The following is a 72,089-nucleotide window of genomic DNA, read 5'->3' on the forward strand; positions in this document are numbered from 1 at the left end:
TTACAATCAAATAATCCACTAATACAATATAATACAAGCATTAAAACTATAAACACACTCTTTCACTGTCAGAAACTATATCGTGCTGGCAGGATCACTTCATCCTCGTCTGTATTATGATAAAAATAAGGATATTGTTGTTCGGAACCAAAGAATGAAGACATTGTAGACCCAAATGAAGGATTGTTAACATCTTCATATCCATATGCATATATAGTTGATACACTATTTAACCAATCATGGGTTCATAGTTGATACTCTATTTAATCAATGAATGTGACGAGTTTTCCGATTTTTTTAAAAATACCCAAAATAATAAATATTTTATTTAAAATGACCAAGTTTTGAGGGAAATTTTAAAAATGCCCAGGCCACAGATTTTTTCTGCGCTCCGGAATTTTTATTCCGGAGCGCAGAAAATATTTGCGCCCCGAAAATTTTTTTTTTTTTTTTTTTTAGAATTTTTTATCCCGAGCGCAGATTTTTTCTGCGGCCCGGATTTTTTTTTTTTTTTTTTAGAGTTTGGAGAAAAAAATCCATGGTTTGGTATATGTATAATATATATATCTATAATATATGTATATGTATATGTATATGTATATGTATAATATATATATATCTATAATATAATATATGTATATGTATATGTATATGTATATGTATATGTATATATGATATAATATATGTATATCCATATATAATATAATATAATATAATATATGTATATGTATATGTATATGTATATATAATATAATATATGTATAATATAATATATGTATAATACAATATATGTGTATATAATATAATATATGTATAATATATGTATATGTATATATAATAGAGTAAGGCTACGCTACTTCGCGAATTAAACGGACTGTTTTAATTCGCGCTCATATCTCTAGTTTCGAAGTCCAAATAGCCGATCCAAACCGTTAGATATTTAATCTATATTAAAATGTGCTTGGAGACCAAATTTTACATTTTTTTGATTTTTTTTACTATTTATTAAGATGGTTTGAAAATTGCTGTTTTTTATTAAAATTCTGCACCATAAAAAACAGTGATTTTCAAACCATCTTCATAGATAGTAAAAAAATTCCAAAAAGTGTAAAATTTGGTCTCCAAGCACATGTTAATATAGATTAAACATCTAACGGTTTGAATCGGCTATTTAAACTTCAAAACTAGAGATATGAGCGCGAATTAAAACAACATGTTTAATTCGCGAAGTAGCGTAGCCTTACTCTATATAATATATGTAATATATATTATACATATATTATATATACATTATATGTATATGTATATGTATATATAATATATGTAATATATATTATACATATATTATATATACATATACATATATATATATACATATACATATACATATACATATATTGAGTGTGGCTAATTTGCTACCGGAAGCACTTCGACCGAGGTGCTTCCGGGGTCATATTAGCATATGTGATGTTCAAACAACAAATCCAAACCGTTAGATATTTAATCTATATTAAAATCTACTTGGGGACTAAATTTTACATTTTTTGGAATTTTTTTACTATTTATTAAAATGGTTTGAAAATCACAGTTTTTTATGGTGCAGAATTTTAATAAAAACAGCGATTTTCAAACCATCTTAATAAATAGTAAACAAATTTCAAAAAAATGTAAAATTTAGTCCCCAAGTAGATTTTAATATAGATTAAATATCTAACGGTTTGGATTTGTTGTTTGAACATCACATATGCTAATATAGCCCCGGAAGCACCTCGGTCAAAGTGCTTCCGATAGCAAATTAGCCACACTCTACATATATTATACATATACATATATTATATTATAGATATATATATTATACATATTATACATATACCAAACCATGGATTTTTTTCTCCAAATTCAAAAAAAAAAAAAAAAAAAAAAAAAAATCCGGGCCGCAGAAAAAATCTGCGCTCGGGATAAAAAATTCTAAAAAAAAAAAAAACAAAATTTTCAGGGCGCAAATATTTTCTGCGCTCCGGAATAAAAATTCCGGAGCGCAGAAAAAATCTGCGGCCTGGGCATTTTTAAAATTTTCCTCAAAACTTGGTCATTTTAAATAAAATATTTATTATTTTGGGTATTTTTAAAAAAATCGGCGAGTTTTCAGCATGTGCATAGTTTATACTATGTGAGTAAATGATTTATTGGATTTTGGAAGAAGCACTTTTGTGGTGGAAGCACTTTATTCCATTTATTTTATGTGATCCGGTTACCCACTCTGCCACGAGTTCAGATCCAGAGAATTAACCCTTTAGGTTTTGGATTGGGACCGTCCAGTTTGAATGTCAGATAATCTATCCGAATTAGAGCGCATACATCCCGAGAGATGAATTCGAATCGCAAAGCAATTTCGAGCGACGGATTCGAATCGGATGATCTCGATCCGAAACCCAAAAATTGGGTTACGGATCCGGACCCCTCTGCAATCCGTCCTTTTTATAATATACACATTTGTTTTTATTAGAATGTTTTATTAGAAGAAGAGAGAATATTTTTTTTTTTGGATTGGGAAGTGGGTTTCTCACCAAACCCAAAACCTAGAGTTCTTAATAGAGCCGTTGTTAATAACCCATGCCCATCCCTGAATTGAGAATTATTAATTTAGTTTTGTCCTGTCCTCTGAGAAGCACTTTATATATTCCCTCTTGATTCGTGAAGAGAGGACCCTTGTCCTTTTATTTTATGTCATTCGGTTACCTACTCTGCAATCTTTCCTTTTTCTAATATACACATTTGTTTTTATTATAATGTTTTATCTTCCGAAAGAATGTTTTGGTAGAACTTATACATCACTTGCTGTCACAAACTAAAATTACTTTAATATAAACAATGAAATTTTATAGAAGAACGAGAGAATTTTTTTGTACTGGGAAGTGAGTTTCTCACCAAACCCAAAACATAGTGTTCTTAATTGAGCAGTTGTTAATAGCCCGTGACCATCCCTGAATTGAGATTATTAATTTAGTTTTTCAGCATCCAATGAGGAAGCAACATAGCCCGTTTCATTTATCTGTGTTCACATCCGCATGGTACTTTGTGTTAAAGCTGTCAATTAGTGCTTACTTTACACAAAGGTGCTAATATTTATTTTCTGATACAAGTTTTTGAGTTCAATTATTCGTACATCTTTTGAGTTTCACTAATTCGTATTCACAATGCTCTAGCATCTGTTGAGCGTGATTGAAATTGAGGGAATATCCCAAATGTAAGGAATAAATGAAATAGGAAAAATGATAAATTTAACAATTTAATTAAGAAAGTGATATGTATTGATAACTCATGATCAAGATGTTTGTAGATAGAGGCTAGAATGTTGAAAGTAATTAATGCATGACACTACAGCCTGCTCTGGGACCAAGTGCCAGAATGAAATTGCAATCAATTTGTATTGATTAATCAATTGTCTTACCTGCTTCAAATTCGGAGAAGCTACGACAGGGCGTGATGGAGATCTGGCGCGAGAGATGCGTGCTAAGAGAGATACTCCGGTGAGGAGAGAGACTGCGGAGGGTTTGCGCATGAGAGGAGAGGGGGCGACGCGGCGAGAAAGGAGAAAGAGCAAATGGGTTTATGCAGTTATCGGGTCTGCCTGAGAATAAACCAAATTCGATAAGAAAGCCCGTCAATTTTTGCGATTCAAATATGATAAAATCCTACGGTAGAATTGCCCATCGAACCCAACCAAATTAGGTCTGATGTCGACACCGATTCCTTCGTAAAGGTATTAATTAGTGACCCCACTCCACTTAAAATATTCATTCCCAGTTTCCCACTCTCGTTAAATAAAAAAGAAACATCGACTACTGTACAACGTCTTCTCCACACCTCTTCTCAGATCTCAACCCTTTGGTGCTCTTTACTCTGCACACATTTCTCACATTCACCACTCAGATCTAGGCTTCTTTCCTAATAGCCTCTTCAAAGAAATCTACAAAGCAAAATGGCAGGGTGTTTGATAAACTCTGTGCTCTCTCTAGCCACCAATTTGCTCCCCTCAATTAGAGCCTCTGTGCAGGCTCCTTCTTCCTCTTCCTCAAATTCTAATAACTCCGAAAGGGGGCGTGCTCGAGCTTTTGAGGAGGATCTGGAGAGGCTGATGCGAACTCTGGAGCGGATCAAGGCTACACTGTACGATGCTGAGGAGAGGGAGATCAGAGACCGTTCTGTAAAGCTATGGCTCAAGGAGCTGAAGAAGGTCGCTTATGATGCCGAGGATGTGCTCAGCGAGTACCGATATGAGGTCACCCATGTCCAACTAGAGGCAAGAAAGACTTCTGAAGCTTCAGGTTCTCACAAGAGAAAGAAGATGGAGGTTAGTATCTCGTGCATATATATATTAAAAATTATCTTACTCGTGCAAGTGTTATTATTCTTCTTGTGTGGTACTAAAACTTAATAGAGGATGCTTCAATTTTTTATTTATTTATTTTTTAGCTAGATTGGTATCCACCTATGGGTGAAAACGGAGTCGACTGGATAAGGATCTAGATAATTCTTTGATAAGAGAAATAGTATCCTGATATGGATAGGGCTAGCAATGAGCTTGATCAATCCGAGCTAGATCAAGCTCATAGCTCGCTCATTTTAACAACGAGCGAGTCATGAACAAGCCAACATTCAAATTCAAACTGAAAAAGTGGTTCGTGGCTCGTTTGTTTTGACAATAAGAGAGCCGAGCCAGCTCACAAAAGCTCGTGGACTGAAAGTTCAAATGTATTAGAAAATGTAATAAAAAGTTAACTACCATAAATTAAGTTTATAATTAAATTTATACGTATTAAAATACTAAATCTCCAAATTCATACCAACATAGTTTTCAAAATAAATTCATGCATATACTGAATTTGCATAAATTCATATTTGAACTGAGCTGACTTGCGTCCATTAACGAACGAGCAAGCTTTCTTGCTACCCCAACACCTAGATATAGATAGAGGTGCTTATGCAAATTCATATTTGAATTGAGCTTGACTTGCGTCCATTACCGAACGAGCAAGCTTTCTTGCTACCCCAACACCTAGATATAGATAGAGGTGCTTATGCAAATTCATATTTGAATTGAGCTGACTTGCGTCCATTAACGAACGAGCAAGCTTTCTTGCTACCCCAACACCTAGATATAGAGATAGGATAACTGCATGTATCCGAATCAAATTTTCCAACCCATTCTATCTCCGATATCTTACTGCATGACGCTTACAAATCGGACAAGGCTTATATATTAACCATATATTTATTTTCCGTTATGATTGTGGGACTAAAGCTAAATCTGAAGCTTCCGGACAACAGACCTAGCCAGCGCATCTATTTCGCTGCTTTATGAGGCTCGTACTTCGAGCAAGGCTTTGACTAGCTTGAAGTCTTTGACTCGTTTATTTAATTTTAGACGAAAAGGCTGTTGCTGCCATATATATATTATTATAAAGGCAGTTAGCCATCTAGCTTCGCTTTGAATATATATATATATATATATATTTTTATATAAATTTCTGTTAATAATTGTCTCCATTTTAAATCCAGCCGGCATTCAATTATATTTTTTATTTTAATTTGATATTTCCATAAATTTTAATTACAAATTTAAATAAACTAACTTAAGTTATTCATTCATTTTCATATTTGAATTTTGTTAATTAATATTTGTATCTGAAAGTTTAAATAATTCAATTCACTACTACAGAATAAGTGATTATACACGGACATAAACAAACGAGCTATACGGATTTCCTGCCGCGTGGGATGCCATGGTGTAGAAATCCTTGTATATATACACACGGATATTTACCGTGTACAATTATTGATAGCTACACGGATTATTACATAAACAGCCGTTTACAAATCCTGACACTGGCGCTCTCCATAACCGAGGTTCACGGATTATTACATAAAAAGCCGTGTACAATTAGATTTCTACACGGTTATTTAGCTAAATGTCCGTGTAGCTCTCTTATTTTTTATGTATTAATTTTTTTGAATTTTTTTTAATGCTGAAAAATCTTTCTACACAGACTTTTAGCTACATTTTCGTGTAGCTCTTTTTTTTTAATATTTTTTTAATTTGGAAAAACCTTTCTACACGGATATATATTTAAATATCCGTGTAGCTCTCTTATTTTTTAATTTTTTTAATATTTAATTTTATGTATTAATTTTTTTTTCTTTATTTTTTCATGTTGAAAAACCTTTCTACACGGATATTTAATTAAATATCCATGTAGCTCTCTTATTTTTTAATATTTTTTAATGGTGAAAAACCATTTTACACGGATATTTTTTAAATGTCCGTGTATAATTGAGCTACTGTTTTTTTTTTACATTTTTTGCTTTTTTTTGGCTAGCCTCCAGTTTTGCTAGCTATTTAAAATCAGATCAATTTCAGAACAGAGAATTTCCAAAATAAGAATACCAAAACCCTTAAATTTTGGAAATTTCCAAATTATATCAAAAATTAATACAAAATTCATGTACACTAAATTATACAAAGATCATACAAATCCATATTCTCGTTTACAAAATTGTTTTATAAAAAACTCTGCCCACATACATCTACACTGATCTAACTGCTCCTTGGAGTAACTCTTTGACTTTGATGAATACTACAAAAAATTCAAAACATGCAAGTTACAAAAATATAGCAACTACATCTCTGTTTTACTTTATAGAAATAAATTATTGCAATTATAACAATGCAACTAATAAAATAAGTTTAGAGGAAATCAATATTAATTGTATGGACAAGTCAAGGCAAAACATATGAATTACATACCGGATATGATGGCCATTGGAATTGTATGCGCTCAATAAAGTGAAACATAAAAATCATCGTGTAATAACCGCATTCCCAACCGCCAATCTGTTGCGGGCACTGAAATTTACATTCAGCAGCCTATGTCAGAATGACAATAAATTTTTGAATCCAAAAATATGAAATTATAAAATTATAGTGTGCTCACCTCCAACCACTTTCCATGCATTTTATTTCTTTGCTTGCCCGTGCTTTGCACTCCACCCTCTTTAACATATTGCAGAAAAGCCCTTACAAAATTGAGTGACTGTAATTAGCAATTCCACAATTATAAAAAAAATCAAACCAAGTGATATTTAAATAACTTACTTAATTAAAACAGGCATGATTATTTTGGACTGGTGAGGAGTGATGGATTTGTCGGGCCGTTTTGAATCCATGATATAAATCGTATTTTCAAGTGGCACAATCACAAGCAAACACCAGTGGCCCCTGTGGGAGGAGAAGAATTGTAGTATTTTAGCATAAAATTAGTGACATATATATTTCAGCATGTAATAGTGACACAAGTGTTTGCTATGGTTCATGGTGTAATTCTTTAACTGAAAATATAAACAAATAATAAGGGTTACAAGTAACCTTTGGTTGGTAGGAGAATAAATTTCTTTTGATCCTCACGAGCTCGATGCATCGCTTTACACAAGTAGTCAACACAATCAGCCGCATAGACATCCAAAGTCACCTCATTAATTCTGCCGGGGTCCAAAAGTGCACACAAGTTCACCTTATCTTTCGATGCGGTCTCACGACATTTTGGACTAGGAACCTGAAAAATCATCATTTTACATTAGAGTATATATTTGAGTGCTATACACATGATATAAATAATTGATTGGTCACTAACATGAGGAAAACGGTGATGACTCCCACATCGAGCCATTTATCGCTTGACGAGGCGGCCTGTAGAAAGTCATTGAATTCGGAGAAAGGCAGCATGACCTCCCAGCAGTTGTGTAGAAACATACCGGGGGGGACACTGAAGGTAACATCCGTCATGTCCTTGGGTACCTTGATCAAGTGGGCGTGGAGAGTCCGCAACTGTCCAGGCAAACGACTAACCTCTTCTTCGGTGAGCCCCGTACGGTCTAGTAACGCATCCACTGGCGCATCTACTAGCGCATCAGGCGCTTCTGGCGCAAGAGACACCAATGCTAATTCCATGTCCCGTACCGGTGACAATGCTTCAGGCGCTTCTGGCGCAAGAGAGAGAGAGAGAATTGATCAAATCGGGCTGGAAGAAGAAAGCCTTTTATATAACCAACTTGGTGCTGGAAAAGGCGCGCCCTTTAATAACCAAAACCCTAAAATAACTTTTCTACACGATTTTTTATTAAACGTCCGTGTATCTCTCTCACGCTTTCTACACTGTTATTTAAACAAACATCCGTGTACAATTTGGACATTTCTTCACGGTTCTTTAATTAAATATCCGTGTAGCTCTCTCAAGGCTTTCTACAATGTTATTTAAATAATAATCCATGTACATTTCCTAATAAACGTCCGTGTAGCTCTCTCACGGCTTTCTACACTGATTCTTTAGTAAACATCCGTGTAAAGATCCCACACATATTTCGGGCTTCCAAAAAATTAGAATTTCTCCATGGTTTTTAGGTAAAATTATCGAATACGTGTACAATGTGTAGTGTACAATGACCATTTCTGTAGTAGTGATTATCCGACAATTATTTGTTTCATATCTGTATTCGAATCCGTATTCATAAATTATCCACTCCGTATCCATATCCGTTTAAGATGGACTTGGTTTTGAATTTTGACATCCGTTTATTATCTGTATCCGTATTCGTATCCGATCATTATCCGACGGATGCAGATATTGTATCAGCATTATCCGCTCTGAACCCGCTCCGTTTTCACCCCTATTAATCCACCGGAATGTATGGTCACTTGTTATATTATCAGCTTTTCCAATCTAACATCAGAGTGGTCACATAATATAATAAATTTCAAATCTAATTATCATTTTTAAGTTAACAAATTATGAATTTTGGCATACTTATATAATATATACATTTCTTTTTGAACAGTACATTGTGCAAATTCCTGATGGCATGGTTGATCGGCTTAAAAAAATAAGAAGTCGATTTGACGAAATTGCGAATGATCGTGAGGCTCTTCATTTAAGGGAGAGTGACGGGGTGAGACGTCTGAACAATAAAATTTTACGACCCCCAATGGGTCACATGGTGGATGAGGCGAACATTTTTGGGAGAGATGCTGAAATAAACGAGGTCATCGATTTCTTATTATCTGAAAAAGAAAAGCCCTTTTCGGTCATTTCAATTATTGGAAAAGGTGGTATCGGAAAAACCACCATTGCCCAACTAGTCTACAAAGAGATGAAGGTAACCCAGTGCTTTGATTTATTTGGGTGGGTATGTGTCTCTGAAGAATTTGATGTTGTGAGACTCACTAAAGCAATCATTGAATCAGTCCCCAAAGCCAAGAACGATTCCGAAGCCAAGAACGGTTTGAGTGAGTGCAGTTCATTACAAGAGGAGCTTGCAAATTCTGTGAAGGGGAAAACAATACTGCTTGTTTTAGATGACGTGTGGAACGAGAATCAAAGTCTTTGGGAGTTGTTCCGGGTTCCTTTTAAAGAAGCAAAGCTGGTTAGAATTCTCGTGACAACTAGAAATAAAAAGGTTGCAGATGTCATGCAAACAATGACCTATTTTAGGCCAACTAACATGCCTGAAGATTCGTGCTGGTAGTTGTTTCAGCATTATGCATTTCGTTGTACAAGTGACACTATGCCACCACACTTGGTAAATATGGGAAATGATATTATGAGGAAGTGTGGTGGGTTGCCATTGGCCGTGAAGTCGATTGCAAGCCTCCTTAGGCATGAAACAGATGAAGAAAGGTGGATAGAGATTCTAGAAAATGATCTTTGGGAGTCCTATCCATCAAATGATGTATTCTCAGCACTTCAGATCAGTTATGCTCATCTACCTGCCCACCTTAAGCCGTGTTTTTTTATTGTGCTCAATGTACCCAAAAGATTATTTATTAGGAAAGATGCATTTGATAGAGTTATGGATCTCTCATGGCTACATTGAGTCCAAGGGCAAAAGAAGAATCAGAGATATTGGTGTTGAATATTATGAGGAGTTAAAACAGAGGTCCTTTGTTGATGATTTCTCAAGTGGATCTGAAGAATGTTGTAAGTTGCACGATATAATCCATGATCTTGCTCGACTTAATTCTGAGAATGAACATTATTCGGTAGAGATCAATCAACCACTTGATATTCAAAAGGAAAACGTTCTGCAAGAAGCATGTCATTTATATGTAGGTGGTTTCTCTGGATATGTAAATCAAGTTTTCCAACAAAATCTGATGGGTTTAAGAACCCTTTCTATCAATACGAGAGGATACTATGGAGATTTATACGAGTATTGTAACCTGACAAAATTTAGAGCACTCAGGGTATTGGAATTGAAAGGGGATTATTTGACAAGAATTCCTGATTCCATTTCCGAGTTGAAACATCTAGCCTATCTTGATATTAAGTCTTTCAATCTGAAAACATTGCCACTATCCATTGGCCTCCTTTACAACCTACAGACTTTAATTCTTGATTGCAAGAACCTTGATTATCTACCTGAAAGTATTGGTTCACTTAGTAACTTACGGAGATTAATTATTAAAGCACCAATAAATTATCTCCCGCATGGGCTTGTTAATTTTCCAGCAATAAAGACAATGAAAGCATGGGTGAATGTTAGAAATGTAGCTTGGTTAAAGGATATGACGGACCTTGAAGGAAATCTCACTATTTATGGAGTGAGTAATTTAAAAGATGCCCAGCGTGCTAACATGAGAAATAAGTACAAACTTGAAGGTTTTTATATAAACTGTGATCCTAATTATAAGGTTGACCCTGCGAAATCAATGTTGCAAATAGGTGTCCGCGAATCAGTCGAACCAAGAAATTTTTGTGGTGCCAATTTTTCTTGGTTAGAATCCCTAAAGCCACATCCTAACCTCAAAAAACTTGGAGTAGGATTTTATTCTTCTGCCACAGTGCCGGGATGGATGTGTGATCCATGTTCCTTGCAATCAATTCAAGAAATCTTTTTAATTGGATGTCACAAGATTCAATCTCTTCCATTGAACAATCTTCACACTCTCAAGCACCTCGATGTTTGTAATTGTTATGGTTTCCGAGTTCTACAGCTAGAGCAGCTGTCCTCCCAGCTTGAGAAATTGGAGATTTCTCATTGTGGCTGCCTTGAGTTGATTACTGGACTAGGGAATCTGGATATGTTGGCTACACTGAAAATTTATTTGTGTGAAGTCCTGAAATCAATAACAATGGATGGACTACAATTGGTGGAATTTACTGAGCCAATTGGTGATTCCTCTCATGAAAAGCCACATATCGGCCGACAAAGCATTTCAACACTTACAAGGTTAGAAAGCATCCCTTATGTCAGTGTTCTTAACTGCGGTTGCACTGACATTGAAATTGGAGATCTACAATAAATCAAATCAGGTTCATAAATTTTCCTATTATGATAATTATTATTATTTTAATATTTAGAATTTAGACTACTAAACTTTTTTTCTTTTATGTAACCATAAACCTTGGTAGGATTTGTTGACTAATCAAACTGCAAAATTACTTGTTTCGACAAATAAACATTTCATATTTATATTACTTGTTTGTTGCTGCTACAAAATTAAGCTCTTGTCTAACTTTTTTTGCAGCATTCTATTCGATGATGTCTTCCTTTGGCCCACAATAAAATTTAGGAGTCCCCTGCTTGTAGATCCTTCATAGAAATAAATTTACTATTTGATTTATTATATGATTTGTAATACACAGAAAGAATTTCCTTTCCTCATGCGGATTCATTTTCATTGATTTTTTTTCTATACTTTTTTTTTTAAGCAAGTCAATATTCATTTTTTGTATTGTGTATGGTAATTGGCCAATTTTCATGGGGGATTCATTTTCATTGATTTGTAATACCCAATTTTTTTGTCGTTATCCTTATCTCTACTATTTTTTTTTCCTTTAGCCAATATATTTGTGTTGTGTATGGTAATTGGAAGTATTAGTTAAAACGGACATTTTGAAGGAACAAAACCTACTAAGCCGATCCATTTGAGTGGAAAACAAATATTTGGTCCCGTTTTTGTTTTGTTATCGCACTCCAAAATGTTCGCATCTTATCTATAGCATTGTCCATCTCAGTCATGATGACTTCTCAAGTTTGTAGTTTTCACTGTACCATTTCTACATTTTTGCATAACAACCCCTGCCACGAAAGATATTACACAATTTAGAACAAGGTTTCCTATCCTACAGTGGCAACATATATAGGCCAATCACAACAATCAAATTGGAAAAGAAAAGGAAAATAATCTAATCCTACATATGGTAAGGAGTCTCCTCAAATATCTTTCAGACTAACAATTAATGCTAATCAAATGAGATTCTGTTTTGGTTATGATTTTTTCCTTCTTTTATCAATATATCTGTTGATGACATTTACCTTCAGCTATAAAAAATATATATATATTAGTGTTATATATTGAAATAGCTGGTGCTTTACCAAATTACATTTGTTTCCATATAAAAACATTTTCTAATAAAATTATTTCAAAAAAAATTTCCAATAAAAACATTTGATTCCACATAAAACCATTTTTTTCCATCTTTTACGACATGTCTGTCTAGCTTTCTTTCAAATAAAGATTATGAAATTATTTCAAATTAAAATTTGTTCACCAAATATTATAAGAAAATATTGGTACAACCTTAGGTTTCTATTGGGTGACAAAATCATTGTGAGTCCAACATCTTTCCCTTGGGGAAAAATGAGTGCAATATTTTTGTTTTGTGCTTTACAATTGTCAATTAATATTAACATGAGCCTTTTTAAGGAAGAAATCCAATGAAGAAGATCATTTTCAATGAAGAAAACAAAAAAAATTATACACTGTCAAGTATAAGAACACAAAATTAACAAAGTTAAATCATTCATTTGGGCTTTACCTATATGGGATTTTCGATAAACCCAAGTGACAAATCCTTTGACATTTGAATGCATGGGAGCTTTCTGTCAATTAAAAACAGACATTTTAAATTTGCAAAAAATTGACTAAACTGACCTTATGTAATACCAATTAATGAACATGTGATTTCTTGGATGCCAACCGTTTTTAACTCAAAACACTACAACTTAATATATAGCCAGAACAATAGATAGCCTGCCATGGGAGCGACGCTTGATTGAAAGCGGTTAAGAGAGGTGGTTATAATTATAAAATTTCTAGTTAGTTTATTTTGAGGAAAAGAATATATGAACTGCTGTCATTTAACAGGAACTCTTACTGAATGTTTTCAAACATACTGAATTTTTGAAAAGGAAATCGATAACAAATAATTGAACAGAATATTTTTAATTGATTTTGTTGTTGTCTTTTAATCAATTTTATTCATATAAAATAAAATTTTCAATTTGATTACATCTCAAATTATCTGGCGTTATAGGGTTGTCAATTAAAGGCGGTTAATTTCAAGTAGTTATTTTTACAGAGATATCATTCAATTCTAAGAATCGACATTTTCAGTTTTTGGGCAGCCGAAATCATTATTTTAATTTGGAGCTTTGCATATTCAGATGACCTATAATTGGAAATTATATGGTATTCTAATCTCTGATGAATTTCAGACTACACAAATTCTATTCAAGTTGTCTATTTTGTGTTCTTATTTAATTAAGCGGTTTGATTAAGGAAAGAAGAAAGAAATTTAAATTATTTTAATCGTACCTTAATATAGTATTTAGATTTAATGTGGCATTACATAATTAATTATTTTAAAAATAAAACTTTCAATTATATTGTACATAACTAAAAGTACATGACGTTACATGCATTAAATTAAGTTCATTTGAATACTAATTTCGAGATTCTATGTAAAAATGTTAGGGTCGTTTGACAACGAATGATTAAGAATAAAATATTAAGAGCTTAAAGAGCGCTAAAAAACCAATGTCTTAATTTATGAGTGAAAACTAAGGAAACTAAAAAAAGGAGTATATGTGCCTTAAATCCGGGCAAATGATTAAGGTTTAGGCAAAAAGAGGCTAAAGGAAGTTTTTAATCCGCGCTAAAAAATCAGTGTTCGGCAGAATTAATTAAGCGACTAAAGAAGTTAAATGAAACGGATTAAGCCTTAAGTTGCCTTGTTGTGGAACAGGCTCCGTTGAAATTAATAAGTAAATCCACTAGCGAGCCTTACTTCTCAAGACCGAAATTATCTAGATAAAAATATTTTATTATGAGCGTGAGGACAAAGCTTAAATTAAGAAGATTCACTTATTATATCTGTACCACGTTGTACCTGTCCACTTAAGACCAAGGCTAGACCATTTCAAAATTTGCAGTAAGATCAATCATTTCAAATTACGTACCTATTTGTACCAGTCCAATACAAAAAAAAAAATTAAATGCCATACATTGAATTGGCTTTAATTCAAGGCTCCATATGAATTTAGGTGGTTTCTTAGAAACAATGGGGGTCCATCCGGATCAGATACGGTCAGATTGAATAGTGGTAAAATCATATTCATATTTGTTTTTTATTTTTTGGATGTGGATATATGGATCGGATATTAAACTTATATGAATACATCGGAAATTAAACTGATACAGATGTAATTCGTATATCTAATTTAGATATTATGATAAAATTAACATGTTATTCAATAGTTCTTTATTATTAAAAAGTAAAAATAACTTAAGAAAGATGTATAATTCGGACATTCAAACATTATAGTAGAGAAATATTATTTTTCTCATGTAATGACATTACAAATACATGTCTCATTAACAAAACTTAATGACCAGCATAAACACACTTTTATCAATATTTACCAACAAAAATTTATTTTTCTTTAATCATTTATGATTATAAAACAAGCGGATAAAAAAAAATATAGATACAGATAATTATATATGTATTTGAAAATTAAAAAATAAATACAAATATAGATAATTATCCATATTTGCTTCTAAAATTCGAACTGTATCCGTTTCGGTATCCACATAAACTAAGTCAATATGATTAGAGACAACAAATAGAGTCCGCATCGTTTGCATTAACTCAAAAGAGCATCTTTTGAGTTAATACATTTCGACCGTCTGATTTTAAATAGAGTCAATCTGACCACAGGCTATAATTCAGTAGTCCTTTAATATTAGTGTGGATTTAGTAAGTGCAGATCTTAAAGCATATCTAACGATCCAGAAGCATTAACTCAAAAGATTCTCTTTTGAGTTAATGCAGAGGATACGAATTCCAACAAATAGGAGAGATTCTTGAGTGAATCTTAACCTTAGGCGGGCCCGTGAATCCGTTTAGATTCCAACATGAGACGGGTCAACATGTCAAGTTCGAGACGACATTATTACTAAGTAAAAACCTTAGATGGTTACTTTGGGTAAGAATTAATGTGCCATATAGCGAATAAGGCCCACTAAAAGCAGCCCAACCCAAATGAATGGGAATCATTCTTTTCATCTGCTGGTTCCGTTGGGTACCAATTAATTTCTACCCATTGTCAAGTACTCTTAATTTTGTTATTTTCTCTGTTGAGCTCTGGTCAAAGTGAAGTTTCAGTAAAATTTCATTTTATACAAGCACACAAATACGTTGTTGCATTCTTCTTGCTTTTAGTCTTTCATGTAACAAGGCATCATTCTTCTACGGCTTTGCTTCAGGAGGACAATATTCCTTGGTACACGGTCTAAAGTAAAGAAGGCTGTGGTTTTGATGCTGAAAGAAACACAAGATTTCTCCCTCACTTTATCTATTACTAAAAATTTCAACTTACCACTTAATTAATTATGAGCAAATTAAAAGATACTGGTTCGATTTTCATTGAATTATAAGTCTGAATTATTTCCTTAATTAAGAAAGAGAGAGATTACTTACTATGATCCTTGCTCTCTTCCAGGGTTCGAGCAGCCTCGGTACTAGGCAATACAAGTGACCTAGTGAAAAATAGGAAGAGAATGCAGAGAACAGGAAGAGGTCTTGTTGTTGACATTTTTCAAACTGTGGTTTCTATTATGATGCAGTTGGTACCCTCCAAGGATTCATTCCTATATATAGACTTTTCAAGGCAATTGCAATTAATTAAAAACAGTTATGGATACGATTTAGCTATTATTTGTCTGTATCCAATCTGTTTACACTCTTAGTTAATGCAAAAACACATCTAGATTGGGTACGACACATCTAAGTACTGGCATGGCACGTCTAGACACGGATATGGCACATTTAAAAAAAAAATCAATTTTTTTACTCCTTAATTAGTAACATATTCTCATTATAGCAAAACAAAAGTATTACAAAATATTTAAAAAATAAAATTTATAAAAAAATATATATATATTTTGGATATTTTTCATATTTTTTTAACATTATTTTGAACTAAAAAATTATCCAGTTCTAAAAAAAAATTAATTTGGGGGGACATTTTTTGAACATTAATTATTGTTTTACTTCTTGTTTTTCTTGTTTTCATTTAGTATTTTTTTTCATTGAATAATGTCAATTATACTCTGTCGATCTTAGTCAAAATGAATGAGGTGCACTTGAAGAGCCTGGTTCGATGGGCATAGCTCCACATTGACCTTGAAGATGTTGATAGAAGTCATAGAACAATAAAATATTGTATAGATGTTGATAGATCAACAAAAGTATAAATTTGAAGTTGGATAAGGTACGCACGTATATGTTTTATCAGGAAAAGGAGCTTTCGTAAAGGTTTTAATTAGTGACCCCACTCTACCTAAAATATTCATTTCCACTCTCGTTAAATAAAAAATAAACATTCAAAGTCTTCTCCACACCACTTCTCCTTCCTCAGAACTCTACACATTCTCACATTGACCACTCAGATCTAAGGTTCTTTCCTAATAGCCTCTTCAAAGAAATCTACAGAGCAAAATGGCAGGGTGTTTGATAACATCTGTGCTCTCTCTAGCCACCAATTTGCTCCCCTCAATTAGAGCCTCTGTGCAGGCTCCTTCTTCCTCTTCCTCTAATTCTAATAACTCCGAAAGGGGGCGTGCTTGAGCTGTTGAGGAGGATCTGGAGAGGCTGATGCGAACTCTGGAGCGGATCAAGGCCACACTGTACGATGCTGAGGAGAGGGAGATCAGAGACCGTTCTGTAAAGCTATGGCTCAAGGAACTGAAGAAGGTCGCTTATGATGCCGAGGATTTACTCGGCGAGTACCGGTATGAGGTCACCCATGTCCAACTAGAGGCAAGAAAGGCTTCTGAAGCTTCAGCTTCTCACAAGAGAAAGAAGATGGAGGTTAGTACCTCGTGCATATAGATATTAAAAATTATCTTACTTGTGCAAGTGTTATTATTCTTCTTGTGTGGTACTAAAACTTAATAGAGGATGCTTCAATTTTTTATTTATTTTTTAGCTAGATTGGTATCCACCTAGGGGTGAAAACGGAGTCGACCGGATACGGATACGGATAATTCTTTGATAAGAGAAATAGGAGTAGAACTAGGGTGTTCTTAAGCTCACCAAAGTGTTTGGTGAGCTTAACTCCAAAACCCATCAAATCGATTTCAAATGACGAATCCGAACTGTTGGAACCCATCTATCTTACGTGCAATGCGTTTACATGTGAAATTTTTAAACATTTGAATTAGTTTAGTATAATGTTAATCGGTCAAAATTAGAAGGTTAATAAATTAATTTTAGTTCATTCATTTTTTGAACGTTTTTTTGACCGCTTGACTTTATACTAAATTAATTCGAATGTTTAAAAATTTCATATGTAGACGCATCACACGTAAGGTAGGCGGGTTTTAACGGTTCGGATTCATCATTTGAAATTGATTTGATGGGTTTTAGAGTAAAGCTCACCAAATACATTGGTGAGCTTAAGAGCACCCTAGTTCTACTCAAAGAAATAGAGAGCTGGCAATGAGTTGGCTCGGTCCGAGCTAGACCAAACTCATAGCTCGTTCATTTTAACAACGACCAAGTCATGAGCGAGTCAACATTTGGATTCAAGCTGAAAAAGTGGCTCGTGGCTCGTTTGTTTTGACAACAAGCGAGCCGAGACAACTCGCAAAATCTCGTGGACCAAAAGTCCAAATGTATTAGATAATGTAATATAAAGTTAACTACCATAAATTAAATTTGTAATTAAATTCATACGTACTAAAATACTAAATCTCCAAATTCATACCAACATAGTTTTCAAAATAAATTCATGCATACTAAATTCGCATAAATTCATATCATTTCACAAATTCATATTTGGTCCGAGCTAGATCCCAGCTCAAACTTGTTAATTTTGAATTGAGTTAGTGATGAGCTAGCTCGTTAATAGCTCGATCCATTAATGAACGAGTTATTAAGAAACGAGTTAAATGCGAGTCATGAGCTGTTGCTGCCATATATATATATTATTATAAAGGCAGTTAGCCATCTAGCTTCGCTTTGAATATATATATATATTTTTTAATATAAATTGCTGTTAATAATTGTCTCCATTTTAAATCCAGCCGGCATTCAATTATATCTTTGATTTTAATTTGATATTTCCATAAATTTTAATTAAAAATTTAAATAAACTAACTTAAGTTATTCATTCATTTTCATATTTGAATTTTGTTAATTAATATTTATATCTTAAAGTTTAAATAATTCAATTATCTGACAATTATTTGTTTCATATCCGTATTCGAATTTGTATTCGTAAATTATCCGCTCCGTATCCGTATCTATTTAAGACGAAATTGGTTTTGAATTTTGATATATGTTTATTATCTGTATCCATATTCGTATCCGCTCATTATCTGACGGATGCAAATATAGTATCAGCATTATCCGCTCCAAATCCGCTCCGTTTTCACCCCTATTAATCCACCAGAATGTATGGTCACTTGTTATATTATCAGGTTTTCCAATCTAACATCAGAGTGGTCACATAATATAATAAATTTCGAATCTAATTATCATTTTTAAGTTAACAAATTATGAATTTTGGCATACTTATATAATATATACATTTCTTTTTGGATAGTACATTGTGCAAATTCCTGATGGCATGGTTGATCGGCTTAAAAAAATAAGAAGTCGATTTGACGAAATTGCGAATGATCGTGAGGCTCTTCATTTAAGGGAGAGTGACGGGGTGAGATGTCTCAACAATAAAATTTTACGACCCCCAATGGGTCACATGGTGGATGAGGCGAATATTTTTGGGAGAGATGCTGAAATAAAGGAGGTCATCGATTTCTTACTATCTGCAAAAGAAAAGCCCTTTTCGGTCATTTCAATTATTGGAAAAGGTGGTATCGGAAAAACCACCCTTGCCCAACTAGTCTACAAAGAGATGAGGGTAACCCAGTGCTTTGATTTATTTGGGTGGGTATGTGTCTCTGAAGAATTTGATGTTGTGAGACTCACTAAAGCAATCATTGAATCAATCCCCAAAGCCAAGAACGGTTTGAGTGAGTTGAGTTCATTACAAGAGGAGCTTGCAAATTCTGTGAAGGGAAAAACAATACTGCTTATTTTAGATGACGTGTGGAACGAGAATCAAAATCTTTGGGAGTTGTTCCGGGTTCCTTTTAAAGAAGCAAAACTAGTTAGAATTCTCGTGACAACTAGAAATAAAAATGTTGCAGATGTCATGCAAACAACGACCTGTTTTAGGCCAACCAACATGCCTGAAGATTCGTGCTGGCAGTTGTTTCAGCATTATGCATTTCGTGGTACAAGTGACACTATGCCACCACACTTGGTAAATATGGGAAAGGATATTATGAGGAAGTGTGGTGGGTTACCATTGGCCGTGAAGTCGATTGCAAGCCTCCTTAGGCATGAAACAGATGAAGAAAGGTGGATAGAGATTCTAGAAAATGATCTTTGGGAGTCCTATCCATCAAATGATATATTCCCAGCACTTCAGATCAGTTATGATCATTTACCTCCCCATCTTAAGCCGTGTTTTTTATTATGCTCAATGTACCCTAAAGATTACTTATTAGAAAAGTTGAATTTGATAGAGTTATGGATCTCTCACGGCTACATTGAGTCCAAGGGCAAAAGAAGAATCACAGAAATTGGTGTTGAATATTATGAGGAGTTAAAACATAGGTCCTTTGTTGATGATTTTTCAAGTGGATTTGAAGAATGTTGTAAGTTGCACGATATAATCCATGATCTTGCTCGACTTAATTCTGAGAATGAACATTATTCGGTGGAGATCAATCAACCACTTGATATTCAAAAGGAAAACGTTCCGCAAGAAGCATGTCATTTATATGTACGTGGTTTCTCTGGATATGTAAATCAAGTTCTCCAACAAAATCTGATGGGTTTAAGAACCCTTTCTATCAATATGAGAGGATGCAATGGAGATTTAGAGCACGAGTATTGTATGAACAATACCGAGGCAATGGACTTAAATTCAAGGTTGTCAGAATGTTATAAAGTATGTTTGATAGATTTTCAAATATGTAACCTCAAAAAATTTGAAGCACTCAGAGTATTGAAATTGAAAGGGGATAATTTGACAAGAATTCCTGATTCCATTTCTGAGTTGAAACATCTAGCTTATCTTCATATTAAGTCTGCATATCTTAAATCATTACCATTATCCATTGGCCTCCTTTACAATCTACAGACTTTAATTCTCGGTTGCAATTTTCTTGAATATCTACCTCAAAGTATTGGTTCACTTAGTAACTTACGGGGATTAATCATTGAAGAAGGTAATTTATTGGATTATCTCCCGCATGGGCTTGTTAATTTTCCATCAATAAACACAATGAAAGCAAAGCTGGAAGTTACAAATGTAGCTTGGTTAAAGGATATGACGGACCTCGAAGGAAATCTCTCTATTTATGGAGTGAGTAATTTAAAAGATGCCCAGCGTGCTAACATGAGAAATAAGTGCAAACTTGAAGCTTTTTATATAAATTGTGGTCCTTATTATGAGTGGTGGGTTGACCCTGCGAAATCAATGCTGCGAATAGATGTCCTCAAATCAGTCAAATCAGGAATCAGTGTCCATGATGCTGATTTGTCTTGGTTAGAATCCCTCCAGCCACATCCTAACCTCAAAAAACTTGGAGTAGGATGTTATTCTTCTGCCACAGTGCCGGGATGGATGTGTGATCCATGTTCCTTGCAATCAATTCAAGAAATCTTGTTATATAAATGTGACAAGATTCAATCTCTTCCATTCAACAATCTTTACACTCTCAAGCACCTCGTCATTCATGATTGTTATGGTTTCCGAGTTCTACAGCTAGAGCAGCTGTCCTCCCAGCTTGAGAAATTAGAGATTTCTAGTTGTCACCGCCTTGAGTTGATTACTGGACTAGGGAATCAGGATATGTTGGCTACACTGAAAATTTACTATTGTGAAGTCCTGAAATCAATAACAATGGATGGACTACAGTTGGTGGAATCTACTGAGCCAATTGGTTATTCCTCTCATGGAAAGCTACATATCGGCCGACATAGCATTTCAACACTTACAAGGTTGGAAATCGAACACTGTAAATTGCTTTGTGTTCTGCCAGATGGACTTCCATTAAAATTCCGAGAGACAGAGCCTGCCTTCACTTATGTCCGTGTTCTTCACTGCTTAACATTGCAATTGGGAATCTACAATATTAAATCAAATTCAGGTTCATAAATTTTCCTATAATAATAATAATTATTATTTTAATATTTCGATTTTAGACCACAAAACTTTTTTGCTTTTATGTAACCGTAAGCCTTGGTAGAATTTGTTGACTAACCAAGCTGCAAAATTACCTGTTTCGACAAATAAACATTTCATATTTATATTACTTGTTTGTTGCTGCTACAAAATTAAGCTCTTGTCCAACTTTTTTTTGCAGCGTTCTATTCGATGATTCGAGATGATGTCTTCCTTTGACCGACAAGGAACATTTAGGAGTCACCTCGAAGAAAGAATTTCCTTTTCTCACGGGGATTCATTTTCATTGATTTTTTTTTCTATACTTATTTTTTTTCTTCAAATATTAACCTCTTAAAGAACAATTAAGCAAGCCAACAGTCAATTTTTGTATTACCCAATTTTTTGTCGTTATCCTTATCTCTACTATTTTTTTTCTTTAGCGAATATATTTGTGTTGTGTATGGTAATTGGCAATATTAATTAAAACAAACCTTTTGAAGGAACACGATCCTTCTGAGTGGAAAACAAATCTTTGGTCCCGTTTTAGTTATCGCACTCCAAAATTTTCGCATCTTATCTATAGCATTGTCCATTTCTGTCATAATGATTTCTCAAGTTTGTAGTTTTGGCTGTACCATTTCTACATTTTTTTTGCAGAACAACCCCTGCCATGAAAGATATTACACAATTTAGAACAAGGTTGCCTATCCTACAGTGGCAACATCTATAGGCCAATCACAACAATCAAATTGGAAAAGAAAAGGAAAATAATCTAATCCTACATATGGTAAGTACTCTCCTCAAATATCTTTCAGACTAACAATTATTGCTAATCAAATGAGATTGTCTGGGCAGAACTAAAAAATTAAAATGCACTGGCTAGTAGGAATTGAACCCAAGTTCTCCATAATAACAATAAAAACTCTTACCACTAGACTACAAGTAGACAAATGTTAATTTTTGAGGGGAACTGGATTATATCAAATATTAAAAAAAATTTCAATTAAATTTTAGTATACATAACTAAAATTTTAAAATTATAGGGGTTACTTAGCCATCTTTTGAATGAATTTAGATCCGCCCCTAATTGTCTGTTTTGGCTATGATTTTTTCCATCTTTTCTATCTGTTGACGGCATTTGCCGTCAATTATATAAATATATATATATATAGAGGAGGGTTCGAATGCCTCATTTTTTATACCTCATCATAGCTCATATTTTATATCTTCATTTTCTTCATATTTAAAGTCTAAATTATCGATCCAAACCGTTCAACATGATATCCATACTAAAATATAGTTATGGATGAAATTTTATAATTTTTGAAATTTTTTTACTATTTTTTAAGATGGGTAGAAAATCACTGTTTTTTTAAAAAGTTCAAAAATAGTGATTTTGTACCTATTTTAAAAAATAGCAAAAAAATTCCAAAAATTATAAAATGTCATCTCCATACATATTTTAGTATAAATCTTTTGTTGAACGGTTCGGATCGGCAATTTGGACTTTGAAAATAAAAATATAAAATATGAGGTATGATGAGGTATGAAAAAAATGAGACATTGAAACCCTTCTCATATATATATATATATATATATATATATATATATATATATATATGAGGGATCAAGTTACAACAAATTATAACAAATATTTTCTACATTTATAAATAACTGATCTCTCTCTCTCTCTCTCTCTCTCTCTCTATATATATATATATATATAGGTAGGCTAATAAATAATCGATTGTTCCTAGCCTCCTGTGCAACCAAGTCATTTTCCGATTTTTAAAGTCTAAATGATCGATCCAAACCGTTAGATGTGATCTCCATATTAAAATGTGCTACGAGACCAAATTTTACATTTTTTGGAATTTGTTTACTATTTATTAAGCCACTTTGAAAATTGCTGATCCAACGGTGGCTTAACCAAACAGTAAAATCAGAAGCTACCGTTGGATCAGTGATTTTCAAAGTGACTTAATAAATAGTAAAAAAATTCCAAAAAAATGTAAAATTTGGTCTCGTAGCACATTTTAATATGGAGATCACATCTAACGGTTTGGATCGATCATTCAGACTTTAAAAATTGGAAAATGTCTTAGTTGCACGGGAGGCTAGAAATAATCGATTGTTTATTAGCCTACCTCTCTCTCTCTCTCTCTCTCTAGATATCTATATATATTTGTAGTATGAGGTATTTTTGGTTCCTTCTGTTAAAGCAATTAAGCAAATTTTCTATACAATTAATCCATTACCCTGTATTAATTTTTATGTTATTTATAAATAAAAATACTGTATTTATGTATACCTGCTATATAATCTCTTGAGCCCAGTCCTCCAACACGCTGTCTGAATTTACTCATTGTGATTTTGGAGCAAAGATCTTCTGTGCTTTAATCTTTACAAAAGAAATATGCTGCGGGTGAAATGTAGAGAGAAACCGGGTCAACAAGTTGATCACTACATAGATCTTTTACGATACCGTCATAGGAAACTAAAAATTGAGGAGCGAGAACTAGTGGGTCCCATGTAGTTTCTGCACTCCTACAGCAACAGGGATCAGTTTGTGGCCGCATTTCTACAACTATTCGCGTTGAAGTTGATATTTAGTTGATTACTCATCCGCAGCATAATAATAATGTAGCTTTAGTGGCAAAATAGTTGCAATAAAGTTTTAAATGCTAAAAGGGCCGAGATTTTTATATTTACCCAAAAATATATATTTTTTATTAAAAATAACCACGGTTCGGCGAAAATTTTAAAAATATCCAACCCGTGGAAAAAATCCGCGGCCCGAGATTTTTTATTTCGCTCCGTAGAAAAAATCCATGGCCCGGGAATTTTAATAATTTTTTTTTCTGGAGATTATGCTGTTCAGTTTATTTGGAATTTATGTTAGTTTGAATTGTTAAGTTGGAGGTTTGTATGAATTTTATTTGTATGAATTGTTAAGTCAGAGTGCTTCTGAATTCAATTTTGCACATTTGGTTAACATACAAAAGCATTTTCAAAAATCATGAAAATTGACTGACATGCAGTCTTAACATCGTAGAACAAAACTGTGAAGTTTCATACAAAATCTCAAAACAGATCGGGAGATATTATATCTCAAATATTGACCGAACTGCTGAAGGAGTGCTTCTGAGCCTAATTTTGCACCTCTGGTTAATATACCAAAGCATCTTCAAAAATCATGAAAATTGACCGACATGCAGTCTTGACATTGTAGAACATGACTATGAAGTTTCACAAAAAATCTCAAAATATATCGCGAGATATCATATCTCAAAAATTGCCCGAATTGCTGAAGGAGTGCTTTTGAACCCAACTTTGCATCTCTGGTTAACATACCAAAGCATCTTCAAAAATCATGAAAATTGACTGACATGCAGTCTTGATATTGTAAAACACGACTATGAAGTTTTACATAAAATCTCAAAACAGATCGCGAGATATCATCTCTCAAAAATTGCTCGAACTGTTGAATGAGTGCTTCTGAGCCCAACTTTGCACCTCTGGTTAATATACCAAAGCATCTTCCAAAATCATGAAAGTTGACTGGCATGCAGTCTTGACATCATAGAAAAAGACTGTATGTCGGTCAATTTTCATGATTTTTGAAGATGTTTACATATGTTAACCAGAGATGCAAAGTTAGGCTCAGAAGCACTCCTTCAACAGTTTGGGCAATTTTTGAAAGATAATATCTCGCAATCTGTTTTGGAATTTTTTGTGAAACTTCATAGTCATGTTCTATGATATCAAGACTACATGTTGGTCAATTTTCATGATTTTGGAAGATGCTTTGCTATATTAACTAGAGGTGCAAAGTTGGGCTCAGAAGCACTCCTTGAGCAGTTTGGGCAAATTTTGAGATATAATATCTCGCGATCTGTTTTGAGATTTTTTGTGAAACTTCACAGTCATGTTCTATGATATCAAGACTATATGTTGGTCAATTTTCATAATTTTGGAAGATGCTTTGGTATGTTAACCAGATGTGCAAAATTGGGCTCAGAAGCACTCCTTTCGAGCAATTTTTGAGAGATGATATCTCGCGATCTGTTTTGAGATTTTGTGTGAAACTTTATAGTCGTATTTTATGATATCGAGACTACATGTTGGTCATTTTCATGATTTTTAAAGATGCTTTGGTATGTTAACCAGAGGTGCAAAGTTGATCTCAAAAACACTCCTTCAACAATTCGGGCAATTTTTGAGATATGATATCTCACAATCTATTTTGAGATTTTTTGTGAAACTTCACAGTCGTGTTTTACGATATCAAGACTACATGTTGGTCAATTTTCATAATTTTTGAAGATACTTTGGTATGTTAACCAGAGGTGCAAATTTGGGCTCAGAAGCACTCCTTCAGCAGTTCGGGCAATTTTTGAGATATGATATCTCGCGATCTGTTGTGAGATTTTTTGTGAAACTTTACAGTCATGTTCTACGATGTCAAGACTGCATGTCGGTCAATTTTCATGATTTTTGAAGATGCTTTGGTATGTTAACCAGAGGTTCAAATTTGGGCTCAGAAGCACTCCTTCAGCTGTTTGGGCAATTTTTGAGAGATAATATCTCGCGATCTGTTTTGAAATTTTATATGAAACTTCACAGTTTTGTTCTACGATGTCAAACTGCATGTCAGTCAATTTGTATGATTTTTTAAGATGTTTTACTAGATTAACCAGAGGTGCAAAATTGAATTCATAAGCACTCTAACTTGACAATTCATACAAATCTCCAACTTAACAATTCAAACTAATCTAAATTTCAAATAAACTGAACAGCATAATCTCCAGAAGAAAAAAAATTTATTAAAATTCCCGGGCCGCAGATTTTTTCCACGGGGCGGAATAAAAAATCCCGGGCCGCGAATTTTTTCCGTGAGTTGGGTATTTTTAAAAATTTCGCCGAACCATGGTTATTTTTAATAAAAAATATTTTTTTGGGTAAATATAAAAATCTCGGCTGAAAGGGATGCGCTTCTTCACCAAGCCCTTGAAATTATATAACTTGTAGTATTTAAGTAGCGCATTCATTAGTATATCTATATTTTGAAGGTGTATATTTCATTACACATGCATATATCGATTTGAGATAAATTTTCTTTAGAATATGAGATATGTTTCATTCAACTATTTCAGTAGTCAAATATTTTTTTGTGAATTAGACCCTTAAAATACATGTAATTGTGTTATATTGAATATAAAAAAAGAATACATGTTTTTGTGCTATAATATTCCATCATATTATAGGAAAGAACATATTTTCACAATAATTATATTTTTTTTATATTACACTGATAAAATAGTAAAATAATCTTTGTTTGCTAGCCAGCAAAATTTATTCCTATTCTTTGTGGAGGAAGGTTCAAATGCCTCCACTTTTTATGCCTCCACTTTTTGTGCCTCCATTATGCCTCTATTTTTAAAAACTTTAATAACTCAAAATCTAAAATTTAAGAGTCAAATTAAAACCGTTGGATATGATATACATCATTTTATCTAATTAAGTGGTATATGTGCATCCTCTTTTTTTAGCTAATTAATATTTTGAAAATGGATCAATTTCTTGTTTACCCTCAAGACTTCAATACAATTATGTTTACCCATAACTATTTCAATTATGGATCAATTTCTCTGGCAGCGAATAACATTTTACAAAATATTTTGAAAAGGAGGTTAGGTTTTCTTGGTTGAATTGAATACATGTTTCTTTTGTGATTATTCTCATAAAATACTCCTGATAGTGTTATATTGACGGTAATTTTAATTGAACAATTTTAAATCAGTCTTGCCACAATCACAAAATAGGCAACACTTTTTTAGATTAACAAACAGATATCTCAGTATTAATTTCTAGAGGGTTCCAATGCCTCATGTCTTTCATATCTCATCATACCTCATATGCTATATCTTCATTTTTAAAGTCTAAATTATCGATCCAAACCGTTCAACGTGATATCCATACTAAAATATGATTAGGGATGAAATTTTATATTTTTTTAGAGTTTTTTTTACTATTTTTTAAGATAGATAGAAAATCATTGTTTTTTGAACGGCTCAAAAATAGTGATTTTGTACCTATCTTAAAAAATAGTAAAAAAATTGCAAAAAAATATAAAATTTCATCTACATGCATATTTTAGTATTAATATTATGTTGAACGGTTCGGATCAACAAATTGAATTTTGAAAAAGAAAGTATAAAATATGATGTATTATGAGGTATGAAAATGATGGAGCATTGGAACCTCCTCTAATTTCTAATAGCATATAATATATATAGATGAGCCAAAGTAAAAATAATTTTCCAGTCTATGATTCATTTCATTCTTTAATTCTTACACTATAATATTATATCATTGATCTGCCATGTAACTTTTCTATTTAGTATTTAATGTTGTGTCAGAAATATTGGGGCTTCCGCTCTTCCACATAATAAACAAATAGAAATAATAAAAGATTTTGGAAAGTAATATATTTTTTTTCCTAATGATTTTTGTCATACAATTTTTTTATTTAGTTCGGTACTCGTGAGAAAAAAAAATTAACATTGAAGAGAAGCTTGCGAGCCTTTTTCATGACTAAAATAAATTGAAACAAATTATATATATCCTCACGTAATTTATACATCTTTTTGCATTTCATAGGAAATAATTCTGTATTTCAGTTTTTTTTGTTTTTTATTTTTTTATTTTTGCTGCGACTTTGACATACACACAACTGACATTTTGGTTTATTTTTAAGTCATTCCTTTCAATTGAACTAATGCAGCCGAAGAAAAATATACAAATATTGGCAACCAATTCAGTTAGATTGAAAAAAAATAATAGTAAGCCAAATATGTAAATAGATATTTCTTTACCTCTGGCAGAATTCTATTTTTATTACCCAGAGAAATTCTATCTTTGAAGTAATTAACCAGTTGACTGACTTTGATTTTTAAATTGACTTAGAAAGAAAAAGTAACAAGAAAGAAGGCCTCTGATGCTAACAGCGGGCACTTTCTTTGAATGAGCAGCAAACAACTGCATGTGAGTGTCTGATCAACGTTGATACAAAAGAAGAAGACTCGAGTCAAAAAGCAGAAATTAAGTTCAACAAGGACAATTATTGATGCTGACAACGGGCACTTTCTTTGAAAGAGCAGCAAACAACTGCATGTGAGCCGATTTTTTTAAAAATATCCAAATAATAAATAAAATTAATAAAAATAACCAGAATATCAAGAAATTTCTAAAAATACCCCCCCGCGGATAATATCCGCGCCCCGGAATTTTAATTCCCCCCCGCGGATATTATCTGCGCCCCGGAATTTTAATTCCCCCCCGCGGATAATATCCGCGCCCCAGAATTTTAATTCCCCCCCGCGGATAATATCCGCGCTCCGGGTCTTTTTTTTTTTTTTTTTTTTTGCTGCCATTTTTCTTATAAATTCTCTCCTTCAGAGAGAGAGAGAGAAGGAGAAAGAGAAAGATTTCAGAAAGAGAGAGAGAGAAGGAGAAAGAGAAACATTTCAGAAAGAGAAAGAGAAAGAGAGGAGAAGAAGGCAGCGTAAATCAGGTATGCACTGTTCACGTATTTACTATTTATGTGTATTTTCTTTTCATGAACGGTTTTTATAATGTACGTATACGTATGTACTGTTCACGCACTGTTTGTTATGCACTATTCACACATGTGTTGTTCACTGTTCATGTACTGTTCACTGTTCCTAAACACTGTTTAAACACTGTAGAATTACTGTTCATAGGAACTGTTCAAACACTGTAGAAATACTGTAGAATTACTGTTCATAGGAACTGTAGAAGTACTGTAGGATTACTGTTCATAGGAACTGTAGAATTACTGTTCATAGGAACTGTTTAAACACTGTAGAATTACTGTTCATAGGAACTGTTCAAACACTGTAGAATTACTGTTCATAGGAACTGTTCAAACACTGTAGAATTACTGTTCATATTTACTGTTCAAACACTGTAGAATTACTGTTCATATGCACTGTTCGATCACTGTTTAAATATTGTTCATATATACTGTTCCTAAATACTGTTGACAATTGAAATTAGTAAACTGACCAAATATTTGACATTTATGAATGTAGTTCATTGGCCATGTCTATTGGAATTTCATTACATTTTGGAGGGAAATTCATAAATGATCAATATGGTGTACATTACTCCAAACCTCCAGTAAATACGTATTGGGTTGAAGAAAATTTCTCATTCGAGGAGTTGCATTCGCTTATTTATGAAGCGAGCGGCTACAATAGGAATCACTGGAAATTAGAAATACAGGCCCGTATGCTCCAAGCAGGAAAGTATCTCAGAATCACATTGCGAGATGAAGGAGCATTTAGCGGCCTGCTTAGGAAGGTTGTGAGGTCCGGTGATCCTCTGTTGGAAGTTTTTGCATGCCGAATTAACAGAGAGTCAGGAGCTAGATGTTCATCCCAAAATTTGGCTGTAGAAAATTATCAACCAAATTATGAACCACACACTCCTCTATTCGTACCCGAACCAATGCCAGTACTAGAACCAGAACCAGAAATATACAGTAATTCACCCCAATCTCCACCTTTTATCCAACCCCAACCACAATGTCCACCTTTTATCCCACCTATATCTGTAGGTTCTCCATCCTTACCTGGACCTGAACCAAATCCTCACCCCAGACCGCCACCAGTACATGAAGATCCAAACGAGTCAGAATTTGAATTTATGAACGAGGTACCGGATGAGAATCTGCAAACTGGGGATGAATGGGGGGAAGGAGACTTGGATGATGAGGTAGATGAGGAAGATGAAGAAGATGAAGAAGATGAAGAAGAATACACACAGCCCACTGTGAGGCAAAATAGAGATATGCCGTTAAGTGGCCGTTCTGAGACTTACCCGTTCCTAAACTTCAATTATAAGGAAGGCCGCAAAAGTCAAATGCGCGGAGAAGAGAGATCTCGGCCACCTTTCTTCCTTCTCAATCACTGCTGCGGGTTAGTGAGACGGGTTAGTGAGACGGGTTAGGGTTAGGCTCGGGTCAGTCAGTAAGGAAGAGAGGAGGCGGGTCAGTGAGCAAGGAGGAGAGGAGGTGAGTACTGAGCAAGGAGAAGAAGGCAGCGGCTCACCTTCGGCCAAGGAGGAGACGGAGGGAGAGCAGAGGCGGAAGGGTTTTCACAGACAGAAGGGACGCGGGTTGGGGAAGAAGGACGCTTCAAGATCCGCGCTGGGCAGATCGCGCCTCTATGGAATTTCAACCCCGGAGCGCGGATATTATCCGCGGGGGGGAATTAAAATTCCGGGGCGCGGATTTTATCCGCGGGGGGGAATTAAAATTCCTGGGCGCGGATTTTATCCGCGGGGGGGTATTTTTAGAAATTTCTTGATATTCTGGTTATTTTTAATAATTTTATTTATTAAATGGGTATTTTTAAAAAAATCGGGCATGTGAGTGTCTGATCAAGTTGATACAAAAGACGAAGACTCGAGTCAAAAAGTAGAAATTAAGTTCAACAAGTAAAGGACAATTCATCAGTTTTTCCATAGGATACAAAAGAGAAGTTCTTTCTCCTATACGTACCATGTCTTTCCATTGGAGACTTGAGTTCAAGCTTCCAATTCGTATTCATCAGTTTTTTATATTTTTTATTTTTATAGTTTAGCGTTAATATATAATTTTTTTTATAAACCATAATTAATATTTTTTTATGAAACAATTATTTTTTTAAAAAAAAAAATCATAAGAACTGAAATGTCATTTCGGTCCTAATTTTTTTTTTTTTTTGAAACCAAAATGACAATTCAGTCCGAGGTATTTTCACAATTTTTACAACATTAATTTTTTCGAAATCTGTGAAAACGGTTCAAAGGAAAATGACAATTTGGTTCAAAAAAAAATATTTCGGACCGAAATGGCATCTCGTTCTTATGGTTTTTGTAAAAACCAAAGCAACCAAGTTAGTTCGGTAAAATGTATTTTTTTTATCTGTGGTTTCTAAAAGAAAATTCTTAATATAACCTGTTTTATTTGATTTAAGGCTCGTACATTTTTTAAGAAATCAATATTCTTCATTAACATTTTGGGAATTGGATTCATGATGTTGTTAGACATTTTCAATTAACATTTGATGAGTTAATCTAAACTTTTAGTGAAAAATTGGTTTCAAAATAAATTACAAAATAATTTTTGATGAGTAAATGTTGAAAGTCAAATCACCTAACTAGTTAAGATCTAGAAGAAATCTCCATCTGAATTTTGAATCTGTGATCTTGCATTCAGAGCATTATCTTTGGAATGAACTTAATTAATGCATATCTGATGATCAGGCGGCAATAGCAATGTGCTCTCCCAAGCTTTAATCCAACTCAATCAGCAAATTCTTTGGTCTTCGGTCTTTGAAAGTTGGGTAGGTAGGGAAAAATTAGGAAGGTGCACATGTAGGATTTTTGAGTCAGGAAAAATAGTTCCAGCTTAGTCTTCTCAGGTCAACAAATAAAAAGTTTGTTTTAAAAACGTAAATTTAATCAGTTAGTTTAGCTATATCTTTGGATATAAATAAAAAAATCGGATTCCAATACCTCATGTCTTTCATATCTCATCATACCTCATATGCTATATCTTTATTTTTAAAGTCTAAATTATCGATCCAAACCGTTCAACGTAATATCCATACTAAAATATGATTAGGGATGAAATTTTATATTTTTTTGGAGTTTTTTTTTACTATTTTCTAAGATAGATAAAAAATCACTGTTTTTTGAACGGTTCAAAAACAGTGATTTTGTACCTATCTTAAAAAATGGTAAAAAAATTGCAAAAAAATATAAAATTTCATCTACATGCATATTTTAGTATAAATATTATGTTGAACGGTTCGGATCGACAAATTGAACTTTGAAAAAGAAAGTATAAAATATGAAGTATGATGAGGTATGAAAATGCATATAATACATATAGATGAGCCAAAGTAAAAATAACTTTCCAGTCTATGATTCATTTCATTCTTTCTTACACTATAATATTATATCATTGATCTGCCATGTAACTTTTCTATTTAGGGTGCGTTTGGATCGTGCAAGGAATAGCTCAAGAATAGCGATTTTTGGGTTAGTGATTGAGAACAGTGCTAATCCAAGGGATTCAAGAATAGCACTAACTTTGGCTATTCCGGATTAGTAGAAATGTTGTTTGGATTGTATGTTAGGAATAGCAAAGGCCAGCGGGTGTTAAATCGCTATTCTTGCGGGTGCTAAATCGCTAACCCAACGTTTTCACGGAATAGCGGAATAGAGCTAATCCGGAGCTATTCTTAATCCTCATTTCACGTTTGGATGACCCTCTTCTGAGAATAGCTCCGCTATTCTGAGAATAGAGCTATTCTCTGCCCATCCAAACGCACCCTTAGTATTTAATGTTGTGTCAGAAATATTGGGGCTTCCGCTGTTCCACATAATAAACAAATAGAAATAATAAAAGATTTTGGAAGGTAATATTTTTGTCATACAATTTTTTTATTTAGTTCGGTACTCGTGAGAAAAAAAAAATTAACATTGAAGAGAAGCTTGGGAGCCTTTTTCATGACTAAAATAAATTGAAACAAATTATATCCTCACGTAATTTATACATCTTTTTGCATTTCATAGGAAATAATTCTGTATTTCAGTTTTTTTTTTTGTTTTTGTTTTTTTTTTTAATTTTTGCTGCGACTTTGACATACACACAACTGACATTTTGGTTTATTTTTAAGTCATTCCTTTCAATTGAACTAATGCAGCCTAAGAAAAATATACAAATATTGGCAACCAATTCAGTTAGATTGAAAAAAATAATAGTAAGCCAAATATGTAAATAGATATTTCTTTACCTCTAGCAGAATTCTATTTTTATTACCCAGAGAAATTCTATCTTTGAAGTAACCAGTTGACTGACTTTGATTTTTAAATTGACATAGAAATTAAAGAAAAAGTAGCAAGAAAGAAGGCCTCTGATGCTAACAGCGGGCACTTTCTTTGAAAGAGCAGCAAACAACTGCATGTGAGTGTCTGATCAAGTTGATACAAAAGACGAAGACTCGAGTCAAAAAGTAGAAATTAAGTTCAACAAGTAAAGGACAATTATTGATGCTTGGCTCCCCCGAATTGAAGTTGTTTGCTGCTCAGACACTCACATGCAGTTGTTTGCTGCTCATTCAGACACTCACATGCAGTTGTTTGCTGCTCATTAATTTACTTGTTGTAAAAATTAATTTTACAACTTGATCAGACATTAATTTTTACAACATGCAGTTGTTTTAGACTCGATTTAGACTCACATGCAGTTGTTTTACAACTGATACAATTTGTTTGGTGAAGTTTAGTTAATTTGTCTGATGGCATTGAGGTAGTTTTATATCTTTGTTGAATAATTGAACTAATTTTTGACCACATGCAGTTGTTTTACAACTGATACAATTTGTTTGGTGAAGTTTAGTTAATTTGTCTGATGGCATTGAGGTAGTTTTATATCTTTGTTGAATAATTGAACTAATTTTTGAAATTGTTGTAAACCATGAAATTGCTCTCTTGAGCTTTTTTTTTTTTTTATTTAATACTTTCAGGTAATGCTGAACCCATCTCTTGTAGATGCCTGACTATGTCTGACATCATTTTCCAAAATAAACTAAAGTCACAAGTCTATTTAGCTGAAGCTTGTTTCTCATCCAAGATATAATTTGGAGATTTTCTCTATATGTTTGTAGGAATAGCAAGCAAGAACAATTTATATGTTGCTTTATGCTGTGAAAAATACGAGGTAGAAACAACATACGTGTTAATTCTCTTCTCTTCTAGTAGAGTGTGTAATATACTCTTTCTTTGTATGAAAATATTATGTCAATATACTCTTGCTTTGATCGATTTTGTTTTATTTGAATGTTGTTTATATTTTCTATGTTTAGATATTGTTGTTTATGTTTGATCGATGTGAATGTTTGGTACGTGTGGTACCAATTAAATGAGGGAAAAGTAAATAACTAAAAAAACCTAAAAAAACTAATAGAACTGTATCAGACACCGGTTTTTGACTATCAGCGATCATTTATTTCGTCGCAGATACTTTTTCTGACGTCAGCAAAAATTAACAGCGACAGGAAAAAATTGATCGCAGAAAAAGTATCAACGACCGGATGACGTCATTTAGCGACCGATGACGTCATCAGAAGAGTATTTGCGACAATGCTTTCAGCGACCGGAATTAGCTTTCTGTGACCAGCATAACTATCTGCGACCGGCGACATGACTATCAGTGACCGGAAAACCGGTCTCTGATGGCCTTTTCTGCTGTAGTGTATACATACACATGATAACACTTTTTATTTATATTTTTTGATATCATATTATATGTGAATATTGAATTGTTGTACGATATTTGATATTAGATTTGAATCGAGCTACTAACATATGTCTTAATTTTTGGATAATTATTATTGCACGGGTATGATACTAGTATATATTTACAGTTGCAACAAACCACCTATAACCTATTACCTTCTCTCTCCTACTTTATCCTCAAAGAATAAATAGGTGGTGAGTGACAGTCCAAAATCATCAAATAAAAGAAAACCGGGTTTTGGGTGGTTCGAAGGTTTTCTAAAAACCGGCCAGTTTTTCATATTATTCCGGTTTATATATTTATTTTGTCCTTTATCTGAACCGAACTGGAATAGAATTCGGGTCCATTTTTTCCAGTCTAGCCCTCCAGTCCAGTATAATTTTTTCTGATGTAGCCGTCCAATTCGGTCCAATTTTAATACAAACATCTTGATATGCATAGTACCGAAACCCTAAATTTGGTCTAGCATAGTACTATAGACACATCTTTTGTAAACTTCAGCCTATATTACTATATATACATATCACGATTTGGTCCTTAATACAGATCAATATTTTTATTTTCAAAATCTTATTGTCAATCCAAACCGTGCAATATAATCTCCATATTCAGTATAATTATTAACTTTGTTCTAAATTTTATTTTTCTTGCTTTTCCAAAAGCTTGTCATTTTTACAAATGACGAACCATCGGAACAACCTATTCCTCTGAGCACCCATTACTTTGAATTTCAATCTCAAATAACAATTTTCAACGCAACACATGGTATGTATAATCCAATATTGACAAAAAAAGGTACATACTAGGAAAACACCATATACACCAAATCCATATATTGGTACCGATCGACTTTGTCCCTTCCTGAAAATTTTTTTGCCCCCCTCTGAATGTTTGATTTGTAATTCGGGTTAAATTTAGTATTAAAATCAAAATAAATTTCTTGAATTATGATTGGTAATATTAATTATAAGTTATAGGATCATAAATTATAAGTCAGGGTATTGGAAAATATAAGTCAAAACATTTTTTTTTATTGAGTACCTAATTAGTTAATGGGTTTAAATCTGATTCGATATTTTTTTGCACCTCCCTGACAAAAATCCTGAGTCCGCTCCTGAGATGGTGCATGATACTTTCTGACAAATAGTTGATTTGAACTGCTCAACATGATATACATATTAAAATGTGTTTAGAGGCCAAATTTTATATTTTTTGGAATTTTTTTACTATTTTTTTAGATAGGTACAAAATCACTGTTTTTTTATGATCCAGATGTAATGATTTTGTATTTATCTAAAAGAAAATAGTAAAAAAAATTCAAAAAATATAAAATTTAGTCTCTAAGCACATTTTAATATGTATATCATGTTGAGCGGTTCCGATCGACTGTTTATACTCTGTAAACGGAGATAGAAATGTAAGATATGGTTGAGACACAAAATCAATGGTGCATTTTAACCCTACTCTTAATCAAATAACAATGCCCGGCAGCAAGCATGTGATGCACGTTACTCTATGTGATGCATGTAACTTTCTATGTTACTTCGTATTTTCAATACAACCATGGATATAGCTAGACAAATTTTCATGTGATGCATGTTACTTTCTCATTACTTGTGTGTAATTAAATACTGATTTCGAGGTTAATGCATGATACCCGGCATTATTATGCAAGTGTCCAAAAGACATTCGTCTCTTGAAGTACACAAAAGTTTCAAGAACAAAAAAACCAAAGCTGAAACAATAGAAAATCGGTAGCAAGTATGTGATGCACGTTACTTTCTATGTGATGCATGTTACTTTCTGTGTTACTTCCTATTTTCAATACAACCATGGATATAGCTAGACAAATTTTCATGTGATGCATGTTACTTTCTCATTACTTGTATGTAATTAAATACTGATTTCGAGGTTAATGCATGATACCCGGCATTATTATGCAAGCGTCCAAAAGTCATTCGTCTCTTGAAGGGGAGAGGGGGGTGTCCGATGGGCATCGGACCAAATCGGGTTCGATGGGGGGTTTAAACCGTCAGATCTGCTTTAGGATTCGTGTGTACGGATTTTAAAGCAGACGCGAAATTGCGGATGCGAATCCTAAAGCAGATATGACGGTTTAAACCCCCCATCGAACCCGATTTGGTCCGATAACCATCGGAAACCCCCCGCTCCCCTCTTGAAGTACACAAAAGTTGATAGAAGTTGATAGAAGTTGATAGAAGTTGCCGAGTAATTACGTACCCTGCTTTTTTTAAAGATATTTTCCTGGCCCCAGCGTTGAAGAATTCAAAAGGCCCCATCTATTTCTTATAAATACCCATCTTCCTATTACTCTCTGTATTATCCATTAAAAAGATTCCTAGAGAGAGACGAAAATATCAAATAACATGAACACAAAGTTACTTCTTTTTCTAGTTCTCTTGTTTTTTCCTTCCCAATCAGTCTATGGTGCTATAACTTGGAAGGGTTTTAAATTTAGATCTACTGTGGATGAACGAGATTTTCAGAAATACGTGGAAATACATAAAAAAATGTCGGACCTTTATGAAGCTTACTGTAAGTGGGAAAAGCTTAAGGGACGTGACTGCAAGAGATCTGTACCCCCTCCTCCACGTTGATGCTGATATGTATCCACATAAATACTCCTACTTGGGAATATCTTCAAATAAAACGGTGGGTTGCTTCCCTTAGAAAGAATATATATCCTTCCTCGGATACATGATGCAGTTTGATATGCAATAATATCAATTATATCTATTTTGTGCAAATAATATCAGTGATAATTAATGGTGTTTGTAATAGTCGTTGCCCCCTGCTATGTACTGTTGAGTGTTTTTATATCTTTATGATGTAATGAGAAATAAATACTTGTTATGTAGCACCTGCTGCTTATTCTGTACTGTGTTTTTATATCGATATTTATGGTGTATTATGAGAAATAAATTATTTTGTATTAAATACCGACTGCTTATTTATTCATTTATGACCAAATTTGCTTTTGCTTTTGCTTTCGTCCTTAAAATACTAAGCATTTTGTAAAATTAAATTATCAAAGAAAGAAAGCTAATTGAAATAATTCGATTAAGAAAAAGAAGGAAATAATTTAGCGCCAGATTGAAAACCATTCCGCTCAGCCCTAAAACCTCTCCGTCATTTCTCTCTCGCCTTAGACGCACCCCTATCAAACGGGAATGGAATAGAAAGAGAAATTGAAAAGAAGAAATCAGAAATGGCCGTAGCGGGTCTGTACAGAAGAATCCTACCTTCTCCGCCAGCGATCGAGTTCGCCTCCAACGATGGCAAGGTCAACTCCTCTCCCCTCTCTCCTCTCTCCTCTACCTTTGATTAGTTGTCTTGCTGTATTCTTATCCAATTGTATTCCAATTTCCTGTTGATTTGCTTAAGATCAAGGGTTTAGAAGTGTGTTATTTAATTTGAATTTTTAGCTTTTATCATGGAATTAGAATTGTGGCATTGTACTTAACTTTTCTAACAAAATGGCAAAAGGGGAGAAAATGAATTAAGTATTGCGGGGGACTTTCTGCTAGTCCTTTTGACTGAATATAGCTTTCAAACATATTTACAACTACTTATTTCGATCTCTTACAAATTTTTAGTACTAAACACTCATTTTGACAGTCACACCAGCAGTCATTTTTAATTGCAAGCATTTTATAAATTGATGCAGCGTCTTTTCACAGAGGCGCTTCAAAATGGGACCATGGCAGGGTTTTTAAGACTAATATCATACTTCCAAACCCAATCAGAGCCTGCAGCCTTGCCAGTTTGTGTGTTGTGCTCAATGCTCTATCCATTGATCCCAGAAGAAAGTGGAAAGGTATACCTATTTTTCTAATATTTTCTTCTTTATATATCATTTGATGTGTGATTGCCTTGATGAAGGAGAATGCCAAATAAAGTAAAATGGATACTTGAGCTTTTACTGAATAGAAATATATATCAAGATATGTATCAGTCAAATCTAATATAGAAAAAAAATCAAAGTAATTCAAGTAAATATCAAGTAAATTTCAGTTTGTATGGTTAAACCAAATATAAAAAAATCAAAGTAACCCAAAAGTTGCATGCTTTTGGCAACTTTTGGCAACTTTTGGCAAAGTTGCATGCTTAGCGCATTGTGCCGGTGCGAAAGTGGAAGCATATCGTGCCAATCAAAGCGATCTTGATGACTTCAGAAAGCACATCATCAGATGCACCAGATCGGAAGACTACCATGTGATTGCATCCTATCACAGGAGGCCTTTCAAACAGGTTAGAGTTTGATTTAGAGTTGTCATTATTCATTTTTATTGTTCTTTTTTGTTTGCAATGCTCCTCGATGCATCATTATGTTGATCTTACTATCCTTTTTTAGTTAAGATCTATGAAAAGGTAATTCGCTGTTGGTGCATAAGTGTTCACTGGAAGTAAGGTCAAAGATGGGTAGAAAAGGGAACTGTTATTCGGATTGGAAACTGTATATTTAAATGTTTTTAAGAACCATTATGATTGTACTGCATTGTAATACTTTTTTATACACCCATGTTATCTTTTCTAAACTATGCAAGAAAGCCTCAAATGTGGATATATGTCTGACTGAAGAGTTGGTGATATTCTAGTACCACCGGTTCTGCATTAAAATCATTAAAAAGTTACTTATGGTCATATTTTCACAATGCAAATATGACGTAAAAATATACTGATGCAAACAGCTGGCACTAGTCATTTTTCACAATGCAAATATGACGTAAAAACTATTAACCGATGGTGTTTGCACTTTGTAAGATAACATGAACATATCAAGGGGTGATTCATGTTACTTCGTTGTGAGTTTATTTTGTTCAAATACAAAGAATTATACATTTTTTTTTTTTTTACTACGGTATAGTGTGTTGGCTTGTGCTATAATATTCCACTTGTATGTTTGATTAAATTTGCAAAACATATATAAATTGTATTTTACAGTTTTTCTTCTTAAGACATACAAGTTCTTGACAATAAAAATTCAATAATTATACATCAAAAGTGAATTGAAATTGCAATATAAATCAAGGATATAGTCATGAAGCACAAGACATTGGACAGCAGAAGCATCATCTTTAGATTAGGATATTCAATCTGTAAAATTGATAAAATAAGACTAAGAATGACCTAAGTGAGGTCTACCATTGCAATGGAATAAATAAATTCTCAACTAAGTCTCTGACGATTTAAATCAATTAGAACCGTCACCTGACGATCAGCATTCCAAATGACCTAATTCATACTGTCAAATCTATCTATGATTTTGTAAATTTAAAGAAGATAGAGGTTAGAGTAGGAAATCTGTTTGGTCTTTGAAGATATTTTTACGACATGTTCGGAAAGATTTATGCGAAGGGAAGTGAAGAGAACAGAAGGGAGAACGATTCTAACCGTATTCGGTTACTTGCTACAGAACAACAAAATCATAAGAGAAGGATGGAGAGAAAAGGCAACGGAGGTGAAGTCTCTATATAAATTCACTGATTTTTCTTACCCCAAATCAGAATGTAAGAAATGAAGATTTTACGCTATCTTCTGACGGACCACACATTTCACACATTTAAATTATAGAGATCAATTATATAAAATTTTCATACTAATGATGGGGGTTAATTATATAATACACATGCCATTTTACTCTACTTTATATAAAAAATCACACATAAATACAAAAAAAAAAGCAAAGTCTTTTTTTTTTGGTTATTTTTTTTTTAAGGTTAGTGGCTTTAAATGCACGCTAACAATTTAATTGATAAAAAATGGACTTATTATAACGGGTCAAATGACCCTCCTTCTTAGATCTAAACTCATTTATTCTCATGAAATCACGTAAACGACTCTAATTAACTAATCACGCTTATCTACTCTAAAAAACACCATATTACCTCTTTCTCCATCTCTATCTACGATCGGATCCACTTTCGTTCGATAACCGCCGCGCTCCGACGACCGGATTGCTCGCGCTCCGATCAAGATGACGATAAATACTCTACGCTTCGAGCTCCAACGATACCACACTTTCGGCTTCGATCGGTTCCACTCGGCTCGGCTCCCTCCCCTCTCCCTCATTCTCTTATTCGTTTGAGGAGATAGAGACGAGAGAGAGGGAAGGATATCAATATGCCGTCCAAGAAAACTAGAAGTGGGAGGAACGGAATGGAGAAGTGGAAGAGAATAAAGAAAAGAACGGTGACGCCTAGGGTTTCTCTTTTTTTTTTCCTCCCTTGCGCACAGTTTTGCCAACATACTCTTTTTGGAGAAGGTCCCAAGTTCGAATCCGGGCTTACACAAACTTCTTTATTTTAAAATGGGGTTCATGTTGTCAAAAATCTTTTCATTTCCCAAAGAAACAAAGAATTTGTATAATCTGCGTCAACTCAAAATCAGTCTTATAATGAGATTCATGCATGTTCCAAAAATCTTTTCATTTCCCAAAGGATTTAAATTTATAATCTGCGTTAACTCAAAATTTTGATATTTGTCAATATATACTGCATGACATTTGTTTATATTTTGTTATATAATTATACTTGTTGGTACTCAATGTATATATGATACAGGGGAAAACAATTTCAATTAAAACGATTGATTGATCATTTAATTCTTTTGAAATGTTTTTGTTATAAGTTGGAAGATATTGAATTATAATTGGACATATTTAAAATGTTTTGTAATAAATAGGATCCAAATTATATTATACTTGAGGAAGATGAATTATAACGATTATATATAATTGTGGTTGTATCAATATATAGGATTATGTTTATTATATATTATTCCTCATAAGTTCGTATATATTATCAGTAAAATTTGAGCTTGAATACATTCTATCCGATAAGAAATCACATTAATTTATTTATTTAAATTCTTTGATCTTTTGGGAAATGAAAAGATTTTTGGAAACATGAACCTCATTAAAAGACTGATTTTCAATTAACGCGGATTATACAAAAAAAATTATTCTTTGGAATATGAAACTTTATTTTGGGAACATGAACTCATTAATAACGGAAATCACTTGTGTTTATTAAAAGACTGATTTTCAAAAACATGAACCTTATTTTAAAATAAAAAAGTTTGTCTGGTGGTCCGAGCTTTTTTGTAATTTTTTATTTCCTTAGGGATATTAATAAAAAAAATATCGGTGTTTCTTTTATTTGATATGCAATTGTTTTATTCCCTACAAACTCTCATATTAGCCCGTAACTAGTGATATTGTTTTTCTTTTAGGATCATTAGACCACCTGTTCACAATTTTAAATCTTTACAATTAATCTTAATTTCAAATTCCTATTGAGTTAACAATTTCTTTATGTATGGAACAGTAATAATAGTTATTCTCTCCTGGACACAATTTTAAAATTCAACAGTCACGTGTCCTTTTTGCAATTAAGCCCAAAATAGTTTGGGAATTGATCTTATTAAATTGGTAAAACTTTTGTTTTAATATGCTGAAGATCGATCTTATGGGCTCAGAAACCTTGTCGGGTTGCGACTTGGGAGTCTATTCTCATTAATCCGACTCCTTATTCTCTCGTCCCAAAAACGGAAATAAATCTGCTGTTATTCCAATGGAATAACAGGAACCTGTTATTCGGATCCCATCCGTTCAAATTTTTCATACACGAATCTGAATGAACAAGTTTTCTCATGCGTGATCTTAGCAAACATCAACGGTTCGAATCAGAATAACAGATTCCTGTTATTCCTTTGGAATAACAGCAGATTTATTCTCCCCAAAACCTTTTTTACAAAAAGCATAAACCCTCTTCGTCTCTTCGTTTCTCGGCGCAAGCTCGGCTCCCAATTCCCAAATCCATAACATTCCACAATTTCTTGTAAAATTTAACCTTCGCTCTTGAGTCCGTTAGATTCGAAGTTCCAGGCAAACACCGCTGGAACCAAACCCAATGGAAAATGACAACGAAGCACACTCGGCTCCGGTGAAAATTGAAGCTCTTGACGAAGTCCTCTCTGAGTCTCAGGAAGCGCCTCCTTCACCACAGCTGGCGGTTCAATTTCTGGTACCAGAATCTGAATGTGGAAACCTCGACCTACCACCGTCTCCACCTCCATTACCACTCCTCCCTGAGTCGGTGGAACCCGAAATTCATGATGTGCTCTCTATGGAGATGCCCCCACATGTACACCAAACCCTAAACCCTAAACCACTGAAGAAGAGGAGAAACATGAACCAGAAGCCCAATCAATTGATCAAGGCATGTAAAATTGAGATCGAGACGGTCCCACCTGTGAGTGGAACAGCTGAGATAGATACTCATGGAGAGGAACAAATGGAGGCCCAGCAGGGAAGCGTTCCAAGGAATTTGGAGACAAATGCCCCATCTGGAAGTGATACAACTGGACAAAGAGAAACCATAGCTCAGGATACTCCTTCAGGTGGGTCCCACTCTAATTTGAATTATTTTATTCTTATTTCGGTGCACCTATCAAATTTCTGGGAACTTAATTATTTGACATTTTGCCATGTAAACTCAAGTTTGCTTAGTATTTCTAAAAATTTTACTTAATCAAATTAATCTCATGTTAACACTTTTTGGGCCTTCTCTCATCATTTCTTCCTCTGCCTCTTACCACAAAATTGGAATCTTTGGTGACTTTTGCAAAACCTCAAATTTAATTATAAGCCTAACTTCAAGTATATGTTCCTGTTATTGCTTTGACGGTACTTATGCATACTCGGGCGGTCTTTCTGATGATGAAAATTGGCAGAAGATCCTGAGGCCACCATGAATCGTGGTCTCGGACATTTGCTCTTAGCCGGGTTAATAAATTGGAAGACAAACTTGAAGCTGGAAATTATAAGGACAACAAACTTGAAGAAGTCGGTCGAAGCCAAAGATACCGAGATTGCCAAGTTGTCTGAGATTAATGAGGAAGTTGAAAGGAAATTTACTACCTCGGTGCACAAGATTAAGAAGTTGGAGGAGAGGAATCGGGAGTTGGCGATGACGAATCATGAGTTGGCCTCAGATTTGTTGAAGAAGAGAGTAGGATTGACTCGGAAAAACACTACTATAGAAATGGACAATGTACACTGCATATTGTACACGAATTTGTCAATTTTATATAAAAACCGTGTAAAAATTATAATTTTTTGAAAGTCTGAAATATCTGTGGGATCTCTACATAGATATTTATTAAAAAAACATGTGTAGAAAGCCTTGAGAGAACTAAACGGACGTTTATTAGAAATTGTACACGGATTATTATTTGAATAACAGTGTAGAAAGCCTTGAGAGAGCTATACAGATATTTATTAAAGAACCGTGTAGAAAGGTAGACATTGTACACGGTTGTTTGTTTAAATAACTGTGTAGAAAGCTTAAGAGAGCTACACGGACATTTAATAAAGAGCCGTGTCGAAAGGTAGAGCAAAATATATTACATCGAAAATGATCCTAATACATCATACCAAAAGAAAGGATTCTCATACATATACCACAAATTTAAAGAAAAACTACAAAATAACAACAAAGTAAACAAAAAAAAAACTAACTTAATTAAACAACTCTAATACTACTTAACTATGGCTATAGTTTCACATTATTGACCCCCTCCTTCTAATCCAGGGGCGCTTTGGCCTGGCTAGATTGCCCTTGCTTATATAGGGCTTTGGTGGTGGGTGCGCCCTTGGGCTTCGCCGTGGCACATTTGTGGGGGGCCATGACCATGTCTTCTTTAAGTTGGTAGGAGGCATTTCGAAGCCGGGAGGGATTTCGGGATGGACTTCGGCAGGGACTTCAGGAGGGAATTAGAAATTGACATGAGGGACTTTGGGAGGGTTTGAGGGGGGCCATGGCTATGTCACATTATGGCCATGGCACATTTGAGGGGGGCGGTGGCACGACTATTTCTTCTTCTAAAACTTCTTCTTCCAAATCTCAATCGGCTGTGATCGAAACGGGGGAGTTTCTCAAATTATATAGAATTTTGAAGAGTCGTTTCGTCTTCTCCTCAGAATTAACAAAAAAACAACTTTTTGAATTACGTTGTGAAACTGTTCAAATTAAACGTTTAATTAAAAAGTGGATTCATACACGGACATTTTATTTAAATATAATTTATTTATTTCAGTTTAAATAATAATTTATTTATTTATTTAAATGCAATTTATTTATTTCAATTTAAATAATAACTGCAAAACTTAAAAATAAAAAAATAAAAAGGCACCTTTTTTTTTAAGTTTTGCATTTGAAAAATCTGAAATTTGGAAATTGGAAAATCTGGAAAATCTGAAAAACCTTGGTTTTTCACATAAGCAATTTATTTATTTAAGTTTATATAAAAAAAGCAACTCAAATGATTCTATACAGATATTTAATTAAACATCCGTGTAGAAAAGAATCTACATGGTTGTTTAATTAAACATCCGTGCAGCTCTCTTTGCATTTCTACACGGATGTTTACTTAAACGTTCATATAGAAAGGTTTTTGTACGCGGACTTTTAATTAAACGTCTGTATAGAAAAGGTGTATGCGCCTTCTCTTCCAAATTTTTCATAAGTTGCGCGCCTTGTCTCCCTCCTATCCAAACCCCCTTGTCTCCTCCTCTCTCTTCCTCTCCGTCTCCTTTCTCTCTTTCTCCGACAACACTTCGATTCCTCCTCTCCGCCGTGAGGCTTGCTTGCTGTTCTGGTGCGTGCTTGCTTACTTGCTATTCTGGTGTGCTGTTATGGTGCTTGCTTGCTTTGGAATCGATCGTTTTTATTCTCTCCCTCTCTCGCGCTAGCTTTAATCGGGTATTTTTCCGAGTTACCCCGTTTATTTGATTTTCTTGAGTAGTTAGAGTTGCCTTGATCGGGTTGTTGATTTTCCCGACAAGACACTGAATTGCGCCGTGGTGGCTGGTCTGAACTGTGCCTTATTCGGGTTGTTGATTTTCCCGACAAGGCAATGTGTTGCATTAGTTGATTAGTTGCTTATAATATAGGTGTTGCATTAGTTATTTTTTTGGTAACTTTAATGCATAATGCATATATGTATATATTGAAATAAATGTGTTTACATGCATAATGTTAGTTATCTTATACCAATTGTTATTCTTATATATATTTTCTTTACATATTAGTTGTATTTTTTCTTTACATATTAGTTGTATTTTTTTCTTTACATATTAGTTGTATTAATTGTTATATATTGTTATACATATTAGTTATATGTTTTCTTTACAAATTGTTATTGTTATTGTTATTGTTACATATATTTTCTAATAATAGAGTAATGCATGCATAATCAACTAATGCATGTATATAGAGTGATGCATGTATAATTGTTATTTTAGTGATTATTTTAGTAATGTATGTATAATTGTGCTTGTTTTCTAATAATGTTTCTTTTTTGTAGAAGGAACCATATCACATTCATGTGATGAGAATGTAGTTATGATGGAAGAAGAGGACCCGCAGGCTCAAAAAGAAAGAAGGAAAAGAGGTCCGACAATGTGCATATCCACCTCAAAGGCGAAGATCTTGGAAATCCAGTTCAAAAAAGACGGGTGTGCAAAAGGTGAAAATAGGATGAAGTACTCTAATTATTGTTCAAATTTAGCGAAGCAAAAGGCATCTATCTTGCAAGCGAGATGGGATAAGTTCGATAACAAAGATAAGGACGAATGGTGGAAAATTGCGAAGGTAAAGTACCTAACACTTCAATTTTTTATTTTGATTTTTGTACATAAACTTACATGCAGTAATTTTGGTGTCAATCAGGGTATATGGAACATCAAAGATGACAACCCAAAGATAAAGACAAAGACTTTGAAAATAATGACTGAAGGTTGGAAGCAATTCAAAAGCACGTTGAAAACAGACTTCATGGAGAGAGGGAGAAATCCGGTAGGATACTATCCTTGGCTGACACAAGAGGTGTGGGAGGAGTTTCAAGCTTTGAAACAAACAAAAGAATTCAAGGTATATAAATTTAGCTAACTTAGTTTTTGTTCTTTTTAGATATGTACTTATCTTCCTTAAACTAATTGATTTACTTTGATATGTAAAGAAAAAAAGTGACACGGGTAGGAGGATTGCGAAAATGAACAAGTACCCGCACAAATTAGGGTCAGGTGGTTACGAGGGAAAGTCGGAAGAATGGGCAAAAGTTCTAGAGAAAAACAAAAATTCTGACTCACCCGTGGTTAGGATCCAAAATTCTAGGGGCCAAGATTGGATCATGGGAAGATCCAAGTTAACTGCTGATGGGAAGATAGTACTCCTAGAATCCGTGCAACCCGTGGCTCATAAAATGGTAAGAGTTTTTTTTTATAACTTTGTGTTATTCAAAGAAAATTATAACTTTTATATACATTACTTAGTCTTTTGTTATAACTATATTTTTTATTAACAGTTGGAGGTTCAGGAGGAGGTAAATTTGGGATCACGGACTGTCGAAAGAGTGGATGATTCCTTGAGCGCAGCCCTCGGGAATCCAGAACACACGAGTCGAGTTAGGGGCAAAGGGGCCTACAAGGGCTGGAAGGAGGTATTCAATGGACCAAAACCTCGAAGAAGACCTCGTGCCAAACTCAACAAAGACGAGATAGCTGCGCAGGTACGCCAGGAGATACAAAAAGAGTACGACGCAAGGTTTGCTGAGATGGAATCAAGATTGTTGAACCAAATGCAATCTTTTACGTAGCCAATATCCAAGCACCCACCTCCTATTTCGCCAAGAATTCGGCGAAGTATTCAAGCATCCGAGATGCTGGTAGACGATTTGAATAATCTAAAGGTAATAAGTACTTGTTCATAATATAAAGGTAATTACTACTTGTTCATAAACTTATTAGACAATATTTCATTTTAAAAATAACTACATGCTGATAATTGCAGGAGGCCACAGCATGCAACCTCGTCGTGTTGCATGGTACTATTCATCTGACCGTTGCTAAGGGCATTGTACATCCAGGAGGCGATGCTCAGCTAAGGCCCAACCATGCCCGAGTACAGGTTGACTTAGTCATGGAGGGATGGGGACGCATACCTCTTCCTGTCCCTACTGAAGATATGCTGGTGCTTGATGATGCCCGTGCTGAGGTTGTCCAATGGCCCAAGAGTCAGATTATTTTGGATCAGGTAATCTCTAAATAATCAATATCTTTTGTTACATTCAAATCATTCTTTTGAAATACTTGAAAAGGTACAAAATTTAATACAGACACGAAGAAATCTTCCTGGAGATGATGCCACCACTACGGAGGAGGTAATGTCACCGGTACGGAGGGACAAAGAAACCGTCGTCGGGGCTAATGCGCCAGAATCACCAGACCGTCCTCTGCTCACCAAAGAAGAGTACGACCGTTTGCCTCGTGATTTAAAGGATCTCCACGACCGCTTGATGAAGCTACCCAGAGGCATGAAGGATATCATCATCCCTTTCCCACCAGAGATGTTTCTACACGAAGGCTGGGATGTCGTGCTGTCTTTCAAGGACTTCAAGGACTTACTACATGCCTCGTCAAGTGATAAATGGCTCGATGTGGGAGTCGTCACCATTTTTCTAATGTTAGTGACCAAAAATTATTTATATCATGTGTATAGCACTCAAATATATCTTCTAATGTAATATTATGATTTTTCAGGAAGCTAGTTCGAAACATTGATGCGATGAAGGAAAAGAAGAAGAACTTGTGTATATTTTTGGACCCCGGCAAACTTAATGCTACGGCACTGAAATATTCTGGGGATTCGTCTATCGAGTACATGTGTTTAGCGATGCATCGTGCTACTGCGGAGGAGAAGAAATTTATTCTCGTGCCATACCACCAGAGGTTACTTCTAACCTTAACTTATGTATTATTTATATTTTAATTAAAGAATTAGAAAAAACAAAATAAAAATGAAATATAAAAAAATGAAATCACACTATGAACTATAGGAAACACTTGTGTCACTATTATATGCTAAAATATACATGTCACTATTATATGCTAAAGTACTATAATTCTTCTCCTTTCACAGCGTACACTGGTGTTTGATTGTCATTGTGCCAACCCAAAATACTATTGTTATCCTAGATTCTTCAAAACCCAACGGAAACATCCCAATTGAGCAGTGCAAAGATATCTTCCCTTTTATAAAAAAAGTAAGCAATAATAATTCACTTGTTTTATTTTATTTCAATTATAACAAATTGTGTAATTGCTAATTACAGTCACTCAATTTTGTAAGGGCTTTTACGAAATAGTTTCCCCTTATATTTGGATTTGAATTTGAATTTGGTCGTTTTTATTGTATGATTATCTTTTTGAAATTAAAAATAATAAAATTAACTAATTGTACATCTCTTGTACTGTAGATACTTAAATTTAGAAGGTATTAAGAGACCCAAGACCAAGAGTTTCCCCTTAGGCAGTGCTCCACAAAGAAGAGGGGAAGGAATGAGAAGGGAGAGGACAGATAAACAGTTAATCTCCTCTTTTTATCAATTTGGAGATATCAAAATTTGAATAGTTTGTATATAAAATTCACCTCCTCTCCATTTTTCTTTTCTTCTCTACCCCTCAATAATTAACATCCTAGAGCAATTAAAGAGAGTCCGGTCATTTTGGAGCATACCATTAGGTTTAGGGAATTCGTATCCTCTCCGGTATTGCAGAGGATCACCCTCACTTTACGGTTTCAGATTCAATTTCAACCGGTTTGATATTCGGACTGCAATAGGGGGGCAGTATTTTTGGGCTTCGAGATTCGTGTCAAGTTATAAAGAACGGTTCAGATCTAGTAATTGTAAAAGATTTCCTTATCAGGTATTGGAGAGGATGTGAATTCTAGGTTTAGCGGTGGATTCAAGACTGATTATTTTCAACAGTCACGTGTCCTTTTTGCAATTAAGCCCAAAATAGTTCGGGAATTGGTCTTCTTAAATTGGTAAAACTTGTCAGTATGGGCATTTTTTCTATTCAAGCCCAACATAGTTTGGGTAATTGGGTTGGTCTTATTAAATAAATTGGTAAAAGGAGCTGTTTTCTTTTTTGTCGTGTTGCGACTAGCGAGTCTAGTCTCGTCTCATTAATCCAGACTCGTCAATTCTCATTCTCACTTCCCAAAAACGGAAATAAATCTGCTGTTATACAATGGAATAACAGGAACCTGTTATTCCGATCCCATCCATTCAAATTTCCCATACACGAATCTTAATGAACAAGTTTTTTCATGCGTGATCTTAACAAAGATCAACGGTTCAAATCCAAATAACAGATTCCTGTTATTCCTTTGGACCTACAGCAGATTTTCCCTTTTTCCCCCAAAAACCTTTTTACAAAAAGCATAAACCCTCTTCGTCTCTTCGTTTCTCGGCGCAAGCTCGGCTCCCAATTCCCAAATCAATCACATTCCACAATTTCTTCTAAAATTTAACCTTCGTTCTTGAGTCGGTTAGATTCGAAGTTCCAGGCAAACACCGCTGGAACCAAGCCCAATGGAAAATGACAACGAAGCACACTCGGCTCCAGTGAAAATTGAAGCTCTTGACGAAGTCCTCTCTGAGTCTCAGGCAGCGCCTCCTTCACCACAGCTGGCGGTTCATTTTCTGGTACCAGAATCTGGATGTGCAAACCTCGACCTACCACCGTCTCCACCTCCATTACCATTCGTCTCTGAGTCGATGGAAATGGGCTCACCTGGATTCCAAATTACAGATAAGCCACTGAATAAGAAGCCTCAAAACATGAACTGGAAACCTGGCCAATCGATCAAGGCATGTAAAATTGAGGTCGAGACGGTCCCACTTGTGAGTGGAACAGCTGAGATAGATACTGAGGGAGAGGAACAAATGGAAGCCCAGCAAATGGATGGGAATTACAGGGAAGATGAGGTATCAGACAGATCACCGGCAGAGATGGCCCCGCAGGGAAGCCTTCCAAGGAATTTGGAGACACAAGCCCCATCTCAGGGTCAAAGAGGAACGATAACTCGGGATACTCCTTCGGGTGGGTCCCACTCTAATTTATATTAAATTATTTTCTGTTTGTGTAGATGGTTTAGTAAACATGTCTATTTAGATAAATTGATCATGCACCTACCAAACTTCTGTTGTTAGATATTTCCCCTGAGAACTTCATTATTTGATATTTCGCCATGAAAATTCAAAGTTTGCTTCGTATTTTGAAAAGGTTCAATTAAGCCAAATTAATCTCATGTAAATCATTAATAGAACTATGATTGTTAGTTGGCATCTAGATTCTCCTTCCTTGTTAAATCATCACTTAACACTTTTTTGGGCCTTCTCTCATCATTTCTTCTTCCTCTGCCTCTTACCACAAAATTGGAACCTTTGGTGATTTTTGCAAAACCTCAAATTTAATTATAAGCCTGACTTCAAGTACATGTTCGCCGGTCACTTCAGATCAGTCAAGCACTCCTGAATGGGTGTTTCAGGATGATGGTAGAAGGAGGTGTGTTTTGCGTCATTCTCTACGAGAGGTACCTGAGGCATGGAAACTGAACGGTCTAGAACTTGATAACCTAGAATCGGGAGTTGCAGCTGGCAAGAGAAAGAGAAGTACGAAGGGGCGAGGTCTGGCCAAGCCTCGTGACCCGGCTGGACCAGCTGACAGACCAGTGCTGATGGTGGTGGGAGACAGGGAGTTCACATCGGAGCCATTGTGCAAAAAAGTGATTTCCACAGTAAGGCTTCTAACATTGGCGAACCTTCCAGGACCATATAGGTCTTACAACATGTTTCCATCAAGGGTCAGGTTAGAAATCTTAAGGCAATTCTTGCAGCGATATTCATGGAAAGAGGGGGAAGATGTCGGGCGGTGCCTTGATGTCTTTGAGGGAATAGCTGTAGAGGCATACGGCCGTTGTCTCTCCGATACAAGGAGCGTGTTGGATGATAAATATCAACAAGATAAGGAGGTATGGAAACAGCATCCTCCAATTTGGTGCAATAATGTAGAAATTTGGGAGGGGCTGTGCAATATATGGGCTAGTCCAATATGGGAGAATCAATCGAGCACCAACCGTGATAACAGAACCAAGAAGGGTCGTGAACCCAGTTATGTGGGGGGTTCTAGGAGCACATTCAGACACAAGCAAGCGATGGTATTGCCTTTTTATTAAATAATTACCAATTTAAAAACTATAACGCAACTATTCAAGATTGAGTAAAATTGCTTAATTAATGTGTTGAATTTTTCACTAACATTTACTTGTTTTAATTATTTAAATTATAGATATCTGAGAAGGGAGCACCTGTGGACTTGAAGGAAGTATTTGATCGAACCCACATGAAGAAAATTGGGGAAAAAAAGGTTTATGTCAACACGAGAGCACACGACACCATGGTAAGACAATTTACAATAACAAAAACAATCTTATTTGCTTAACCTTGTTCCATACTTGTGTCATGTATAGTTACCAGACCAAGAACATACTTGCGTTTTGTGCCTCTGGTATTAGTTTTATAAAATGAAGTTCCTCATTCTACAAAACTTTTGTATAAATCACAAAACAGCAAAGTTTCAATTTTTGAGTTGGTATCATAGACTTGCATGAAGAAATCAAGCTCTAAAAAATTTTCAATTAAACCTATGCATGAAGTAAATGTGCATGTTGTTCTAAATTATAAAAGACTAGTCATTAACTGCAATCTCTAAAATATATTTTTCGGTAAAAGTCTAACCACTTCTTTGTACTCTTTTAAGGTCGCGTATGTTGAACTTAGAAAAAAGCATGGGAATACAATGACTGAAGAAGCTTTATGGGAGCTTGCTGCCAAAGGTGAGAAGAAAGGCCGGTTATTCGGCTTTGGCAACAAGTCAAGGATGTCCAAAGCCAATCGAGAATTGGAGGTAATTGAGGCATCAAATCTTACCAAGAGCACAGCCACCTCTGCGGAAGATTGCGAAAGAAAATTCACACAATCAGAGGTGGCTAACTTAGTTGCGAAGGAGTTAGCAGCTGCACATGAGAAATATGCTAAGGACATGGAAGCTCAAGAGAAATTGTACAAAGCTGAACTGGAAAAGGTAGTTGGAGATGCATCCTTCAACAAAAGGTGTTTCGATGCGCTATTCAAGCACAATGGCATCCCGATGCCCAATCCTAGTGTAAGTTTCACAACATACCATTAATTTGAGATGATTATTGACATTGGTACAATAATGTTGGATATTTTTTACTTACATGTTATATTTCTTCTATTTGCTTTGTAGGAGGGTTCATCAAATATAATGGCTAGTGGGGGAGGTGTTGGAGGGGGAGAGGAGAATCAACAATAATTCAAGCTGAGAATGTGAACTGAGTGTGAATGTGAAAATTAGACTCTGGATATAAGTCAACTTTTGAGTTACTTTAGAGAAGTGGTTAGATTAATGTGAAAATTAGACTCTTAATTTTAACTGAGCCGGATTTAGATTAAATCAGACTTGGCTTGATTTTTGGTAACTAAAACTGGACGTGTTTGGAAATAGTGGTGTTATTTTTTTTTTTGAAGAAGAAGAAAAAAACAAGGGTGTGGCCCATTTTCGCCTTTTTTTTTTCATTGTGACAATGTTTTGGTTTACGAGGGGGTGCACCAGCGGCCTTAAAATCACAAGAAGAAAGTGAATGTACCAAATTTGGTAAGTTTCTCTTGTTAGATGGACTTAAATGAAAGGTTGGAATTTTGAATTTGATGAATCGATTGGAAGACTTGTTGCTTTTAATCACAAGATAATAGCGCGGAGTCTAGCATGCATGGAAACCGAATGTTGAATTATTCAGTTGATCAAACTTTGATCAAATTAAATCTGAATAATTCACAAAAAATTTTCAAAACATTTTTTTGGGTTTGTTTTTTTTTTTTTTGCTCTCTTATAGAACTGAGATCTCTAGTCTGGATAATTTTGAATTATACCTGAATTATTCCCGAATCACGAATTTTTGATCTCGTCAAATTGAACCCGAATAATTCATTTGTCAGTATGGTCATTATCTAGGCGACGGTGGTTATAAAGCAGTATATACGACGGTCCTCAAACAAGAAATGGTTATGATAATTTTAAAATTTGTGATTTAGTAAGAGGATGATAGACCAGATTACTAAAGATTGGTGCCTGTTATATATATAGTTCTTAACGAAGAGACCAATGAACATAAATTCTATTATGGGGAACCAAATAGCCGTAAAAATTAATAATAAAAGTCTTTTTAATTTCTTAGAATAAAAAATAATGTTAAAATTCAACTAATTAATTGAAATATTTCGTCGGTATTGTCAAATATGCTATTTTGTAAGAATAATTGAAACCTTTAGTCATGTGACCTTGTGCATGCCTTATTTTGTAAGAATAATTTTAATTTGGTCGGTAAAAAATATAGAGGCTTTAACGGACCATATTCTGTGAATAAAACAGGGTTATAGGAGGCCCTAAGCAGGGGTTAAATCCGGGCCTAAACAAAATGGGTTCTCTAACGGACTTTATCACCGTAGGCCCATTAAAAAATATCCTGGCCCATTAAGTCTACTAAATAGCAATCCTAATTTAAGTTTATGAAAATTTTACCAGAGCTTCCTCGGCTATGCCCATGGACATAGGAATTCGGATCAATTCGGTTTTTAGTGGAATGCAAACTCAAAGGTTGAGTTACTTTAGGAGATCTGAAATCTGAATGTAGAGTATCGAAAATCTATTTAATATCCACATTTTCAATCGAGTCAAAACTTTTTCAAAATCTATTTAAAATATAGAGAGTCTTTTTTAAAATTTATTCAAATATAAAATAAATAGTTCAGATTTAAGGGGTGATTCATGTTACTTCGTTGTGAGTTTATTTTGTTCAAATACAAAGAATTATACATTTTTTTTTTTTTACTACGGTATAGTGTGTTGGCTTGTGCTATAATATTCCACTTGTATGTTTGATTAAATTTGCAAAACATATATAAATTGTATTTTACAGTTTTTCTTCTTAAGACATACAAGTTCTTGACAATAAAAATTCAATAATTATACATCAAAAGTGAATTGAAATTGCAATATAAATCAAGGATATAGTCATAAAGCACAAAACATTGGACAGCAGAAGCATCATCTTTAGATTAGGATATTCAATCTGTAAAATTGATAAAATAAGACTAAGAATGACCTAAGTGAGGTCTACCATTACAATGGAATAAATAAATCCTCAACTAAGTCTCTGATGATTTAAATCAATTAGAACCGTCACCTGACGATCAGCATTCCTAATGACCTAATTCATACCGTCAAATCTATCTATGATTTTGTAAATTTAAAGAAGATAGAGGTTAGAGTAGGAAATCTGTTTGGTCTTTGAAGATATTTTTAGGACGTGTTCGGAAAGATTTATGCGAAGGGAAGTGAAGAGAACAGAAGGGAGAACGATTCTAACCGTATTCGGTTACTTGCTACAGAACAACAAAATCATAAGAGAAGGATGGAGAGAAAAGGCAACGGAGGTGAAGTCTCTATATAAATTCACTGATTTTTCTTACCCCAAATCAGAATGTAAGAAATGAAGATTTTACGCTATCTTCTGACGGACCACACATTTCACACATTTAAATTATAGAGATCAATTATATAAAATTTTCATACTAATGATGGGGGTAATTATATAATACACATGCCATTTTACTCTACTTTATATAAAAAATCACACATAAATACAAAAAAAAAAAGCAAAGTCTTTTTTTTTTGGTTATTTTTTTTTTAAGGTGGCTTTAAATGCACGCTAACAATTTAATTGATAAAAAATGGACTTATTATAACGGGTCAAATGACCCTCCTTCTTAGATCTAAACTCATTTATTCTCATGAAATCACGTAAACGACTCTAATTAACTAATCACGCTTATCTACTCTAAAAAACACCATATTACCTCTTTCTCCATCTCTATCTACGATCGGATCCACTTTCGTTCGATAACCGCCGCGCTCCGACGACCGGATTGCTCGCGCTCCGATCAAGATGACGATAAATACTCTACGCTTCGAGCTCCAACGATACCACACTTTCGGCTTCGATCGGTTCCACTCGGCTCGGCTCCCTCCCCTCTCCCTCATTCTCTTATTCGTTTGAGGAGATAGAGACGAGAGAGAGGGAAGGATATCAATATGCCGTTCAAGAAAACTAGAAGTGGGAGGAACGGAATGGAGAAGTGGAAGAGAATAAAGAAAAGAACGGTGACGCCTAGGGTTTCTCTCTTTTTTTTTTCCTCCCTTGCGCACAGTTTTGCTAACATACTCTTTTTGGAGAAGGTCCCAAGTTCGAATCCGGGCTTACACAAACTTCTTTATTTTAAAATGGGGTTCATGTTGTCAAAAATCTTTTCATTTCCCAAAGAAACAAATAATTTGTATAATCTGCGTCAACTCAAAATCAGTCTTGTAATGAGATTCATGCATGTTCCAAAAATCTTTTCATTTCCCAAAGGATTTACAATCTGCGTTAACTCAAAATTTTGATATTTGTCAATATATACTGCATGACATTTGTTTATATTTTGTTATATAATTATACTTGTTGGCACTCAATGTATATATGATACAGGGGAAAACAATTTCAATTAAAACGATTGATTGATCATTTAATTCTTTTGAAATGTTTTTGTTATAAGTTGGAAGATATTGAATTATAATTGGACATATTTAAAATGTTTTGTAATAAATAGGATCCAAATTATATTATACTTGAGGAAGATGAATTATAACGATTATATATAATTGTGGTTGTATCAATATATAGGATTATGTTTATTATATATTATTCCTTATAAGTTCGTATATATATTATCAGTAAAATTTGAGCTTGAATACATTCTATCCGATAAGAAATCACATTAATTAATTTATTTAAATTCTTTGATCTTTTGGGAAATGAAAAGATTTTTGGAAACATGAACCTCATTAAAAGACTGATTTTCAATTAACGCGGATTATACAAAAAAAATTATTCTTTGGAATATGAAACTTTTTTTTGGGAACATGAACTCATTAATAACGCAAATCACTTGTGTTTTTTTGGGAAATGCGGTATCTTTCTCATCAGGCATTGCCGCTTAATTTTTTGTGTCAGAAAAGTCTCGCTCGCTGAATAGTGAATTGAGTATTTAATATGTACAACTTTATTTATTCTAAAGCAACTCAAAGATTGTGTTTGGATCTGGACCGTCTCCACAGAAGACTTGGTTTCATTTTCTCCAACCTTGACATGAACGTCTGGATTATAAGTCAACTTTTGTGTTACTTTAGAGAAAACTGTTACTTTATTCAATTTTCTTTCAAGTACGGCTCATAATTTAATTTTATTTGTAGAAATTTATTAAGGTGTATCTTTTACAGCTTGATCCAAATTTATTTTTTCATATTCAAGATCGCAAGTTAATTTGAAAGAATGATGTTGTACATATATTTTCTTAATATTTTTAAAAGTCCGGCGCATTATGTATTGTTCGTAACATGATAACATTTTAATTGAAATATGTTGTTAATATTTTCGATTAAAATATGTTGTGTATAATTTTAAAATACGTCGTCACAATCGAATAAAATGTATTGTTCGTAACAAGGTAGGATATATCTTTTTTTAAAATAAATCATTCATTTTTCTTTGAGAACTATATATAGAGCGTGCATAAACTTACACGTCATATATATATATCAATTTAACTGAGCTGGATTTAGATTAAATTATAGAGTTTACGAGGGGGTGCACCTGCGGCCTTATAATCACAAGAAGGAAGTAAATGTACTAAAATTGGTAAGTTTCTCCAGTTCGAGGGACTTAAATGAAAGGTTGGAATTTTGAATTTGATGGATCGATTGGAACATTGGAACACTTGTTGCTTTTAATCACAAGATAATAGCGCGGAGTCTAGCATGCATGGCAAGCGGTCATTAACATAATTACAAGATTCGCAAATTAAATTCGAATTAAACTCGAATAATTCATTTGTCTGGTGATGCCGAACCGAATATCGAATTATTCAGTTGACCAAACTTTAACCAAATTAAATCCGAATAAATCGCAAATTTTTCCCAACATATTTTTTTTTTGTTCTTTTGTTTTTTTATTCTCTTGCAGGACAGATCTCTAGTCTGAATAATTCATTTGTCACTATGGTCATTATCTAGGCGACGGTGATTATAAAGCAGTATATATGACGGTCCTCAAACTTTTCTACAAGACAAGAAATGGTTATGATAATTTTAAAATTTGTGATTTAGTAAGAGAAGATGATAAACCAGATTACTAAAGATCGGTGCTTGTTATATATATAGTTCTTAATTAATGAAGAGACCGATGAACATAAATTCTATTATGGGGAACCAAATAGCTGTAGAAATTAATAATAAAAGTCTTTTTAATTTCTTAGAATAAAAAAATAATGTTAAAATTCAACTAATTAATATTGAAAAACTAGAACAATTTATTATGGAATGATAAATGCTCTATTTAAGCTTTATATGCTTAAATGAGGAAAACGCAGATGATCATGCATGTATCTATTAATTTTGTATTGTTTGTAACTAATATATAGCATAATCAATTGTAATATTTCGTCGGTATTGTCAAATATGCTAGAGGCATTACGTTTTTCATTAAATAAATCATTCTTTCTCTTGAGCGACTTTATTGTAAGCGTGCATGTACATAATAATTAACGAGCAGCATGAGCATATCACAACACAGTCCGACATTAAGTGCCAGTGCTGCTGACAAACAAAGAGAGTACTTAATTTTAAGAGACAACTCCAGTACATAATTAAGACAACAATGGTTACTCAAAAATACTAATTTAGAATTCCAAAACAGAGATTACTGACATGAGTTATACATAAAAACCATCCTACACAATTAATGGCCATCATCTTTGTAACAGTTCAGCTTTCGAACACGGAAATTTATGTACCTTCAAGAAAAATGTGTTTCAATATGGAAATGTGCATTAACAAGTATATTATGGACATTTGTAATTTTGGTAATTGAAAATTTATGCACTTCAATTAATGCTTAAATAAGAAAATAGATAATTGTAAATTCCTTGACAAATATAGATTGATAAATTATTTAGCATTTGAAATTAGAAAAGTTTTACTCTAACTTTGGATATTTTAAAATTAATTGTAATGATATGTTAATTTAAAACTTCGTATTTTGAAAGCAAAGTTATTTATAAAAATGCAAGGGGTGTAAGTACAAATTCTCTAAATATTTAATTGAGAAGAATATATAATATATAATGTAATTTTTTTTTTCTTTTAAGTTCTAGAAAATTAACCTATAGACACTTGGCAGCCATGCACTAATTCTCTTTCATTTTCTATTTTTGTCATTTCCCGGTTTTACTCTTATCTCGTTTTTATTAATCTCTTCAATTAAATGAATTAAATAAAAACTCAAATATGAAAGTTGGGACACATGTCATACATGCATATCTTCCGCCTATCCCACTAATTCCCTTTGATTTTCTAATTTTCCCTTTTCACGGTTTTACTCTTATCTCTCTCATTTTTTGATTAATCTCCCCACTTGAAATTTTATCTTTTCCTCTCTTCTTAATCGAATCCTCCAAGTAACAATTAAGCTCTCAAGAATTATCAAGTACACATGCCCATTTCAAGAAAATGAAATCTAAAGTCCAAACCTTGCACACAAAACCGTGGGAGAGGATATATAGTCGGCATCGACAGCTCTGATGGCCGAGCAACAAAGAGGAGACGAATGAGGCGGAGATGCTAGCAACACCAATTGTTTTCTTTGAGATCGATCCACTACCTCGTAACCGTTTGGAGCAATATTAGGTATTTGGCGTTCTCTCTTGTTCATTATTTCTTTTATGTGCCATGCATGTGAGTTACATGCAAGGATAGAACCCTTTATTTCATCTTTGCTCTTTGGTTCTTCCTCCTTACTAGAATTGAAGCTTGGTGCTATTAATGGTTATTTACCATCTTATTGAGAGTAATAGGCTTGAGTTTGTTAAGATTCTTGAGTTTGAATTCAATCTAGGTTTTTGTGCAAAATTGTGAAATATAATAGAATTGGTATTAAAGAATTGCTACTCCATTAGAAAATTTAAGTAGTTTAGGTACATCTAAATTAATTTGGAGAAATGGAAGTGAATAATTATTTCTTAAAAGCTTGATTTATTTCATATTATACTTTTACAAATTCTGTCCTCGAAATTAATTTCTAACTAAAAGTTAATCAAAGAGAGAGACTGTGATATATTGTTGTATTGCTATTGACCTCTTTTATGTCCATGACTGAGGCTTAATTAGGAATTTCACAAGTTCTGTCGGTAATGGTTATCTAAATCGATAGTGGGCATTACTGAGATACTGAATCGATCTCATTAAGTCGGCATAGGCATAAACCCTACATGGACGGATCAAGAAGTATAGTCGAACATGTTCATACCCTAGCAACACGCTGATTACTTCATCCCGAAATTGCTAAGGTGCGGATTTCGAGTTATTCTCAGATTCCTCGAACTAATTTTGTTGATTGTTGATTACTATATTATAATTGTTGATTGCTTGCTTATAGTTGTTGATTTGACTTGCTTGATTTTTGATTGCTTGCTTATAATTATTGATCTGTGTTGCTTGAATGATATATAGTTAATATAGATGAATTTTGGGGGCAATAATTAATGTTTGGAAGGCATGCATCATTATTATGATTTTCAAATTGCATAGTGAGGTAATTATTACTATAGTTTTCAAATTGCATGCTAAGAATACTTGAAATGCTTTAGGACATGATTATATTTTTCTTAAGCTAGTGCATGACATGGTACAAAGCACTCCCACCAAACATGAGTTTGATTTAAATGACCCATTTGCATGATATGGATGCATAAGTATTTCTTCTAAATGCATGACATGAATACATAACTTTGTATGTAAAGCATGATTTTGATTTAAATGAACCTTAGCATGAAATGGATGCATAGTAATTTTCACAAATGCATGACATGAATGCATAAAATTGCATGTGAGGCATATTTTATTGTTTGAAGTATATTATGCATTGTATTTATTAGCTGAGTCAAAAGGATGCATACATGAGCATATTTTTATTTTGAAATGAAAACTTGACATGATTTGGAAAAGAATGATTTGAAATATGATGATGTGAACTGTGTTAAAGAACCAGATGTCTGAAACCTAGCGATCATGTATGCGCCCTATTCGGGGTAAGCGTGCAATTTTTGTTATGTAGGCGCTGAACTTGTAGCGCATAACATAAATTGCATAGGCGCCATATTCGGGGTAAGCGTGTAATTTTTGTTATGTAGGTGCTGAACTTGTAGCGCATGACATAAATTGCATTGGCGCCATATTCGGGGTAAGCGTGTAATTTTTGTTATGTAGGCGCTGAACTTGTAGCGCATAACATAAATTGCATAGGCGCCATATTCGTGGTAGCGCATGACTCGGTTATGTAGGCGCTGTACTTGTAGCGCATAACTTTAGTCATGTAGGCGCCCTATTCGGGGTAAGCGCATAATTTCAGGTTATGGCCATAACAGAAATTGTGTAGGCGCCATATTCGTGGTAGCGCATGATCGGAGTCCTGTTTGAGTCTTGACGGTCATGTAGGCGCTGAACTTGTAGCGCATGACCGGGGTCATGTAGGCGCTGTACTTGTAGCGCATGACCGAGTATTGTAATACCAAAATGATTACCTAATATAATGATATTTTATTCTATAATGGATATTTGCATGTTTGACATGATACATAAGCATTGCATTTTTGGGAACTAATGTTCATGTCAGAGATTTGAGATAAATGTATGAGTTTAGGTGAGAACATCAGCATGATTAATTGAAAATAATACATGATTAAACAATAGGGTTGCACAACTTAATTGGATGGAACTTTTTAAATCTATTTCACATGAGCATTGCATGTCATACTATTTATTTTGCTTGATTGTTATTGCTATAAATTGTTTCTATGACTTGTTGATTATAAATTGTTTCTCTGGGTTGCTGATTTCTTTCGCGGTATTTGAGAAACTTCTTAAACTAAACTTATATTTATATTTCTTGACTGATTATAGTTGGTAACTTAGATTCTTTGATTCTTATATTATTATTGTAGTCTATATTTTTGGTGCTCGGTGTTGTTTTGGTTTCAGTTGGTCGAATATGAGGATAACTCGACTGGAACTGAATACCGCACTAAGAGATTTTCAATCTCTCACCGTTCCACTTTATGGGTTCCAGGTACGTAGCGCAAGATGCCGAGGTGAGATGTCAAACTCAAAGATTGCGGAATTTGCCACAATAAAAGTATATGTTGTTTCCGATAAATCTGCTATGGTATTTCATTTGTATTTTATTATACCGTATCAGATTTATATCGATTTGTTTTGTTACATATAACTCATGACACTTTTAAAAAAAAAAGTACTTCATGTATTGTGGCTTATCTACTTGTCATTGGTAATGTATGTATGTGTTGTGTATTAAAATAGAATCGCCTTGCGCTAATGAGCGCGGCGGGTTGTCAATCCTATTGTTTGGTTGTGACAATCTTCAATCTGACGAGATTAGAATTTAAAACTAACTTTTATATATATATATTACAAATCGTACATTAATCATATGAGAAAAACCTGGAACGTACCAAAAGGGAAGAACCATGCACTTTGCCTCTCTTCCACTCCTTGATGGAACCGATCGACTTGCGATTTATAAAATTGGCTGCCCACCTGAAGTTGATATGTGAAAGTATGCTAGCCCCAATCGGCTTGATCATTGTAAGTAAAACAAAGAGATAACATTCTCAACATTAGGAATGGGTTCCTTCACATTTCACAAGCAGAAACAGATCTTTACCGGGTCCATAAAGAGTATAAGAAGAACCTTTTTATCAAATTCTATATGTCAAGATTGACCATAGCTTTAGGTACTGAGGGACAGGGTTCCAGTGGTCTTTCAGAAAATGTCCTCGCCATTCTCCTACAACATTGTGCATAAACAAATAAAGGAACCAAAATATATATATATGGTTTGATTTTGTTCTCGTCAGAATATTTGAGAAATCAAGATTAATTAATTTGCCTATCAACGCTTGCATACGATAAATGATTTTTAGTAAGTTGTAATTTGAGAAATCAAGATTAATTTAGATATGCCAATATATATGTTTTTTTTTACTGAAATTTTGTTGTTGAATTTTTGCTTTTGCAATATGAGGAAAGAACAAAAAGTGTTAGAGATTAGAGAAAAAAGGAGACTTTTGAGATAATATTTTCAAATGACATCCAAACAGAAAAATGACCAAAGAAACAGCCGGAATGTGCGGCTGCTCCTCATTAATTCCTCTGTACTTAAATAACTGAAGAATGAGGGGGATATATATATAGTGGGTATGTTAATTAGGAAAAAAAGAGAAGGGGGTGAAGTGATATTCTCTGCTTTAAAAGAATAGACATGCATGATATATAGCTCTCACTTTGGTCCTAGACATATATATTTTGATGTAAATAGAGATATAAATCTATAGCACGGATCGATGAGAATGTGACAATTATAATAGCACGAAATCTAAAGAAGTAGTATTTAAAATTGTTTATTTGTTACCGATGTGACATTTCAAAGTTGTTAAAATTCTGTACAAATTAATTTGTCCCTCATTGTCGTTGCTAGTTCCATATATATACATACTGCCAAAACAAACTCACCACACAGGGACCCACAACCACAACCTTCCATGCATGGCTCACCCTCTCAGTATCCGGGAATATATTACTGTAGCGGGTCACTTCAAGGAGGTATCTGACCCGATTCACCAAGAACCATGTTATACACCGCCATCCTTAATTAGTAACCCCTTTGAGGATCCCTCAACATTTCATTACTGAGTAGTATAGTCACATCAACTATAAATGTATGAGGAAAGCCATATCAGAGCCGCATTTCTTCTACACTATAACAAGCATTGCCGCTTAATTTTACGTGCAAATGCAGTATCTTTCTCATGGTATTGCCGCTTAATTTTTTATGTCAGAAAAGTCTCGCTTGGTGAATAGTGAATTGAGTATTTAATATCTACAACTTTATTTAATTTGTTTCCTCTAGATTAACTCAAAGTGTGTGTAAAAAAATTAAGAATCTCACACAGTTTTAATTTAAAAATGTATGTTTAAAAGATATACATACATTGTTTTAATTTAAAATTTTGTTTTTGTAAAATTTACACACATTGTTTTAATTTACGTACAATGATATATCGAGGTTCAGTCCATATATGACCATATATTCCCTATTCCTATGAGGACAGAGAGGCAATGACAAATGCTAAAAAAATGCATGCATGAGAAAAGTATTTGAGCTTATCCCTATTCAGTAAATGTATACCTATTTTTATAATATTTTCTTCTTTATATATCATTTGATGTGTGATTGCCTTGATGATGGCTGGAGAATGCCAAACAAAGTAAAATGGATACTTGAGCTTTTACTGAATAGAAATATATATCAAGATATATATCAGTCGAATCTAATATAGAAAAAAAAAATCAAAGTAATTCAAGTAAATATCAATTAAATTGCAGTTTGTATGGTTAAACCAAATATAAAAAATCAAAGTAACCCAAAAGTTGCATGCTTGGCGCATTGTGCCGGTGCGAAAGTGGAAGCACGTTATCAGATGCACCAGATCGGAAGACTACCATGTGATCGCATCCTATCACAGGAGGCCTTTCAAACAGGTTAGAGTTTGATTTAGAGTTGTCATTATTCATTGTTATTTTTCTTTTTTGTTTGCAATGCTCCTTGATGCATCATTATGTTGATCTTACTATCATTTTTTAGTTAAGATCTATGAAAAGGTAATTCGCTGTTGGTGCATGCATCAGTGTTCACTGGAAGTAAGGATCAAAGATGGGTAGAAAAGGGAACTGTTATTCGGATTGGAAACTGTATATTTAAATGTTTTAAGAACCATTATGATTGCAAGTTCACTAGGATTGTACTGCATTATAATACTTTTTTATACACCTATGTTATCTTTTCTAAACTATGCAAGGCAGCCTCAAATGTGGATATATATATGTCTGACTGAAGAGTTGGTGATATTCTAGTACCACCGGTTTTGCATTAAAACCATTAAAAAGTTGCTTATGGTCATATTTTCACAATGCAAATATGACGTAAAAATATACTGATGTAGACAGGCACTAGTCATTTTTCACAATGTCATATGTAAAAACTATTAACCAATGGTGTTTGCACTTTGTAAGATAACAGGAACATATCAAGGGGTGATTCATGTTACTTCGTTGTGAGTTTATTTTTTTCAAATACAAAGAATTATATATTTATTTTTTTTACTACGGTATAGTGTGTTGGCTTGTGCTATAATATTCTATTTATATGTTTGACTAGATTTGCAAAATATATATAAATTGTATTTTACAGTTTTTCTTCTTAAGACATATACAAGTTCATGACAACAAAAATTCAATAATTACACGTCAAAGTGAATTAAAACCTTCCATGCATAGCTCACCCTCTCAGCATCCGGGAATATATTACTGTAGCGGGTCACTTCAAGGAGGTATCTGACCCGATTCACCAAGAACCATATTCTACACCGCCATCCTTAATTAGTAACCCCTTTGAGGATCCCAATAGGAAACATTCCATTACTTAGAAGTATAGTCAAACTATAAATGTGCAAGGAAAGCGGTATCAGAGCCGCATTTGTTCTACACTATAAAAAGTATTGTCGCTTAATTTTGGGTGGAAATGCGGTATCTTTCTCATCAGGCATGGCCGCTTAATTTTTTGTGTCAGAAAAGTCTCGCTCGCTCGCTGAATAGTGGATTGAGTATTTAATATCTACAACTTTATTTAATTTGTTTCCTCTAAAGCAACTCAAATTTTGTGTGTAAAAAAATAAGAATCTCACACAGTTTTAATTTAAAAATATATGTTTAAAAGATATACATACATTGTTTTAATTTAAAATTTTGTATTTGTAATATTTACCCACATTGTTTTAATTTAAAAACTGTGTGAATGTTTTGCAAATATTATTTCCGCACCCCATTTTTAGAAAAAAAAAACATATAGTACAGTTTAGAAGAGTATACAATTTTTCAACACTTTTATATACTATATGCAATTGTATACAGTTGCAGATCCGTGCATCATTAACATTAATTTTTAACCGTGTATAATCATCAATTCTGTAGTAGTGTTGATTTCTTTTTCAAAACTAATGGATCCAGTACTCTAGTTGCAGTTCAAATAAAAATTAGATCATAATTGTTTTTTATACCTGCAGTTGATAATATTAGTGAGTGATTGACAGAGAGTACTAGAATTTTCGTTTGTCAAAGTATTCTTATATATATATATATATATATATATATATATCTATATATATATAGAGTTAGGCTGGGGTGCTATGGATAGCATAGTGGCCTCCCGTGCTACGGCTCAATATTCAAGTTTTCAAAATCCAAACGGTCGATCCGAACCGTTCATTGTTTAATCCATATTGAAATGTGCTTGGAGACCAAATTTTACATTTTTTGGAATTTTTTTGCTATTTATTAAGATGGTTTCAAAATCGCTGTTTTTATTAAAATTCTGCACCACTGGAAAACAGCGGTTTCAAAAATGCTTAATAAATAGTAAAAAAATTTCAAAAAATGTAAAATTTGGTCTCCAAGCACATTTCAATATGGATTAAACAATGAACGGTTCGGATCGACCGTTTGAATTTTGAAAACTTGAATATTGAGCCGTAGCACGGGAGGCCACTATGCTATCCATAGCACCCCAGCCTAACTCTCTCTCTCTATATATATATATATATATTTATGTTCTACAATAATAAATATACAATTTGTAGTGGTAGAGAAAGTTGAAGCAAAAATTTGTGCCATTTGTATTATTTTCTTACAAATTTGTACAAATTAATTAAGAATAATTAATACAGTTAGCTACATGATATTGATAACATAGTTAATTGCAAGACTCGGGGTTGAGTTACTATTACATCGTGACTTGAATTGTATGCAAGTGTCATGCCGTGCTGTAATCAAGTTAAGTTTTTACGTAACACGTTGTTCCCTGATCAAAATTACGAGAAATGACACAACACACGACTGGTCATGGTACGTTAGTCACATTGTGATCAAGTCATGTCATAGTACACGTGATGTTATTACTCATCTTTTATTTAATTTATTTTTAGTAATTTAAGTTAGTCTATTGAAAAAAAATAATGTAGAAAAATTGTAAAAATTATGAAATAAACAAATAACGTTGAAAGAAATAATGTTTAAAAGAAAGAACGTTGAAAAAAAATTATGTTTGAAAGAAATATATTTATTAATTGTGTATTGAGCAGCATGCAAAATTGTTTATTTTTTATGTGGAAATTTTTTATATTTTCAAACCTTGTGGGTCTTGACGGAATCAAAAATTTACTGAGTGGCACATTTGTAACCATAAAAAAAAGTTGGAGTAAAATTAGTATTTTGAGTGGCACCTCTGCAAAAATAGTATTTTGAGCAATCAAAATTTTATTGAGTGGCACCTATGTGCAGGAAGAATCGACTGATTTATATTTTCTTTTTTGTTTTCTTTTCCTGTGGTAGAGATAGAGTAGTGTCACGATATGGGTATGAGAGCCATCTTATATGCTTTAAAATTCGTACACGTTCCGGGCTAAGATTCGTGCACACGGATTTATAAACAAATTGGAGGGCTACTGTGTCCATCGAATTTGCTTTCAACGAGCATAGGATCCAAAATTAATGCATATAACAAAAATTCAAATAGTTACCAGTATTGTTCAAATAACTTATTGTCAGATTTAATTATAATCATCGTCCAGGTACAAACATAACATCTATAGAAATGTTTTTAACACACAGCATGCATCCAGTTAAGTAAATTAAAATTCCATCTCCCTATTATATAAAGAGATGAGCATTGATCTATCGGATTTACTATTCTTTCAATCAAACACTACTTATAAACTATATAAAAGATGTATATAAGAAGATGGTTGTATAAATATATAGGATTATGTTTTTATATATATATATATATATTTCTTCCTGTCATGTTGCTCCGAGATTGGGAACGAAATGTATTAGGTAATTCCTCATAAGTACGTATATATTATCAGTAAAATTTGAGTTTGAATACATTCTATCCGATCAGAAATCACATTAATTAATTTATTTAAATTCTTTGATCTTTTAGGGCGTGTTCGGCCCGAACACTATTCACGTGGGAAAAAAAAATTCAGTTCAACTGAATTTTTTTTTTCCCACGGGAACAGTGTTTTTCAGTTCAAATCCCGCGCCCGCGCCCATTCCCATTTGTCGGCCGAACACGCCCTAAAAGACTTATTTTCATATTTAAATATTTTATGTATGGAACAGTAATAATAGTCATTCTCTCTCCTAGACACAATTTTCATATTCAACAGTCACGTGTCCTTTTTGCAAATAAGCCCAAAATAGTTTGGGAATCGGTCTTATTAAATTAGAAAAAGTTTTGTTTTAATATTCTGAAGATCTTATGCATGGGCTCAGAAACCTTATCATTATGGGCATTTTTCCTATTCAAGCTCAACATAGTTTGGGTATGGTTGGTCTTATTAAATTGGTAAAACGAGATGTTATTCCAAATTCCAATGGAATAACATAAACCTGTTATTCCGGTCCAATCCATTCAATTTTTTCATACACGAATCTGAATGAACAAGTTTTTTCATGCGTGATCTTAACAAAGATCAACGGTTGGAATCCAAATAACAGATTCCTGTTATTCCTTTGGAATAACAGCAGATTTATTCCCCCCAAAAACCTTTCTTCCAAAAAGCATAAAACCTCTTTGTCTCTTCGTTTCTTGGCGCAAGCTCGATCGGCTCCCAATTCCCAAATCAATAATATTCCACAATTTCTTGTAAAATTTAACCTTCGTTCTTAAGTCCGTTAGATTCGAAGCAAACACCGCTCGAATCAAACCTAATGGAAGATGACAACGAAGCACACTCGGCTCCGGTGAAAAGTGAAGCTCTTCATGAAGTCCTCTCTGAGTCTCAGGCAGCTCCTCCTCCACCACAGCTGGCGGTTCAATTTCTGGTACCAGAATCTGAATGTGGAAACCTCGACCTACTACCGTCTCCACCTCCATTACCACTCATCTCTGAGTCGATGGAGATGGGCCCACCTGGATTCCAAATTACAGATGAGCCACCACTGAAGAAGCGGAGAAACATGAACCAGAAGCCCAATCAATGGATCAAGGCATGTAAAATTAAGATCAAGACGGTCCCACCTGTGAGTGGAACAGCTGAGATAGATACTCATGGAGAGGAACAAATGGAGGCCCAGCAGGGAAGCGTTCCAAGGAATTTGGAGACAAATGCCCCATCTGGAAGTGATACAACTGGACAAAGAGAAACCATGGCTCAGGATACTCCTTCAGGTGGGTCCCACTCTAATTTGAATTATTTTATTCTTATTTCGGTGGACCTATCAAACTTCGGTGAACTTAATTATTTGACATTTTGCCATGTAAACTCAAGTTTGCTTAGTATTTCTAAAAATTTTACTTAATCAAATTAATCTCATGTTAACACTTTCATTTCTTCCTCCTCTGCCTCTTACCACAAAATTGGAATCTTTGGTGACTTTTGCAAAACCTCAAATTTAATTATAAGCCTAACTTCAAGTACATGTTCCTGTTATTGCTTAATTTGACGGTACTTATGCATACTCGGGCGGTCTTTCTGATGAAATCTTTGGGTGTCAACTAATTCATGATGAAAATTGGCAGAAGATCCTGAGGCCACCATGAATCGTGGTCTCGGACATTTGCTCATAGCCGGGTGTATTTTTGCGCGCGCCTTGGATGGAGATAAGGCAGGTGGGATTACTAAAAAGGCTGATGAGGCTCTCCAAGTCAAACAGGCCGAGTTAGAAGTAGGCCTCAAGGCGTTCTCCTCGAGAAAGGACAAGTTGGCTATCAGCGAGCTGACTAGCAAGGTTAATAAATTGGAAGACAACTTGAAGCTGGAAATTATAAGGGGAACAAACTTGAAGAAGTCAGTCGAAGCCAAAGAGACCGAGATTGCCAAGTTGTCCGAGATTAACAAGGAAGCTGAAAGGAAATTTACTACCTCGGTGGAGAAGATTAAGAAGTTGGAGGAGAGGAATCAGGAGTTGGCAATGACGAATCATGAGTTGGCCTCAGATTTGTCGAAGAAGAGAGCAGGATTGACTCGGTAAAAGGCAGAGCTGTCCCGGTCAAAGGCTGAATTGGAAAAGCTGAAAGGCTAGATGGAGGAGCATTTGCCTAACTTTCTCAACAGCTTTTTGGAAAGTAATGCTTTTAAAAGTGCTGCTATGGTGTCCATGATGGACATGGTAAAAGCTTTCTTATACAATCAGCTGTCAATTATAGCCCAGCACTATCCATTTACTCCTGAACATTTTGGATTCGCGGCGCCTGCAGACGCGAAGGCTGGCCCAAAATCTTTAAGCGGGTATAAGTGGAAGAGAGATGGAGATAAGCTTCTTACTCCGGATGGTGCACAGGTTCCCGAGATGATAGAATTGTGTGAAAATGACGGCATTGCTGTACCGCACGTGTGGCGGCATGTTGCGAAATGGCCAACCAACTTGTTGGAGACAAACGCTGAGTATGGCTGGTATGGGGAGGAAGGAATGGAAGAGAATAGTAATGACTCGGAAGAAACCGATGGGGAGACTTCATCCGAGACTAGTACACCTGGGGTTACCAACGAGGATGACATTGCAAAAAGCCCGAGCGGAAATTAAAAAAACGAAATGTTGACAGAGGTGTCGCCAATACCGGAGGTAAAACGTTATGCTACTTGTTGTTTTTTCTAACATTCAGTATTCAAAAAGTGGAGGTTATAACTTTGTTATTTGATTGTTTTTTCTAACACCTGGGGTTACCGGAGGTAAAACGAGGATGACATTGCAAAAAGCCCGAGCGGAAATTAAAAAAACGAAATGTTGACAGAGGTGTCGCCAATACCGGAGGTAAAACGTTATGCTACTTGTTGTTTTTTCTAACATTCAGTATTCAAAAAGTGGAGGTTATAACTTTGTTATTTGATTGTTGCAAATGCAGAAGGGAATGCTTAGTGTCCGAACTCAGGACGATTGGTGATATGGACTTGAAAGCAACTGTGCAGAGCGCGATACTTAGAATTGCGAAATTGTTGAGTTGTTTTTCTTTTTGTGAGGAACAGTATACCCCCGAAATGTGGGGGTTTGAACAGAAATATTTTGTATACCTTTACGGGTGATTTGTTGAGGAATGTTTTTCGGCCATCCTTAAAACAGTTGTGTAGTATTATTATGTTTCTGCTTGCTTCGTATTTCTTTTATCACGCTCAATTTAAACTTTTTGTTACTTGCTTCCACAATTATTATAAAAGTACTGTACGAAGTTCAATTCTTTTTGTTAGAGTTGATAATTTTAGTAATTGTGCTATTTCTTTGATATATGCAGATATATTCGAAGTTCAATTCTTGTTCGGTTGGTTTACTGGTATTTGCATTTTTAGAGACCATTTGGCCAAAATTAGTACTTTATGCTACTTTCGTGATGTAATGCATGTCATGTGCTTAAAATATGTAATGCTCGCTAATTTGGCCAAACTAGTTGACATAATGATGCAATGAATATTTAAATTATTTTGAAACATGTTCGTTTTACAATATGTGCCTAATCGAAGTGCTTATTTATTCGATTGGTATTTTAATCGTAGTTGTTTTGAAACTTGTCATGTACATGAATGCATTTTTTTTTATTAGTACCATCTTAATTAAGCTGGAATCAAACTTGTTTGAAGCTAATTAACTACAATTGGTATCAGCCATCTTGAGTTATAATTGAAATTAGTACCAACCATTTTGAGTTCAGATTTTAATGCCATAAGCATCATGTACCAGTGTAAAATATTTTCAACAAATATAAGTAAATGTTAGATACTAAATGGAGAGACAGTTTAGCATAGTTTAATATCATTTAAATCAATGTAAAACTTCATGCAAAATAATGCTAAATGTTGCTTTCGAAACCCTAGTCGCCGCTGGGTC

At 34.1% G+C, this 72,089-nt stretch overlaps 5 protein-coding genes across 5 annotated transcripts in view; all 5 read left to right on the top strand.

Annotated features, from left to right (window-relative positions):
- Positions 1 to 3,949: 3,949 nt before the first annotated feature.
- LOC144547788 (putative disease resistance protein RGA3) lies at positions 3,950 to 9,579 on the top strand. The gene is made up of 2 exons (XM_078296480.1): positions 3,950 to 4,354; positions 8,893 to 9,579. Exons 1-2 carry the CDS (start codon positions 3,983 to 3,985, stop codon positions 9,577 to 9,579), a joined length of 1,059 nt encoding a protein of 352 aa, XP_078152606.1. The 5' UTR covers positions 3,950 to 3,982.
- A 60-nt stretch (positions 9,580 to 9,639) lies between these two features.
- Positions 9,640 to 30,624, top strand: LOC144547789 (putative disease resistance protein At3g14460). Its single transcript, XM_078296481.1, has 6 exons — positions 9,640 to 9,805; positions 9,900 to 11,225; positions 16,972 to 17,213; positions 18,952 to 21,275; positions 29,706 to 29,989; positions 30,374 to 30,624. Exons 1-6 carry the CDS (start codon positions 9,640 to 9,642, stop codon positions 30,622 to 30,624), a joined length of 4,593 nt encoding a protein of 1,530 aa, XP_078152607.1.
- Positions 30,625 to 42,762: 12,138 nt separating this feature from the next.
- Positions 42,763 to 50,965, top strand: LOC144547943 (uncharacterized). The gene is made up of 2 exons (XM_078296631.1): positions 42,763 to 42,957; positions 50,498 to 50,965. The coding sequence occupies exons 1-2, from the start codon at positions 42,901 to 42,903 to the stop codon at positions 50,963 to 50,965; spliced, it is 525 nt and encodes a 174-aa protein (XP_078152757.1). The 5' UTR covers positions 42,763 to 42,900.
- LOC144547729 (uncharacterized) lies at positions 47,670 to 48,574 on the top strand. Its single transcript, XM_078296432.1, has 2 exons — positions 47,670 to 48,084; positions 48,167 to 48,574. The coding sequence occupies exons 1-2, from the start codon at positions 47,971 to 47,973 to the stop codon at positions 48,572 to 48,574; spliced, it is 522 nt and encodes a 173-aa protein (XP_078152558.1). The 5' UTR covers positions 47,670 to 47,970.
- An 18,439-nt stretch (positions 50,966 to 69,404) lies between the features above and the next one.
- The window catches only part of LOC144547942 (serine/threonine-protein phosphatase 7 long form homolog), a 17,876-nt gene continuing 15,191 nt past the window's right edge, over positions 69,405 to 72,089 (top strand). Inside the window, exon 1 of the mRNA XM_078296630.1 lies at positions 69,405 to 69,441. Coding sequence (XP_078152756.1) covers positions 69,420 to 69,441 — 22 coding nt within the window. The 5' untranslated portion in view covers positions 69,405 to 69,419. The remainder of the gene's footprint in view (positions 69,442 to 72,089) is intronic.

The sequence above is a fragment of the Carex rostrata genome, chromosome 32, assembly GCF_964058835.1.
Source record: "Carex rostrata chromosome 32, lpCarRost1.2, whole genome shotgun sequence".
Lineage (NCBI taxonomy): Eukaryota > Viridiplantae > Streptophyta > Magnoliopsida > Poales > Cyperaceae > Carex > Carex rostrata.

Coding starts and splice junctions, on each gene's coding strand:
- LOC144547788 (XM_078296480.1), top strand. CDS start 3,983: ATGGCAGGGTGTTTGATAAACTCTGTGCTCTCTCTAGCCACCAATTTG. Junction 4,355..8,892: donor ACAAGAGAAAGAAGATGGAG/GTTAGTATCTCG, acceptor CTTTTTGAACAG/TACATTGTGCAAATTCCTGA.
- LOC144547789 (XM_078296481.1), top strand. CDS start 9,640: ATGGGAAATGATATTATGAGGAAGTGTGGTGGGTTGCCATTGGCCGTG. Junction 9,806..9,899: donor ATTCTCAGCACTTCAGATCA/GTTATGCTCATC, acceptor TGCATTTGATAG/AGTTATGGATCTCTCATGGC. Junction 21,276..29,705: donor GGACTAGGGAATCAGGATAT/GTTGGCTACACT, acceptor TTATGAATGTAG/TTCATTGGCCATGTCTATTG.
- LOC144547943 (XM_078296631.1), top strand. CDS start 42,901: ATGGAAAATGACAACGAAGCACACTCGGCTCCGGTGAAAATTGAAGCT. Junction 42,958..50,497: donor AAATTGAAGCTCTTGACGAA/GTCCTCTCTGAG, acceptor GTCCTCTCTGAG/TCTCAGGCAGCGCCTCCTTC.
- LOC144547729 (XM_078296432.1), top strand. CDS start 47,971: ATGGAGGGATGGGGACGCATACCTCTTCCTGTCCCTACTGAAGATATG. Junction 48,085..48,166: donor GTCAGATTATTTTGGATCAG/GTAATCTCTAAA, acceptor AATTTAATACAG/ACACGAAGAAATCTTCCTGG.